At 44.3% G+C, this 72,089-nt stretch overlaps 1 long non-coding RNA gene across 3 annotated transcripts; it reads left to right on the forward strand.

The window, feature by feature from the left end:
* The first annotated feature begins 3,501 nt into the window (after positions 1 to 3,501).
* LOC148136063 (uncharacterized) lies at positions 3,502 to 49,832 on the forward strand. Of its 3 annotated transcripts, XR_015754697.1 has the most exons (8): positions 3,868 to 3,908; positions 4,163 to 4,269; positions 7,009 to 7,091; positions 9,479 to 9,570; positions 10,664 to 10,751; positions 14,477 to 14,581; positions 27,762 to 27,870; positions 49,063 to 49,832. It is a non-coding gene; the product is annotated as an uncharacterized LOC148136063 (long non-coding RNA). The 3 variants fall into 3 exon arrangements; XR_015754696.1 differs by lacking the exons at positions 3,868 to 3,908; positions 14,477 to 14,581 and adding an exon at positions 3,502 to 3,548 and having other exon boundaries at positions 49,063 to 49,831; XR_015754695.1 differs by lacking the exon at positions 14,477 to 14,581 and having other exon boundaries at positions 49,063 to 49,831.
* Positions 49,833 to 72,089: the final 22,257 nt, after the last annotated feature.

Consider the following 72,089-nt stretch of genomic DNA (forward strand, 5'->3'; position numbering starts at 1 on the left):
AGGGAGAGACTGGAATCTTATCGCGGGTTTCAGGGTGGTTTATATACAGCATATGAGATACCCAGGAGTGAGGGACAGTCTGGAATCTAATCGAGGGGTTCGGGGTGGTTTTCTGCATCCTATGAGATACCCCCGCCTTGTCTTCCCCCCCGCCTTGTCTTCCCCCCCCGCCTTGTCTTCCCCCCCGCCTTCTCTTCCCCACCGCCTTGTCTTCCCCCCACCCATTCTCTCTCTCACACACACACATTCTGTCTCTCACACACGTATTCTCTGTTTCGGTCCCACACTCTCTCTGTACCTCTCTTCGTATCCCTCTCTCTCTGTGTCCCTCACTCTCTCTATCTCTCTCTCTCTGTCCCTATCTCTCTCCCTTTCTTCTCTCTCCATGTACCCTCTCTCTCCATGTCCCCCTCTCTCTCCCTGTCCCTCTCTCTCCCTGTCCCTCTCTCTCCATGTCCCTCTCTCTCTCTGTACCTCTCTCTCCGTGTCCCTCTCTCTCCCTGTCCCTCTCTCTCTCTCCGTGTCCCTCTCTCTCCGTGTCCCTCTCTCTCCGTGTCCCTCTCTCTCCCTGTCCCTCTCTCTCCGTGGCCCTCTCTCTCTCCCTGTCCCTCTCTCTCTCTCTCTCCCTGTCCTTCTCTCTCCGTGACCCTCTCTCTCTCCCTGTCCCTCTCTCTCTCTCCATGTCCCTCGCTCTCCCTGTCCCTCTCTCTCTCTGTCCCTCTCTCTCTCTATCTCTCTCTGTCCCTATCACTCTCCCTTCCCTCTCTCTCCATGCACCCACTCTCTCCCTGTCCCTCTCTCTCTCTCTGTGTCCCTCTCTCTCCATGTACCCTCTCTCTCCATGTCCCCCTCTGTCTCCATGTCCCCCTCTCTCTCCCTGTCCCTCTCTCTCCGTGTCCCTCTCTCTCCGTGTCCCTCTCTCTCTCCCTGTCCCTCTGTCTCTCTCCCTGTCCCTCGCTCTCCCTGTCCCTCTCTCTCTCTGTACCTCTCTCTCTCCCTGTCCTTCTCACTCCCTGTCCCTCTCTCTCCGTGTCCTTCTCTCTCTCCCTGTCCCTCTCTCTCTCTGTCCCTCTGTCTCTCTCCATGTCCCTCTCTCTCCATGTCCCTCTCTCTCTCTGTACCTCTCTCTCTCCCTGTCCCTCTCACTCTCTCGCCCTGTCCCTCTCTCTCCCTGTCCCTCTCTCTCTCCATCATACACACACACACCCACTCACACATAGAAACTGAATATAATGTGGAGAAATGTCCATGAGCAGAACAGATTTCCAAACTAACTCAGTGACAGACGAAAACCCCTTTCTCTGCCCAGTCCCCACTTCCAGACCCAGGGAGGTTTTGTCCCTGACCCAGGGCAGGTTTCTGACGGGATATTATTATATTGCAACATGAAGGTACTGAGTGTAACAGTTTGCTACATCCCGTCATGTCATCTACTTTGCTGTCAGTGTTTTGTGAATTATATTGAAAACATTGGCAGGTGCAAGAGAATATTCTGGAAGGTGATTTGCAGTAAGAATAGAAAAAGCTGAATGTTTCTGTGTAAAATGATGAGAAATTCTGAAACAGTATTGTTCAGATGCTACAGCTGATCATGTACGTAAACATCAGTAAGTCAACATGATGGTAGTGCCAGCAGATAGGAGGACCCGTGATACATTGATCATTATTGAGATGAGATTGTGTTGCCAACATGAGCTTAACATGACATGAAGTGGAAACAAATCAATGGCTGGTTAATATACAAAATAACAGATAGCCCGGAGTGAGTTAAGTCATTGAATCTAAGTGAGGGGTTCAGAGTGGTTTATATACAGAATAACAGATAGCCCAGGGTGAGTTAAGGCATGGAATCTAATTGAGGGGTTCAGGGTAGTTTATATACAGAGAAACAGATAGCCCAGGGTGAGTTAAGGCATGGAATCTAATTGAGGGGTTCAGGGTGGTTTATATACAGAGTAACAGATAGCCCAGGGTGAGTTACAGCTTGGAATTTAATCGAGGGGTTCAGTGTGGTTATGTACAGAATAAAAAGATAGCCCAGAGTGATTTACAGCCTTGAATCTAGTCAATGGGTTCCCAATTTAAACCCACAGAAGGTCAGGGTTGGATTTGAGAAACCCTTCAATTTGGGATAAGGCCTAGCCAAGCCTAGCCTGATCAAACGCTGCAAATCTACAATTCAGTGGCTGAGCTCTTTCAGGTTTTGTATATTATGTTTCTCTCATATATTAGGAGCTTGGAAAGTAAGGCAAACTTTTTTGGAATGTCACATTGTCTCTCCAGATTCACTGTAAACAGTATCTGGGATTTACATTTTCATCCCCTTCAAAGAGCTGTCTCCATTTCCTATCTCTGCTAGCATCAATGAATGGAAATGGCTTTTGACACATTGCCCCCTCTCCCTTGCTGAAAGTATTCCTGACACACATCAGTCAGGCAGACATTTTAAATTTGTCCACAGCCACCATTTTATATCAGCAAAACGATGACATTGAGTTTATAAATACGGAAAAGCAAGAGAGACTGGCAACATCAATGCAGTTTGAAAATATATAAAACATTGAACACGCACACAGAATCACACACAAACAGACATACACAGACAGACAGAATCACACACACACAGATACAGACACCATCCTGAAGCTGTCTCCATTTCCTATCTTGCAAGGGAATTCATTTTATGATGATGCATTCAAGCAGGACAGTCAACAGCTTTTGAGATTTTCCCCATTGTGACAGAAATTCAGCCCCAATCTGAAACTTGGAGATATGTAACAGAACTGAAATGAAACAGCAGCTTTCTGTGTTCCTGCTCCCAATGTAACATTTGACCATTTAGTTTACCTTGTCTTCGGTCTAACATCCAACAAGGATCACTTCACTGATCCAATAACACATCCAGAGGAGTGAGTTCCAGACTGGAATCTAATTGAGGGGTTTATGGTTTACATACAGCATATGAGATACCCAGGAGTGAGGGACAGACACTGGAATCAAATCGAGGGTTTCGCGGTGGATTATATACAGCATATCAGACATCCAAGAGTGAGGGACAGACTGGAATCTAATCGAGGGGTTTATGGTGGATTATATACAGCATATGAGATACCCAGGAGTGAGGGAGAGACTGCAATCTAACCGAAGGGTGTTTATGTACTGATTCAGATGGCATTGATTCATCAATCACAGCTATACAGTCATGAATAGGAAGGCAATTCCCTCCATGAATAAAGGAAATCTACTGCAGATCTCATACAAAGGGAATCCTTCCTCTCAGTAAACTCTGCCATCACATCACCCAACATATCAGCTAAAGCAGGACACACTGGGCATGCTGGAGCCAACAAAGGGACTCCGGGTGATTGATGTCAGACCGGACCAATGAAAGGACGGTGGGCGGAGCTGGAGGACCTAGCGGGATGTTGGTCCTCCAACCAATCAAAGTGAATGAAAGGCGGAGCTAAACTAACCCATGTGATCACCCTCGCGCGCGGCGCAGAGTCGCTGTAATGAAGGCTCGGGAAGTTATGAAGAGAAAGGATACGGTTAGGAAAGAAATAAACAGGCAAACGGGAGAAAATCTGTGTTGCTATGAGCGGAGAGGTTTTACAAACAAATTGTGCACGTCCGAAAACACAAATTTGCAGTAAATGAGGAATGGCCTCAGCGCGGCTGCAGGCCTGAGTGAGCGCCGCCATCTATTCGGGACAACGATTCACTGGATACGTGCGGAGCCGCCATCTTTGTAGGGGGCAAGGTGCAGCCAGGCGCATGTGCAGCTTGTCTCAGTATAAAGTCATTGTGATGTCAGCAGCCCACACTGCTCTGATTCCCCTCTGGGCTTCCTCATGGCCACATTGTCAATATCCAGCTTCCTCACTCTACAACCATTGGGTGTATTTCTGGTCTGTTTATACTGTATTATTACTTTTGTAGACCCTTTGTAAATGAGGTTTTCGCTGCGGCCCAGCCCCTGACCATGTGCTGCTCTATTATCAGATTACTTTTTTCTTGAATATTATTGACAGTCAAGAATTCTTTTTTCAAATAAGCAAGAGTATTTTCCTTCCATTTCTGACTATCAAATTCTGCACCCCTTTTATTCCCTGTAATCCATTTTGCATTCCCTGAAACATTAACTGTGTTTCTCCTTCCACAGATACCAGTGATTCATGCCAAATCCCTGTTGCCTGGGGAGAGGGTGATGTTTGACTTTCTTGTACAGCTGCAGTCTGTGTGGTGAAGGTGCTCCCACAATGTGGTTGGGTAAGAGACATTACAGAGTATTCATTACAGCAACAGTGATGATTTGAAAATAATGTGCAAATCAACAACAGTTTGTATTGTTATTATCAAGCTTATAATTTCACAAAAATACTATTGAGACCTTTAGACATAAGGCCAGAGATGAAGATATTAGGTCAGGTGACCAAAAGCATTGCCAAAAAGCAGGTTTTGAGGAATGTCTTAAAGGTGGAAAGCAGTCCTGAGAGGTTTTGGCTGCGAATTCCAGACCATGCTGCTTCAGTAACTGTAGAAACAACCACACAGGTGAAGTAATGAATTAACAAATGGTTGGGAGTCTTGAAGAAAATGAGTTGTCGAGGTCACAAAGTGTGTGTGGTGCAGGGAGCTAGGGATGATCACAGCCAGGAATTAAATCAAGTGTGAGAAATTTAAATTGAGGGATGAGGTGCTGGCAGGTGAGACTAGATTCGGTTTGGATATCTGGTCAGCATGGACGGGTTGGATCGAAGGGTCTTTTTCCATGCTGTGCATCTCTATGGCTGTATGCTGTTGATTATGAATAGGACCCTTTTGTTGAATCAACAAGCAGAGATTTAGACTTTCTTGAGATTACAGGGAGGTTGAATGTGGGAAGCTGGCCCTGAGTGTGTTTGGAAAATGAAGTCTGCAGAGCACACAAGGTTGATGAAAGTATATGAGCTGAGACAAGGGTGGAATCAGCTAGAAACAGTGGTGTTGGAGTGGGACTGAGTTATCACACTGACCTCACCTTTGGGATTCAGCTGGTTGCCAGGTTGTGAATCAGGGCGGTAACACAATCGGGAGCTGAGTGGCCCTGGTGGAGCCTAAAGTGAGTGTCACTCAGCTGGCTGTTGCTGAGCAGCTGCTGCTTGGTAGCCCTGATAATGACATTTTCCATCACTTTACTGCTGATCGAGTGTGGACTGACAGAGGGAAATTGCCTGGGTTGGATTGCACTGTGTTTTTGTGTTGAACATCCCTGGGCAATGTTCCACATTGTCGGTAGATGCCAGTGCTGGAGAGGTACTTGGCTTGGTGGGTGGCAAGTCCTGGAGCACAAGCCATCAGTATTATTGCCAGAATATTGGCAGGGCCCATAGACTTTGCACGACTTAACCATTTTTTAATGTTATTCAAACTTAACCGAACTGGCTTAAAACTCACTTCTGTGATGTTGGAAACCACTGGAGAAGGCTAAGATGGATCATCCCACTTTGCACTTCTGGCTGCAGATTGCTGCAAATGCTGTCATCTTATCTGGTGCATGGATGTGTGAGGCCCCTCGATCAGTAAGGGTGGGGATATCTGTGATGCTTCCTCCAGTGAGTTGTTTAATTGTCCATCACCGTTCACAACTGGGTGTGGGAGAACTGCAGAGTTCCGATCTGTTCCATTGGATGTAGGATCACTTAGCTCTGTTGCTTGCTGCTGATGCTGTTTGATGCAGGTAGTTCCGTTTGGTAGCTTCACCAGGTTGGCACTTCATTTTTAGATCTGCCTGGTGCTGCTCATGGCATGCCCTCCTTTCCTGTCCATTGTGGTGGGTGAGAGCGGGATTTACAACCCCATGAGATTACAGATTGTGCTGGAGTACAGTTCTGCTGCTGTTTATGTCCCACAGTGCCTCAGAGATACCCAGTTTGAGATCCTACATCTCTTCAAAATCTGTCCCAATTAGAACGGTGATAGTGCCACTCAACACAATGGAGGTTTTTCTCAACTTTAAGGCAAGACTTTGTCTCCAAAAAGAATGTGTGATGGTCACTGTTCCTGATACTGTCATGGCCAGATGTATCTGCAGTTGGTCAATTCATAACAATGAGATCAAGTATGTTTTACACTCTTGTTGGTTCCCTCACCACCCACTGCAAACTCAGTTGAGCAGCTATATCCTTTAGGACCTGACCAGCTCAGTCAGTAATTCTGTTGCAGAGCTAGTCTCGATTGTGAACATTGAAATCCTGTACACAGAGTACGTTTGACACCATTTTACTTCCTCAGTGCTTCCTCCAAATGTTCAACATGAAGGAGAACTGATCCATCAGCCAAGGGAGGAGGAGATGTGGTAATCAGCAGGAGCCATGAGATTTCCTGATCTCCGGAGTCGATGCTGAGTACTTCCAGGGCAAATCCTCCCTGTCTGTACACCACTGTGCCACCACCTCTGCCTGGTCTGTCCTGCCGGTGGGACAGGACATATCCAGAGATTTCAGGAGAAAGTGAAGACTGCAGATGCTGGAGATCAGAGTCAAGAGTCTGGTGCTGGAAAAGCACAGCAGGTCAGGGTTATGAAGGGCTGAGTCTCGAAACGTCAATTATCCTTCTCCTCGGATGCTGCCTGACCTGTTGTGCTTTTCCAGCACCACACTATCGATATCTAGGGATGGTGATGGTGATATTGGTCATTGTTTGTAAGGGATGATTCCGTGAATATGACTGTCAGGCTGTTCCTTGACTAGTCTGTGAGACAGCTCTCCACATTTTTGCACCAAAATCCATATGTCAGTGTGGAGGATGTTGCACCATCGAGAGGGCTGATTCTGTGGTTGTAATTTCTGGTGCCTTGTTAGTTGCCAACTGGTCCATCCAGCTTCAATCCTGTGTTGAGACTTTGCAGTGATTAATACAGTGAGGAGCTGGCTGGGCCGCTGTCAGGTTGGCAGGATTTCTTTCGCCATTGACAATGGTTCCATGGAGATCATGAGATTCCTAATACGTTTTTTTTCTTGAATTCAGATTCCACCATCTGCCAAGACAGGATTCGAACCAGGACTTCAGTCGTTTGTTTTAATATTCTGGATAAAAGCTAAATACATCAGGTTTGTTCACTCATTTTAAATATCACTAACCCTGGCTTTGTTTCTTTGTAAAATACTGTCCATCATCCTGTCTCCTCCATCCTCCCCTCCAACAACATGAGTGAGGAGCACATGGAGTTTCTCTGTCATTGAGACTGAGATAATCCGACCTGCTTCTCTCCCTCCCACTAGCCCACTGAGCCAAACTGCCTCACGTGGTTTTCCTGGTTTTTGTCCTAAACCTACATCTTTCTCCAGTCTCTTGTCAAGCCTTATCAGAGCTCACCTTGACCCTTTACCCTAATCTCGCTAAACTCACTTTCCAACTCTCTTTCCTCCACTGCCGTCTCATCACTCCCCTTCGCCAATTCATAGGTATTATTCTTTGTTCTGTCTGTTGGTCTTTTTTTGGTTATGTCCTTCTCTCCCATTCTGTGAAAAACTAATATTTGTCCTCACCGTTGTTGGAAAATCCTGTTCCATCTCCACTCTCCCTTTCCTTTCTGTATTACTTGCATTTGGTGTCCCTCGTGGATCTATCCTTGGCCCCTCCTGTATCACACCTACATACTGCCAGGAGGTGACATTGTGCAAAAGCACCATGTTGGGTTTCACATGTACACTGACGATGCCTAGCTCTCCCTCACCATCATCCCTCTCCATTGTTCCACTGTTACTCAGTTACCAAACTGCTTATCACATTCCCACTACTCGATTAGCTGCAATTTTCTTGTCACGGTTAAACCCATTGCCTTACCTTTACCTTTCTGCTGAGCCCCTCCCTCCCACTGGGAACTCTCTGAGGCAGAATGACACTCTTCACAATATTGCTGTTACATCTGACCCCAAGGTGACCTGATCAGACAACCACACGATCCCAATCTCTTCAAAGTTGCATTTCTCCACCTCACCCCAGCTCAATTGCTACTGAAATCCCTTACCCGTGTCTGTGTTGCCTTATCTTGATGAATCCAAAACAGAACCCTTGATTCCGTGACTCAGAATCTGGTTTCAGACTCCCCTCTCAGTATTTACCCTCAGACACATCCTCTCAGTATTTATCCTGTCAAACCCCTTAAGAATCCCATCTGTCTCAATGAGATCACCTCTCTTTCTCCAAACTCCGGTGAGTAGAGTCCCAACCTTTTCAGCCTTTATTTAAAAGATAATCCCTCCAAACCAGGGATCATCTCATTGAATCTTCCCTGAAATGCCTCCAATAAAGTGACACATTTCCTTATCTAAAGGGACCAAAACTGCTCTCATTACTGCAGATATGGTGGTCTCACCAGCACTTCTACACGTTACTCTCAGGTATATACTCTAAGCTCTAATACTGAACACCTTTAAAACAAAACATTCCATTCCCCTTCCTGATTCCCTGTTGTAACTGTGTGGTAGCTTTCTGTGTTTCCTGAACAATTAACCCTGGTCCCTTTGTGGTGCAGCTTTCTACAGTTTCCACCATTTAAATAGTACTTTGTTCTTTTATTATCTCCTCCAAAATGAGCAACTTCCCATTTTCCCAAGTTACGCCCCATCTGGCAACTTGTTGCCCCCTTCTCCTGTGCATCTCTCTCTCTTCATAATTCTCTTAGACCTTTACAGTTAAGCCTTTTCTAGGAGATATCCCCCCTTTCCCATTCTTCCAGACATTTACTGGGAGCATTGGGCAGTGGGAAGCAGACAGAGTTGCTATCTTTTTAGGGATACGTTTTGGAGTGATTGGGAGGATCTTCCTACCCATTGGTCAGGATGGAGACAACTTGCCCATCGTTAGGCATTAGCCTTTCACACTCATGTCTTATTGATGAGGCAGAGCGGCGGCACGGAATGAAAGAAAAGAAAGTAATTCTTGTTTCCCATATCTCACTGACCCTTGGATCATTTTCTCCAATGTGTCAAAGAACTGCTGTGTTCAGTCACATGAGATCTCAAGTGGGCGGCACGGTGGCACAGTGGTCAGCACTGCTGCCTCACAGTGTCAGAGACCCGGGTTCAATTCCCACCTCAGACGACTGACTGTGGATTTTGCACGTTCTCCCTGTGTCTGCGTGGGTTTGCTCCAAGTACTCCGGTTTCCTCCCACAGTCCAAAAATGTGCAGGTCAGGTAAATTGGCCATGCTAAATTGCCCGTAGTGTTAGGTAAGGGGTAAATGAGGGGTATGGGTGGGTTGCGCTTCAACGGGTTGGTGTGGACTTTTTGGGCCGAAGGGCCTGTTTCCACACTGTAAGCAATCTAATCTAACCAAGTTGGAATCTCCTAGAAACCCACAGATTTCCCCCTGATGTTGACTGCAGTTGTCCTCGAGGGTAATATGTACAGTCATCCTGGGCCACAAGGAGGGGATGGTGTGAGTTTCTAACCTGAACTGAGAGTGACAGATTTTATAAACTTGTATTACAGGTGGACATTCAGATGGTAATCTCAGTAAATGTTCTCCCAAACTCTGATTGAATTACTCAGTATATCAGGACCTGGATATTCGCATTGTGTGTGTGAGTATTGTGTTCCAGATCAATCCCATTTGCTGCTTAAAAATTCTCCTTTGAATCATCGCATTCTCTCAAAAGGTCTCCCCAAACCTTCAATGTGTCATGTAATCCTTTTATGATGACCTGATGAGTGTAAGGTTTATTATTCAAATGTTTAATTTTTGTATAAGGATGTCTCAGAGAGGGAGCAGAATATTCTTAAAGGGGAGAATAACCATTTTGCGGGGAGGCTGTTGTTTATTGGTATCAATGACATCGGAATAGAAGAGTTCACATTATTGGATCATTGGAATCTCTTGTGGGGTAGAATTGACCTCCATCAGAAGGATGGATTGTACTAGGAGTGGAAGGGAACAGTTGCTAGTGCTATTCAGGAGGCATTAAACCAGTGAAGGAATGTGGGTAAACCCAGAGAGAGAGTGAGGGAAGAGCTAAGTCTGACGCTGGCACAGTTCAGACGTCAAACAGTCAAGGCAGACAAGGGCAAGGCACCGAATAAGCAGTTACACTGCATTTATTTCAATTCAGGAGGCCCGATAGGTCGGGCAGAGGAGCTCAGAGTATGGTTTTGAACATCGCACTGGGATATAATAGCAAACACAGAGGCATGAATTAATGATGGATAGGGCCAGCAGCTTAATGTTCGAGTATATCGATGCTATAGCAAAGATAGAAAGGGGGCAACAGAGCAGGGGGAGAGGTATTTTTATTATGGTTAACATTACAGCTGGGCTTCAAGAGGGTATTCCTGGGAGTACTGAAAATGTGTTGCTGGAAAAGCGCAGCAGGTCACGCAGCATCCAGGGAACAGGAGAATCGACATTTCGGGCATAAGCCCTTCTTCAGCAATACATTTTCAGCTCTGATCTCCAGCATCTGCAGACCTCACTTATTCCTGGGAGTACATCCTGGCAGGTTATACAGGTGGAACTGAGAAACAAGAAAGGGATGATCTCCTTATTGGGATGGTACTATTGACCCCCACCCCTTCCCCAGTCAGCAGGGAGTTGAGAAGCAAATTTACTAAGAGATCACTTCTCTGTAAGAATAGTATGGTTGTGTACAAGACTTGACCTTCTTTGTTATTCATTCACAGGATGAGGGTGTCACTGGCTGGGCCCAAAGGGCAGTAAAGAGTCAGTCACAATGGCTGTGCGTCTGGAGTCACATGTAGGCCAAACCAGGTAAGGAGGCAGATTCCTTCCCTGAAGGATATTAGCGAATCTGATGAGTTTTTTTTTCGCAATAATCAACAATGGATTCATGATCTTTAATAGATTCTTACTTCCAAATTTTTAATGAATTCATATTCCATTGTCTGCTGTGACGGGATCCAAACCCCGGGCCCCGGAATGTTTTCTGGGTGTCTGGATTATCCATCTAGTGATAATCTCCCGAGGCCATTTGGCAGGGTGAGTGACTGAGGTATCCGTGGGGCAGCACATCAGCACCAAAGATCCCATGGTCTCTGCGGAAGATAGAAAGAGCTGGGGAGGGAGATATATCCCTGGTGGTGGGGTCTGACTGTAGGTAGCGGACATAGCAGAGGTTAATGGTGATTAGTGGGTGACAGGTGAGGACCGAGGGATTATATTCTTATTGTGGTTGGAGGGGTGGGGGGAAGGCGGAGGTACAGGAAGTGGAGGATATGCGTTGGAGTGCATTGTTGATCAAGTGGGAGGGAAATCCGGTCCTTGAAAGAGGAAACCTTTCTGGGATGTCCTGGAGTGGAATTGCTTCTGCTCGGAGCAGATATGGCAGAGGCAGAGAAATTGGAAGTACAGGATCACGTTTTTACAGGAATATACTCGAGGGTAATCAGGAGAGCAAAAGGGGGACTTGAAATATCTCTAGGAAATAGTTTTAAGGGGAATTCAAAGAGATTCTACGAATACATTAAGGATAAAAAAATAACCAGACGGAGAATAGGAATTCTTAAAGATCAACAAGGCCATCTATGGAACAACAGGAGGTGGGAGAAATACTATGCTATTCTATTCTAGAGAGTTTGGAGAAATAAATAGTGATCACTGGAAAAGTGTCTAGATTACAGAGGAGGAAGTACTGGATGTCTTAAACAGTAGCAAGGTGGATAAATCCCTGGGACCTGATCAGGTGTATCCCAGAAATTTGTGGAAAGCTAGGAAGGTGATGGCAGTGCCCTTCCCTGAGGTATTTATATCATTGTTTGTGACAGGTGAGGTGCTGGAAGATGGGTGGCCATTATTTAAAAAAGGTGGTAAGGAAAGGCCAGGGAACAAGAGAACAGTCCACCTAACGTCAGTGGTAGGTAAGTTGTTGGAAGGGATTCTGAGGGACAGGATTTACATGTATTTGGAAAGACAAGGATTGATTAGGGATAGTTAACGTGGCTTTGTGTGTGGGAAATTCTCTCTCTCTAACTTGATTGAGTTTTTTTGAAGATGTGACAAAGATGATTGATGAAGGCAGACTGTGGACGTTGTCTATATGGACACTGAACGATGTTCCACAAAGCAGACTGGTTAGCAAGGTTAGATAACAACATGAAATGGCGGGAGAACGAGCCATTTGGATACAAAACTGGCTTGAAGGGAGGAGGCAGAGGGTGGTGATGGAGGGTTGCTTTGCGGACTGGAAGCCTGTGAGCAGCATTGTCCTGCAGGAATGGATATTGGGTCCTGAAATAAGTGACTTGGATGTGAATATGAGATATGGTCAGTGGGTTTACAGAAGACACCAAAATTGGAGGTGTAGTGGACAAAGAAGAATGTTAGTTCAGAATGCAACAGTATCTTGACCAGATGGGCCATTGGAGCGAGGATTGGCAGACTGGGTTCAATTTAGACAAAAGTAAGCTGTTGGATTTTGGAAAGGCAAATCAGAGCAGGACTTGTACACTTAATGGTAAAGCCCTTGGGAATGTTGCTGAACATAGAGACCATGGAGTGCAGGTTCATTGTTCCTTGAAAGGAGAGTCACAGGTAGGCAGACTAGTGAAGGTGGGGTTTGGTATGCTGATATTTATTGGTCAATGCATCGAGTACAGAAGCTGAGACATCAAATTGTGGTTGGACAGGACATTGATTAAGTCATTTCAGGAATTCTGTTTTAAGTTCGAAATTCCCTGTTCTGGAAAGGATGTTGTGAATCTTGAAAGCGTTCAGACAAGATTTACAAAGACTTTGCTAGGGTTGGAAGATTTGGACTACAGGGAGAGGCTGAATAAGCCAGAGTTAATTTCCCTGGAGAGTCAAAGACTGGGAGGTGACTTCATGGAAATTTATAAAATCATGAAGGGCATGGATAAGGTGAACAGCCAGGGCCCTTTCCCCCCCGTTAGGTGGGTTCAAAATAAGATCACATGGGCTTAGGTTGAGAGGGCAAAGATTAAAAACGGATCTAAGGGGCAAAGTTTTCAAGCTGTGTGTGGTGTATGTGTGGGATGAGCTGCCAGATGAAATAGTGGAAGCTGATACAATTACAACATTTGAAAGGCATCCGATTGGGTACATGAATAGGAAGAGTTTCCAATGATATGGACCTATAGCTGGCAAATGGGGCTCCATTTGTTGAGGATTCCTATTTGGCATGGACAAATTAGACCAAAGGTCTGTTTCTGTGCTGTACATCTCTATGACACTAATAAATGAAAATAAGATGTGTTCCTCTTTTGTGGAAAGCTAGCGGAAGCACAGATAATTGTCCTTGGAGCTGAGAAGGTTAAGCAGTGATTTTAACCAGGTGCAAATTTGTGTCTAGGATATCTAATCTGCAGAGAGAGTGGAAATGTTAACACTGTCACAATTTTAGTGACTATTTTCAGGTAATTGGCAAATAATGTGAACATTATTTTATTCAGTAAGTTCTGAGTATCTGGAACAGTCTGAATGGCAGCTGGACACAGACTCAGCAGTTATTCATAAAAAGATTTGGAATTTTACTTTTTAAAGGAAGATTTGGGGGGCTATTGGCAAATGGGAAGGGAATTTGGACAGATTTGCAGCATCTCCACAGGGAGAGGGTACATCCCAAATGGGCTGAATAGCCCCAGACCCTGTGCTCTCTGATACTGCCCCATTGAGTGTGAATGTTGTAGCTCATCCCAGGGCAGAGAGAGGGAGGATCCCACCACTCACCTCACAATGGGCCCCGATGATTGATGTCAGTACAGGCCAATAGGGGGCAGAGGGCAGTACTGGAGGACCAGGCCGTACCAGTTTGTCTTCCAACCAATCGGAGTGAATGAGAGCATCCTCAAGAACTAAAGAAAGGCACATATCGCAGAGATTTGAGAAACTGGAGGACATGAGATAGGGAGCGTTCTGTGGCTGGTGAGGAATTATATAAATAAGGAAGAGTTGTGAGGCTGGATGAGGTGACAGTGATCAGGAGAGTTGAGGATGGAGGAATTTAGAGTTAGTGAGGATGAGAGTCATAATGTTATACAGCAAGGAAACAGGCTCTGTGGTGCAACCAGTCCATGCCAACCATAATTCCAAACTGAACTAATTGTACCTGCCTCCGCTTAGTCCACATCCATCCAAATATTTCCTATTTATGTACTTATCTGAATGTCTTTTAAATATTGTAATTGTACTCACAGCTACCACTTCCTCTGGAAGTTCATTTCACACATATATATATTTTTTTAAAACCCTAATGTCTTTTCTCAAATCTTTCTCATTTCTTCTCAAAATGAATGCACCCGAGTTTTGAATCCCTCTCTCCCCCGACTATTCACCTTATCTACACTCTTTCTGATTTTATAAACCTTTAATAAGGTTACCCCTCAACCTCATGCACTGCAGTGGAAAAAATTCCCAGCATATCCAGCCTCTCCTTAGAACACAATCCCTCCATTCATGGCAACATGCAGGTAAATCTCTCCTGAACCTGCTCCAATTTAATAATATCCCTCCTATAACAGCACAACCACAACTGGACAGAGTATTCCAGAAGAGGCCTCTCCAACGTCCTGTACATCCTCAACATAACGTCCCAACTCCTGTACTCAATGGTCTGAACAATGACGGTAAGTGTGCTATGCACCACCTTAACCACCCTGTCTACATGTGACGCAAACTTCCAAGACGTGAAGCCCTCTGTCTCTTCGTTCCAATATCACAACTCAAGGTCCTACTTTTATTGAGTGTAAGTCCTACCCTGGTTTGTTTTATCAAGATGTAATATTTTGCATTTATTCCAATCCAAAAACATTTTCAAGTATAAAGGCAGTAGGAGTATAATTAAGAGGGAAATCAGGAGACAAAAAGGGGACGTGAGATAGCTTTGGCGAATAGGGTTAAGGATAATCCAAAGGGCTTTTATAAATACATTAAGAACAAAAGGCTAACTAGGAGAAAATAGAGATCAGCAAGGCAGTCTTTGTGTGGGGCTTCAGGCGATGGGCGAGATAGGGAAACAAGTACTTTGCATCAGTGTTTACTGTGAAGAAGTACATGGGAGATATAAAATGTATTTGAATAAATGGTGACATCTTGAAAAATGTCCATATTACAGAGGAGGAGGAGGTGCTGGATGAGTGGCTAAGGAGCTGGTGCAGGGGAAAATGATTCACATTTTTGGATCACTGTGATCTCCTCTGGAGTAGAGTTGACCTGCATAAGAAGGATGGATTGTACCTGATTTGGAAGTGTCTAATATCTGGGCAGGGAGATTTGTTAATGCTACTCAGGAGGCATTAAACCAGTGAGGGAGTGGGTGTGATTGCAAATAGATAGTGAGAAAAGAGGTATGTCTAAGGCTGGTGCAGTTCTGAGGTCAAATAGTCAAGGCAGGCAAGGGCAAAGCAGAGAATGAGGTCAGACTGAGCAGTTACACTGCATTTATTTCAATGCAAGAGGCCTGACAGGGAAGGCAGATGGGCTTAGGGTATGGTTTTGAACATGGCACTGGGATATCATGGGTATTACAGAAACGTGGCTCAGGGATGGATAGGACTGGCAGCTTAATGTTTCAGAGTATAGATGCTATAGGAAGAATAGAAACAGGGCCAACAGAGGAGGGGGAGTAGCCTTTTTATTGGGGATAGCATTATGTTTGTGCTTAGGGAGGATATTCATGGGAGTACACCCAGTGAAGTTATTTGGGTGGAACTGGGAAATAAGAAAGGGATGATCACCTGATTGGGGTTGTCTGAGTGGATTTCATCCGGGTTCTCTGGTTTCCTCCCACAGTCCAAAGATGTGCAGGGTAGATTGGATTATCCGGGCTGAATTGCCCGTAGTGCTCAGGGATGTGTAGGTTGGGTGGCCCTGGAAAATGCAACATTACAGGGGGAGGTTAGGAGGCTCTGAGCGTCAGTATCGATGTGATGAGCTGAATGGTCTCATTCCACACTGTTGGGATTCTCTGATAATTCTACTAGTTTTAAAATAGTTACAGAAAATAATAGACCAGATTGTCCAATTTAGAAACTTAACTTTTCAAGGGTCAATTTTGATGGCACAAGGCAAATCCTTTCATCTGACCCCTCAAACCTGCTCTGCCATTCAATAAGATCAGGACTGATCTTTTCATGGCCTCAGCTCCACATTCTTGCTCTCTCACCATAACCCTTAATTCCTTTCCTGTTCCTTAAAGGCAAATAAAGTTGATAGCTCAGCTGCTTCACTCAGCAGGGAATTCCACAGATTCACAACCCTTTAGCTGAAGAAGTTACTCCTGAACTCAGTCCTAAATCTGCTCCACCTTATTTTGACGCTATGTTCTCTAGTATCACCCACCCCTGGTGAAAATAAACTCCCTGCTTCTATCTTACTTACTCCCTTCATAATTTTGTTTTTTTCCCCATCCAACCTCCCATTCTTCTAAATTACAATGAGTATAGAATCAGTTTTCTCAATCTCTCCACATACACCACCCTCTCAACTCCAGGCCCAAACTAGTGACCCTCCTCTGCACCCCCTCCAGTGCCAGTACATCTTTGCTGAAGTAAGGAGATCAAACCTGTACCCAGTACTCCAGATGTGGACTGTACAGCTGCAGCATAACCATCCCTCTAGCAAGGAAGCACAATATTCCCTTCACTGCCTTAATTACCTGCTGCACCTGCAAACCAATTCCTGTGATTCATGCAGAAGGACACCCAGCTCCCTCTGCACAGCAGCCTGCTGCAGGTTTTCACCATTTCATCATCCAGTTTGCTGTTAGTTCAACCAAAGTGAATGATCCCCATTTCCCAACATTGTCCTCCATCTACCAGATCCTTACCCACTCACTCAACCGATCTGTATCCCTGTGCCGACTGACAGTGGCCTCTGCACACATTGCTCTTCCTCATCTTTGTATCAAATGTGAACTCTGACACCGTACACTTGGTCCTCAACTCCAAAACATTTGTGTAAGTTGTAAACAGTTGTAGTGCCATCACTAATCCAAACGCCCGTTTATCCCCGTTCTTTACTTTTTGTTGGTTAACCCATCCTGTATCCAAGCTAATACGTTACCCATAACGCCGTGCAGCCTTTATCTTATACAGCAGCCTTTCATGTGGCAACTTGTCGATTACTTTCTGGAAATCCAGATACACCACATCCACCGGGTCCCCCTTGTCCAATGCATTTGTGATGTCCTCAAATAGTTCAAGTAAATACGTTAAACATGAGCTGCCTTTCATGAATCCATGCTGTGTCTGCTCAATGGGATAGTTTCTGCCCAGATAACTCACTACTACTTCCTTGAGAGGTTCAAGCATTTTCCCCACTACAGAAGTTAAACTAATGGGTGTTTTTTTTTTAAATAGTGGCTGTTGCCACTATTGCAGCTTTCCAATCTGTCAGATACGCCCCAGAGTCCAGCAAATTTTCGCGAATTATCATGAAAATATTTGCTATTTTCCCGGCCATCTCTTTTAGCCCCTGGGATGCATTCCATCACGGCCAGACACCCCTTTTACCTTTGGGCTGTTACCTTTCCCAACACTTCCTCTTTACTGAGAATGATTGATTCTCTGTCCACATCTGCCATTGCCTCCATAGACCTGTAAAAATGAGACAATGAGAGTACACAGACAGTATGTTCCTGTTAAGGGCAAGGCTGGGAGGCGTAGAGAATGCTGCCTGTCGAGAGAAAATGAAGGAGGGATATGGCAGGTACAGACAGCTGGGTTTGAGTGGATCCCTGGAGGAGTATAGAGACAGTAGGAGAATACTTGAGGGAAACCAGGAGGGCAAAAAGGGGACAAGCGATGGCTTTGGGAAATAGGTTTAAGGAGAATCCAAAGAGATTCTAGAAATACACGAAGGACAAAGAGTGACCAGGCAGAAAATAAGGACCCTCAAAGATCAACAAGACTGACTATGGAACCGCAGGAGGTTGGAAAGGTTCTATATGAATATTACACATTGGTTTTTACTGAAAAACGGTATGGAAGCTAGAGAATTTGCACAAATAAATAGTGATAACTTGGCAAGTGTCCATGTTACAGAGAAGGATACCCTGAATGTTTTAAAATGGATAAAGGTGGATAAATCCCTGGGACCTGATCAGATGTATCCCTGAAATTTGTGGGAAGCTAGGGAAGTGATTGTTGGGCCCCTCCCTGAGATATTTGTGTCATCAATAACCACAGGTGAGGTGCTGGAAGATGTGTGGCATTATTTGAGAAAGGTGGTAAGGCAAAGCCAGGGAACTATAGACCGGTGAGCCTGAAGTCAGTGGCAGGCAAGTTGGTGGAAGGGATTCTAAGGGACCGGATTTTCAAGTAATTGGAAAGGCAAATAATTGGGGAGAATCAGCATGGCTTTGTGCATGGACATCGTTAACCCGGACATCAGGAAGACACAATGTTCCACATAACAACAGACTGGTTAGCAAGTTCAACATCATAGAATACGGGGAGAACTAGCTATTTGGATAAAATTCATCACAGAGATATACAGCACAGAAAAAGACCCTTCGGTCCAACCTATCCATGCCAACCAGATACTCCAGCCCAATCTAGTCCCACTTGCCAGCACCTGGCCCATATCCCCCCAAATCTTTCCTATTCATATACCTATGAATGTTGCAATTGTACTAGCCTCCACCACTTCGTCTGGCCACTCATTCCACACACGTACCACCCTCTGTGTGTAAACGTTGCCCCTCAGGTCTCTTTTATATCTTTCCCCTCCACCCTAAACCTATGCCCTCTAGTTCTGGAAGCCCCCACTCCAGGGGGGAGACTTTGTCTATTTATCTTATTTATCCTGTCCCTGCCGCTCATGATTTTATGTACCTCTGTGAGGTCACCCCTCAGCCTCCGATACTCCAGGGAAAACAGCCCCAGCCTATTCAACCTCCCAGGAGCAGGATTTCGACCAGGAGCAGATTTGTCTCCAGGATATTTAGTTGACAGAGAGGGAAAGTAGAAAGTTTGTCACAATTTTTAGTAACTACATTCATGTAACTGGCAAATAATACAAGGTAAAAATGAGAAGATTATTTTGCTGAGTCAGTTCTGAGCATCTGGAACAGTTTGAACAACAGCTGAATGCAGATTCAACAGTTCGTGTCAAAACAAATTTGGAATTTAACTTTTTCAGGAAAGATTTGGAGGGCTATGGACAGATGGGAGGGGAGTTGGGACAGATTTGCAGCATCTGCAGAGGGAGAGAGTACAACCCAAATAGGCTGACTAGCCCCCAGCCCCTATGCTCTGTGATAATGCCCCATTCACTGTGAATGATGAAGCTCATTCCTCCGCAGAGCCATCGAGCCATAGAGATGTACTGCTCAGAAACAGACCCTTCGGTCCAACTCGTCCATGCTGACCAGATTTCGTAACCTAATCAAGTCCTATTTCCCAGCACTTGGCATATATCTCTCTATTCCCTTCCTATTCATATACCCTTTCAGATGGGGTAATTGTACCAGGCTCCACCACTTGTCCTGACCGGAAATTCCATGCATGTAGCAACCTCTGATTGACAGAAGCCCCTTAGGTCCCTTTTAAATATTTTCCCTGTCAACTTAAACCTATGCCCTCTCGTTCTGGACCTGTCTATTTATCCCATTCATGCCCCTCATGGTTTTATAAAACTCAATGAGGTCACCCTTCAGCCTCCAACACTTATGGGAGGATCCCACCAACATGACACAAGGGGCCCAGGTGATTGACAGCAGCTGCAGACCAATAGGAGTTGGCGTGATCCTCCAGCCAATAGAAGTGAATGAGGGGTGTGGCCAGCAGGCCAACACGTGACCATGAGCTGTGCAGGTGCAGTGTCACTGTGAGGGGGGGGGGACACAGTGAGTGTGATGGGAGTGGCATAGACTGGGAGAAAAATGGATGTTGTGGGTACTCGGGCGGTTTATAAACACACGGTGTAGGCTGCTTGACATGAATTACAAGCTCCCACTAAATAAAAACCAGAAAACACTGTGGATGATGGAAATGATGAACAACAACCAGAAAGTGCCGGAAAAGCTCAGCAGGTTTGGCAGCATCTGTGAAGACAAGTCAGAGTTAACATTTCTGAACCTATGAACCTTCCTCAGAACTGATGTGACAGAGAAAAAAATGTTGGTTTATATGCAGAAGGTATAGGTTAGAGAGTAAATGATTGGGAATAGAGCCCAAAGAGAGAGAGAGGAGAAATTGGACAAAGGAGTGTATATCGATCTGGCTGGGGGAGGGTGAATACCTGTTTATGGGGACTGTTAGTGGCCAATCACAGATAGTGTGTAATAGCAGACTATGTAATAACAAGGCCTGGTGTGTGGGGTAGGGGGCTAGGACGCGAGGACGTGGGAGAGTTCAGCATCTATTTTTATTGAATTTGATATTGAGGCCAAAAGGCTGAAGGGTCCCCGAGTGGGTGATGATGTTTTGTTCTTCCAGCTTCGTTAACATGTGGCACTGGAAACGCACAGCAGGTCAGGCAGCATCCAAGTAGCTGGACAATCGACGTTTTAGGTATATGCCCTTCATCAGGAATGTGCGGTGTGGGAAAGAGTGCTGAGAGATAAATAGGAGGGGGTGTGTAGGGCTGGGGGGGAAGGGAGCTAGGAAGGCAATAGGTAGACACAGATGGGAGGTAATGGTGAGAGGGTGGAGTGTATAATGGGGAAGGAAGATGGACAGGTGGGTCAGTTCAAGAGGCCAGTGCCGAGATGGAGGGTTGGAGCTAGGATAAGGTGGGGTGAGGGGAGATGAGCAAACATTGATGCTGTGTGGTTGAAGGGTCCCAAGGCGGACGATGAGGTGTTATTCCTCCAGGCTTCGGATGGCTCGATTTGGCGACGGAGGCAGCCCAGAATCTGCAGGTCCTTGGCGGAGTGGGAGGGGTCGTTGAAGTTGTTGGCCACAGGGCAGTGTGGTTGGTTGGTACATGTGTCCCAGAAATGTTCCCTGAAATATTCTGCAAGTTGGCGTCTTGTCTCCCTACTGTAGAGGAGACCACATCGAGAGCAAAGGACTCAATAGGTGAGGTGTTTGAATGTAAGAACTATCTCTGCTGAATGTGGAAGGATCCTTTGGTGTCTTGGATGGAGGTGAGGGGAAGGTGTGGGCACAGGTTTTCCACCTCTTGCAATGGCGAGCGAAGGTGCTGGGAGTAGAGGATGGGTTGGTGGGGAGCGTGGATCTAACAAGGAAGTCACAGAGAGAATGGTCTCTGAGTAATGCTGAAAGGACTGTGGAGGGAAATATATCTCTGATGGGGTCTGATTGTAGGTGGTGGAAATGGTGGAGGATGATGTGTTGTACCTGGGTGGAATGTGAGGACTTGGGGGATTCTATCCTTGTTGCAGTTGAAGGAGTTGGGTTCAAGGGTGGAGGTGTGGGAAGTAGAGGAGATATGATGGAGGGTATTGTTGACCACATGGGAGGGGAAATTGCTCTAATTGAAATACGGAGCCATTTGGTATGTTCTGGAGTGTTCTGCCAGTTTGTATCAAGCTTCACTGGAACATTGCAGTAAGTATGAGACAGGGATGTTGGACAGGGAACAGGCTCGTGTGCTGAAGTGGCAGGCAACTGGAAGCTCAGGGTCTTTTTTGCGGCAGAACGTACATCAGCCACCATTTCCATCACATCCACTGAGATGCTGCCAGACACCGGTTCCTGTTCCCTCCATTAACAGCTATACACTCTCCCAGCCAGATCGCTATCCAGTCCTTTTTCTTTCCAAATGTTCCTTTGGGCTCTGTCCCCACCTATTATTCACTCTTTAACCCCTATCTCCTTTGCCATTGCACTGGGAGCTAAATTGTCCCTAGTTTTCAGAGACGTGTCGGTTAGGTGCAAGATAAATATTTGTCTTTAATATTCATCCTGCACTGACTGTGAGTTTTGTTGTGTGAATTCATTTTATGGGATATTAATTGAGACTGGGATCTCAGAAACAGTTTTTACAGTCAGCAGAGACATCAGGACCTGAATATAATTGGCATTTAACTGTGTAAACAGAAAGGTTTGTCTGTTCTGTCTGTGAGAAAATATCTTCAATACTTTTGTCAAACAAAAATCAGAGAGATGGACAAATTTGTGGCTGGATCACGCTTTGGGTGTGTGCTCTGTTCTGGGCCCTGCAGCTGAGGAAGGAGATATTGCCCTGAAAGGGAGCACAGATTTATCCAAATTGCACCTCATCTCTTTGCAGGAACTGTCAGATTTAGTCCCCAATCACCCACTTCGTAATGTTAACCTGTAAACTCCTTATTTTCAATTCTCTGCAAACTACCCATTAAAATTCCTTGTGGACTAAAATTCCAGCATCTTTTCAGGTGGAATGTTCCAGATTCTGACAACTGAAAATGACAGGGCTGCACTGAGAGTGCTGCTTGGCTCAGTGAGTGTGTTTTGGAGTTGGGTGAAAACAATGAGGTGAGACAGGGAGAAGGTGAAGCTGAAACTCAGGTTTAGTTCAGGCCATTCAGAAATTCACATGGACCCAATGGGAGTAGCCAATTTTTATGAGATATCTGCTGAATATTTTGTAACAGGTTTTAAAGTATAACATGTCAGCTTGTGTAAAGGTCGGGGATTTAGATTATAACGGACATGCTTGAAGTGAAGAAAGGCTGCTAGCTCATTTAAGTTCTCGCAATAGGAGAGCTAGCTGAATCTAGAGAGACATTGTTACAGGAGACCTCAGATCCGCGGTGTTCTCCTCTTGTACAATGTGGGAAATAAGGGATGCTTCCAGTGTCCCTGGCCACAATGTATGCAGGAAGTGTGCCCATCTGCAGTTACTGGGAAACTGCTTTTCAGATCTGAAGCTATGAGTGGACTCACTGTAGCTCATCTGCAATACTGAGGATGTTATGGACAGCACGTTCAGTGAGTTAGGAAAGGGAATGGATGACTATCAGATGAAGTAAAAGGCTCAGGAAGGAAATGCAGGAGTTCCCAGTGATCATCCCGTTATCAAACAAATACTGTATCCCACTTCGGATTCTGCAAAGAACAGGAGGAAAGAGAGTAACGGGGATTCAATAGTCAGGGGTACAGACAGGCACTTCTGTGACCACAGACATGAATCCAGGATAGTATGTTACCTCCCTGGTGCCAGGATCTGCAATAGCATGGATAGGTTATTGGACATCGTGGAGCTGGAGGGTAAACAGCCAGTGGTGGTGGAATCCTCTCACTGTGCAGACTGTGTATCATTTACATTCTCCACTGCTTCTCACTCATGTCTGCTTTGAAAAGAGGGAATCACGGAGAAACATGGAATAAAATGGGGTCAGAGTCTCTGGTATTAAACTGGTGAACACAATGCCCCCATCTTATCCATATTGGTCATCAAGCACACATGCCCGCTGCGATCATCTAATACCTTTTTGATATTAGAATAGATGATTGGTTAATGTCTTGGGGAGGCAAATGAGCAGAGAGGTTTAGTAGGAAATTCTGGAGCTCAGGGTGCAGGAATCTGAGTTAAAAATGGGCTATCCTCAAGGCTGGAATTACAGAAAGGCACTTAGCAGAGAGATTTGTGGGGATCGAGATTACAGAGATAGGGAGGATTGTGTGATTGGAGGATGTTACAGAGATGCTTATGATAGCAGAGATAAGGAAGAGTTGTGAAGCTTCATGAGGTGACAGTAATAGGGAGAGTTGTGAGCACGAAGACACCGAGAGTTAGAGTTTCAAAGTTATGTATCATGGAAATGGACCCTGTGGTCTAACCAATCCATGTCGACTATAATTCCACCGAAACTAATCACACCTGCCTCTGCTTGGCCTATATCCCTCCAAATATTTCCTATTTATTTACTTATCCAAATATCTTTTAAGTATTGTAATTGTATTCACAGCTACCACTTCCTCTGGGAGTTCAACCCATAAGCGCAAAGATAGAAAAACTCATCTTTTAAAAATCTTTGTCATCTCTTCTCAAACTGTATGCACCGGTGTCTTGAATCCCCCTCCCATGCAGCCATTCATCTTGTCTACACACTCCATAATTTTACAAACCTCTAATAAGGTCACCCCTCAACCTCCTGCTCTCCAGTGACAGACATCCCAGCCTATCCATCTTCTCCTTCTAAAACAATCCCTCCATTCATGGCAACATCCTGGGAAACATCTTCTGAACCTTCTCCAATTTAATAACATCCGACCTCTAACAGGGGGACCAGAACTGAACACAGTGAAGAGGCCTCACCAACATCATGTATAACCTCATGACAGGGTCCCAACTCCTATACCTAAAGGTCTGAGCAATGAAGGGAAGCGTGCTAAACACCCACTTAACCACCACCCACTTAACCACCCTGTCTACATGTGACACAAACTGCAAAGACCTGAACCCCTCGGTCTCTTTGTTCCACATCACTACGCAAGGCCTTACTTTTACTTAGTGTAATTAATTAATGAGGCTAAAGGAGATGTTTGTTTTATTAAAATATAACATATTACATTTATTCAAATTAAATTCCATCTGCCACATTTCAGCCCATTCACCCAATTGATCAGGATCCCTCTGTATTCGTGGATAACCTTTTGTTACTGTCGACCTTAACAGTTTTTGATGTCACCCACAAACAAACCATGCTTTGTACATTCTAATTCAAACCATGGACACACATGACAAACAAAAATGGACCCAGCACCGATTCCTGGAGAACACTGCTGGTCACGGGCCTCCAGTGTGAAAAACAACCCTCCACTATTACTGTCTCCTATTGTTAAGCTAATTTTATATCCAGTTGGCAAGCTCTTGCTGAATCCCATGGGATCGAACTTTACAACTTCGTCTACCCCTGCACAACCTTTTTAAAGGCTTTACTAAAGTCCAAATAAACAATGTCTGCCACTCTGCCCTCATCGATCTTCTTGGTGACTACCTTAAAAATCTCAATCAAGTCTGTGAGACACCCTGTTAAGTAACCATGTTGAGTGTCCCCAATCATTCCTTAACTCTCCAAATACATGCAAATCCTATCCTTCTGAATCGCCTCCAGTGGCTTACCCACCACTGAGGTCTACAGTTCCTGGGCTGCTCCTTATATCCCTTCTTTAACAAAGGTACAACATTAGCCACTCTCCCGTCATCAGGCAGCTCACCTGTAGTTATCGATTATACAACTATTTCTCCATGGTGCCCACAATTACCTCTCACCCAAACTGTTCCCGTCCTATCGCTTCCGTCACTTGCCCTGTCTGATCAGACAAGAAAAGGTCAGGTGTTGCTTGCTTCCTGATAGGAACATTTAAATATTGATAAAGAACATTTCTTGAACTCATTTAACCCATTCTTTACCAACCAAACCTTTCACACTATCGTAATCACCTACTACTATAACCTTCTTGTTGTGACTGTATATCGGAGATCTCTCTGTATATTTGTTCCTTATATTCTCCCTGATTATTGCAGCGTCTATAGTGCCATCCGACCAAGGTGATTTTTTTTTTAAAAGTTTGAAAACACAATTTAGTTTTTAAAAAAAGCTTTCCTCTGCGATTGAAATCTAAATCTCTTTTTGTTTATTCACTCGGATGTGGATGTTGACCCTGAGGGCAGTTGAGAGTTAACCACATTGCTGTGGGTCTGGAGTCACATGTTGGCCAGACCGGGTGAGGATGACAGGTTCCTTCCCTAAAGGGCATTAGTGAACCAGATGGGTTTTTTTCCTAACAGTCGATAATAGTTTCATGGTCATCATTAGCCTTTTCATTCGAGATTTTATTGATATCAGATGCCACCATCAGCCATGATGCTACCACCTAACCCTAATCCTCGGAACATTGCTCATATTATTCGTCTAGCAAGAATATCATCTGGCCATTGCCTCCCTTTTTATCAATGTATTTTTTAAAAAAACCTCCATCATTCTACGTGTACAATATGAGGTACAATTACACACATGCAATTTCTGAAGCTGGAGGGGGATTACAGAGACAGAGAGGGATGTGGGTCTAGTGGGGGATTGTTGTCCAAACATCACTGTGGTGTACATGGACTGCAGCATTTCAGGGAGGCCGTTCACCACCATTTCTCCAAGACACATAAAGGTGGTCAATAAGTACTGGTCTGGGCAGCAAAGGCAACCTCCAGTGAATAAAACTGAGCAGTGACCTCTCCCAGCTGACTTCTTGTGAAGTTATAAACCTCTCTGGAAATGCAGCTTGGAGAAAAGAGAAACAAACAGTGACATTTCGCAGCTGTCCTCAGAGAGACCTCGCTCTCTGAGCTGCTCACAGCCGGGATCAGCTCAGTGGGTTTCAGTCTCTTGAAACATCAATTTTAGACGGTTTTATTATATTAATAGTGAGAAAGGTGAGGGTTTCTTTTTTATGTCTTTCGGTCTGTTGTTTAAATGTTTAAAATATAAAGCATAAGCATTAAGTTATTCTCGGGCAGTATTTTTCGAGCAGTAAGACTGTGCCTTGGTCTGTAGATTGTTAAGGCGGAGAGATGGCCTGTTGTAGAGTGGTGTGCTGTTCCTGTCGGATGTTGGAGATTAGGGAGAGATTCAATGATCCTGATGATTGTGTCTGCAGTAAGTGTCTTTGCAAATCCAATCAGATCACATGGATGGGTGAAGGAGTGATTAAAGGCAGTGAGGAATTGACAGGGGTCAGGGGGTGTGATAGGTGGCAGTCTCAGGATTGCAGGTTACTGCAGATACAGTCAGGTCGGTGGGTTACCGCTAGGAGGGGTAGGCAAGTACTGCAGGAATATCCAGTGCTTATCCCCAGCTCAAACAAATGTACTGTTTTGGAAAATGTAGGGGGTAATAGACTTTCAAGAGAATATAGCACTGACTGCCAAGTTACTGCAGCTGAGACTGGCTCTAACATAAGTTATATCCAGTTCCACGCAAACGATGGTGATAGGGGACACTCTAGTCAGGGGCACAGTCTGCCATTTCTGCAGCTGACAGTGAGACATCAGAATGGGGTGGTGCCTCCCTGATGCTAGGGTCAAGGATGCCTTGGAGAGGGTGCAGAATATTCTCAAAGGGGAGAAGAGCCAGTGGGAGGACATTGTACATTGGTACCAATGGCATAGGAAGGGGAAAGTATGGGGTCCTGATGAGCAGGGAGATTTGCTAGTTCCACTCGGGAGGCATTAAACCAGTGAGGGAGTTGGGGTAAACCTAAAGAGATAGTGAGAAAAGAGGGATGTCCGAGGCTGGTACTGTTCAGATTAGACTGTCAAGGCAGGCAAGAGCAAGCCACAGAATAAAGTGGGACGGACCAGTTACACTGCATTTATTTCAGTGCAAGAGGCCTGACAGGTCAGGCAGATGGGCTCAGGGTATGGTTTTGAACATGGCATTGGGATATTACAGCAATTACAGAGGCATCACTCAGGGATGGATAGGACTAGCAGCTTAATATTCCAGGGTGGAGATGCGATAGCAAGGGGGCAGCAGTACAGGGGGAGTGGCGTCTTTGATTAGGGATAACATTACAGCTGGCTTTGGGAGGATATTCTTGGGAGTACATCCAGGAAAGTTACTTGGGTGGTGCTGGGAAATAAGGAAGGGATGACCGTCTTACTGGCATTGTATTATAGACTCTCTCCCAATAGTCAATATTACCAGGAGACCTCCGTTATCTGTAAGAATAATGTGGATACAATGATAAGGGGTTTTAACTTTACCAACATGGCCTCGGAATGCTGCAGTGTTGAGGGTTTGGATGGAAAGGTATTTGTTCAGTGTGTACGAGAACGTTTCAGATTCAGTTTGTAGGATGTACCTACTAGAGAAGGAACAAAACCTGACCTGTTTTCTTTATTCATTCACAGGATGAGGCTGTCACTGGCTCGGCCAGCATTTATTGCTTTGTTTAACCAGAGGGAAGTTAAGAATCAACCACGTTGCTATAGGTCTGGAGTCACATGCAGACCAGACCAGGTAAGGATTGCATTTTCCTTCCCTAAAGGTCGTGAGTGAACCAGATGGGATTTCCCAACAATTGACAATGGATTCATTGTCGTCACAAAATTAATTTTTCCAGATATTTATTGAATTCACGTTCCAAAATCTACAGTGATGGGGTTCAAACCCAGGTCCCCAGAACGTTATCTGGGTCTCTGGATTAATTGTCTAGCGATAATTTCACTCCGTCATTGCTGCCTCTTAGGACATGAGGCAGGGTGAGTGATTGAGGTATCAGTGGGGCAGCACATTAGCACCAAAGATCCCACAGTATTGTGGCTTAGTGGTTAGCGCTGCTTCCTCAGCACCAGGGACCTGGGTTTGATTCCAGTCTCTGGCAACTCTGTGTTGGAGTTGGCAGGTTATCCCCAGTGTCTGTGAGGGTTTCCTTCGGGTGTTCCAGTTTACTCCCACAGTCCAAAGATGTGTAGGTTAGTTGGATGAACCATGTTAAATTTCCCATAGTGTCCAGGTGCAGTAGATGAGGTTTTGGGATGTGCGGAGAAATCTCTGCCTGATGTGAAAAGATCCTTTTCAGGTCTTGGACAGAGGTCAGAGGGAGGTGTGGCCGCATGTTTTACATCTCCCGTGGCGGCAAGGGAGGGTCAAGGGTGTGGAGCATGGGTTGGTGGGAGGGGGTGGGCCTAACAAGGGTGTTGCCGAGGGAATGGTCTCTGTGGAACGCAGATAGGGGTGGAGAGGGAAATATATCTGTGGTGGTGGGATCCGACTTTAGGTAGCAGAAATAACAGAGGTTAAGGCACTGTATCTGGAGATTAGTGGAGTGGAAGGTGAAGACTGCAAGGTTATAATCTTATGGTGGTTGAAGTGGTGGGATAAAGGTGGAGGTGCAGGAAGTGGAGGGTATGCATTGGAGGGCATTGTTGATCAAGTGAGAGGGAAATTGTAGGAGGCCTTTCTGGGATGTCCTGGGGTGGAATTGCTCCTCCTGGGAGCAGATATGTCAGAGACAGAGGAATTGGGAGTACAGGATCATGCTTTTATACTTTAGGGAAATCAGGAGAGCAAAAAGAAGACATGAAATAGCTCCAGGCACTGGTTTAAGTAAATCCAACGAGATTAAATACATTTATCTAAGACAAAAGATTAACTGGACCAGATAATAGGACCCCTTAAAGATTAACAAGGCCGTCTATGGAACCACAGGGAGTGGGAAAGATATGTGAATATTTCATGTCATTTTTTACTGGAGAAGGATATGGAAACTCAAGAGTTTGGAGAAATAAACAGAGAGAACTTGAAAAGTATCCATGTTACAGAGGAGGTGGTACTGGATGTCTGAAATGGCATCAAGGTTGATAAAGTCCTGGGACCTAATCAGGTGTATCCCAGAACTTTCTGGAAATCTAGAAGTGATTGTTGGGCCTCTCCTGAGATATTTGTATCGTTGATAGCGACAGGTGAGGTGCCATTATTTTAAAAAGTGGTAAGGAGAGGCCATGGAACAAGAGAACAGAGAACCTGAAGTCAGTGGCAGGCAAGTTGTTGGAAGGGATTCTGAGGGACAGGATATCCATCTATTAGGAAAGGTAAGGAATGATTAGGGAGAGTCGATGTGCATGTACAAAGCCACAATCGTGTCTCACTAACTTAACGGAATGTTTTGAAGTGACAAAGAAAATTGGTGAAGCCAGGCGGTGAATGTTGTTTATGTGGACATTCAACAAGGTTCCACAAAGCAGACTGGTTAGCAGGGTTAGATAACATGGAATGCAGGGAGAGCAAGCCATTTGGATACAAAACTGGCTTGAAGGTAGGAGACAGAGGGTGGTGATGGAGGGTTGCTTTGTGGACTGGAGGCCTGTGGGCAGCAGTGTGCTACAAGGGTCGATATTGGGCCCTTAAATAAATGACTTGGATGTGAATATGAGCTATGGTCAGTAGGTTTACAGAAGGCACCAAAATTGGAGGTGTAGTGGACAGTGAAGAAGGTTAATTCAGAATACAACAGGATCTTGATCTTTTGGGCCAATGGAGCAAGGAATGGAAGATGGAGTTCAACTTAGACAAATGTGAGCTGTTGGATTTCGGAAAGGCAAGTCAGGGCAGGACCTGTACACTTAATGGTAAAGTCCTGGGGAGTGTTGCTGAATAAAGAGACCTTGGAGTCCAGGTTCATAGTTCCTTGAAAGTCGAGTCACAGGTAGGCGGGGTAGTGAATGTAGTGTTTGGTACACTCCCCGTTATTGGTCAATGCATTGAATACAGCTGTTGTGACGTCATATTGTGGTTGTACAGGACATTGATTAATGCCCTTCTGGGATTCTGTTTTCAGTTCCAATCTCCCTGTTCTCGGAATGATGTTGTGAAACTTCAAAGGTTTCAGAAAAGGTTTGCAAGGACTTTGCCAGGGTTGGACGGGTTGAGCTATTGGGAAATGCTGAATAGGTTGGGACTATTTTCCTGGAGAGTTAGAGACTGAGAGGTGACCTTATAAATGTTTATAAAATCATGATGGACCTGGATAAGGTGAGCAGTCAGAGCCTTTTTCCCAGGTTGTGTGGGTTCAGAACTAGAGGACACAGGCTTAAGATGAGAGGGAAAAGATTTAAAAGGGACCTTAGGGCATCTTTTTCTCAATGAACAGAGTTATCAGAATCTGGAGCATTCCACCTGAAAAGGTGCTAGGATTTGAGTCCATAAGGAGTTTACAGGTTAACATTATGAAGTGGGTGATTGGAACTAAATCTGACAGTTCCTACAAAAGAATGAAGTGGAATTTGGATCAATCTGTGCTCCCTCTCAGGCCAAAAAAGACCCTGAACTCCCGGTTGCCTGCCACTTTAACACATGAGCGTGTTCCCTGGCCAACATCTGTCTCATGCTTCGGTGCAGTGTTCCAGTGAAGCTTGATGCAAGCTGGCAGAACACTCCAGAACATACCAAATGGACCATATTTCAAGGACTGCAATTTCCCCTTTCATGTGGTCAACAATGCCCTCCAGTGTATCTCCTCTACTTCCCACACCACTGCCCTTGAACCCCACCCCTCCAACCCTTAACTCACACACATTGTTATCACATTGCCTGCCATTACACACTACCCACGATTAACCACTAATTGACAGCTATTCCCAACTTACATCACTCCACAATTGGAGCTGCCAAGAACACAAACCTCTGGAATATCCTCCCTAACCCCCTCTGTCCTCCTTTAAGATTTTTGGCCTCTCCTGAGATATTTGTAACATTGATAGCGACAGGTGAGGTGCCATTATGTTTAAAAAGGTGGTAAAGAAAGGCCATGGAACAAGAGAACAGTGAGCCTGAAGTCAGTGGCAGGCAAGTTGTTGGAAGGGATTCTGAGGGACAGAATATACGTGTATTTGGAAATGCTGAAGAAGAGTTAAAGTGGCTTTGTTTGTACAAAATCGTGTCTCACTAACTTGAGTATTTTTTTTCTTGAAGATGTGACAAAGATGATTGATGGCAGCCTGTGAACGTTGTCTCCATGGGCATTGAACAAGGTGCCACATAGCAGACTGGTTAGCAAGGTTAGATAACATGGAATGCTGGGAGAACGAGCCATTTAGATACAAAACTGGCTTGAAGGTAGGAGACAGAGAGTGGTGATGGAGGGTTGCTTTGTGGACTGGAGGCCTGTGAGCAGCAGTGTGCTGCAGCAATGGATATTGGGGCCTTCAATAAGTGACTTGGATGTGAATATATGAGATATGGTCAGAAGGCACCAAACTTGGAGGGGTAGTGGGCAGTGTAGAAAGTTAGTTCAGAATACAACAGGATCTTGATCAGATGGGCCATTGGAATGAAAAATGGCAGACTGAGTTTAATTTAGATATATGTGAGCTGTTGTATTTTGGAAAGACAAATCAGGACAGGATGTATGCACTTAATGGTAAAGTCCTGGGGAGTGTTGCTGAACAAAGAGACCTTGGAGTTCAGGTTCATTCTTCCTTGAAAGTAGAGTCGCAGGTCAGCAGACTAGTGAAGGTGGTGTATGGTATGCTTATATTTATTTGTCAATGCATTGAATATGGAAGCTGGGATGTCATATTGTGGCTTCACAGGACATTGATTAAGCCATTTCAGGAATTCTGCTTTCAGTTCGAATATCCCTGTTCTGGGAAGGATGTTATGAAATTTGAAAGAAGTCAGACAAGATTTGCAAAAATGTTGCCAGGGTTGAAGGATTTGTGCTACAGGGAGAGACTGGGGCTATTTTCCCTGAAGAGTCAAAGACAGAGGTGACTTTATGGAGATTTATAAATCATGAGGGACATGGATACGGTGAACAGCCAGGGTCTTTTCCCCCCAGGTGAGGTGGGTCAAAACAAGAGCTCATGGGCTTAAGTTGAGAGGGCAAAGAATTAAAAGGGATCTAAGGGGCAATGATTTCAAGCGGAGTGTGGTGTGTGTATGGGAGGAGCTGCCAGATGAAGTAGAGGAGACTGATACAATAACAACATTTGAAAGGCATCCGTGAATGGGATGGGTTTTGAGGGATAGGGCCCAATAGCTGGCAAATGGGACTCCAGTAGTTTAGGATTCCGAGTCGGCATGAACGAATTGGACCGAAGGTCTGTTTCTGTGCTGTCCATCTCTATGGCACTAATAAATTAAGATGTGTTCCTCTTTTGTGGAGAGCTGTAGAAGCACAGATAATTGTCCTTGGAGCTGAGACGGTTAAGCAGTGATTTGGACCAGGTGCAGATTTGTTTCCAAACAATTAATTTGCAGAGAGAGAGGAATTGTTAGTATGATCACAATTTTTCGTAACTACTTTCAGGTAACTGGCAAATAATGCAAAGTGAAAATGGGAACATGATTTCACTCAGTAAGTTCTGCGCACATGGAATAGGCTGAACGGCAGCTGGACACAGATTCAGCAGGTGTTCTCAAACAGATTTATAATTTTACTTTTTAAGGAAAGACTTAGTGGGCTTTGGGCAAGTGAGAGGGGAGTTGGGACAGATTTGCAGCATCTCCAGAGGGAGAGAGTACAGACCCAATGGGCTGAATAGCCCCCAGCCCTTGTGCTCTGTGATACTGCCCCATTCACTATGAATGATGAAGCTCATCACTGGGCAGAGAGAGGGAGGATCCCACCACTTACCTCAGAATGGGGCCCGGCTCATTGATCTCAAACAAGTACACTGTTTCGAATAGCGTCGGAGGTCACCCTCTCAGGGGCATATCGCACTGACAAGCAAGGTACGGGTACAGAGACTGGCTCCAATGTAATGTGAGATAAATGAGGTTCCTGGTGATCAATGGTGATCGGAGATTCTCTGGTATAGGGCACAGACTGCCAGTTCTGCAGCTGACAGTGAGACATCAGAATGGGTGGTGCCTCCCTGGTGCCAGGGACAAGGATGTCTCGGGCAGGGAGCAGAGTATTCTCAAAAGGGAGTATGATCAGTGGGAGCTCATTGTACATTAATACCAATGACATCGGAAGAGGAAAGGATGAGGTCCTGACGAGAGAATATAGCACATTATCCTGGAGGATAAAAAGTAGGTCTTCGTGGGTAGTAATATCTGGATTACTCTTTGTGGCACATGCTAGTGAGATTAGGGACAGCAGGATAGAGCAGATGAATGTGTGGCTAAGGCTCTGGTGCAGGGAGAAGGATTGCTATGTTTTGATCATTGGAATCTCTGCTGGGGTAGAATTGACGTGCATAAGAAGGATGGATTGTACCTGAATTGGAAGGTGTCTAATATCCAGGCAGGGAGATTTGCTAGTGCTACTCAGGAGGCATTCAACCAGTGAGAGAGTAGGGGGTAAACCTAAAGAGATAGTGAGAGAAGAGGTATGTCTGAGGCTGATACAGTTGAGAAGATAGACAGTCAAGGCAGGAAAGGGCAAGGCACAGAACGAGGTGGGACAGAGCAGTTTCACTGCAAGAGGCCCGACAGGGAAGGCAGATGAGCTGAGGATTTGGTTTTGAACATGGGACTGGGATCTCATGGATATTACTGAAACGTGGCTCAGTGATGGATAGGTATAGATGCAATGGGAAGGATAGAAAGAGGGATGAGACGAGGCAGAATGGCGTTTTGGATTAGGGATACCTTTATGGTTGTGCTCAGGGAGGATATTATTGGGAGTATTTCCAGTGAAGTTATTTGGATGGAACTGGGAAATAAGAAAGAGATGATCACCTTGTTGTGGTTGTCTGCTTGGGTTTTGTCTGGTTGCTCTGGTTTCCTCCCATAGTCCAAAGATGTGTAGGATGGGTGGGTTCTCCAGGCTGAATTGCCCATAGTGTTCAGGGATGTGCTGGCCAAGTGGATTGCTCATTGGAATTGCATTTATAGGGGTAGGGTAGAAGGCTCTGATGTTCAGTGTGGATGTGATGGGCTGAATGGCCCGCTTCCACGCTGTCTGGATTCTCTGATAATTCTACTAGCTTTAAAATAGTTACAGAAAATAATAGACCAGATCTAATAGGTAGCCTTCTAAATTGGACAATTTTGATGGCACAAGGTAAGAACTTGCAAAATTTGTTTCCGGAAGGTTAGTTCCAGGGAAAGGGATGGCTGGAAAGGGGGAACATAAGAACATAAGGAAGAGGAGCAGGAGTAAGCAATCTGGCCCCTCAAGCCTGCTCTGCCATTCAATAAGACCAGGACTGATCTTTTCATGGCCTCAGCTCCACTTTCCTGCTCTTACTTGTAACCCTCAATTGCTTTCCTGTTCAGAAATCTACCTTTTGCCTTAAAGACATTCAAGACGAAAGCCTCAGCTGCTTTACTCAGCAGCAAATTCCACAGATTCGCAACCCTTTAGCTGCAGAAGTTCCTCCTGAACTCAGTCCTAAATCTCTCCACATACACCAACCCTCTCAACTCCAGGCCCAAACTAGTGACACTCATCTGCACTCCCTCCAGTGCCAGAACATCATTGCAGAAGTGAGGAGACCAAACCTGTACACAATACTCCAGGTGTGGCCTCACCAGCACCCAATGCATTTTTTTAGAATAAGTGGCATCACGTTTGCAGCTTGCCAATCTGTCGGAACTGTCCCAGAGTCAAACAAATTTTAGTGAATAATCACAAGAGCATTTGCTATTTCCCCCCGCCATCTCTGGGATGCATTCTATCAGGGCCAGGAGACTCATCTACCTTTGGGCTCTTAGCTTTTTCAACAGTACCTCTTAACTGAGAATGATTGATTGTTTTGATGTCCACATCTGCCAATGCCTCCATAGGCCTGTGATAATGTGAGTACAGACACAGTATTTTCCTGTTAAGGCCAAGGCTGGTAGGTGTAAAGAATGCTGCATGATTAGAGAAATTGAGACTCTGGTCAAGAAAATGAAGGAGGGATATGGCAGGTATGGAGAGCTGTGTTTGTGTGACTCCCTAGAGGAGTATACTCTCGGGAAACCAGGAGAGCAAAAAGAGGACATGAGATAACTTGGGAAATTGATTTCAGGAGAATCTAAAGAGATTCGACAAATATACTATGGACAAAAGAGTAACCAGGCAGAGAATAGCAACCCTCAAAAATCAGTAAGGCGGTGGGAGAGATCCTGTAAGTATTTCACATCAGTTTTTACTGGAAGATGATATGGAAGCGAGAGAGTTTGGAGAAATAAATAGTGATAACTTTGCAATTCTTCATATTATAGTGGAGGAGGTACTGGATGTCTTAAAAAGCAGAAAGGTGATAAATCCCAGGAATCTGAGCAGGTGTACCGCAGAACTTTGTGGGAAGCCTGGGCAGTGATTGCTGGGCCCCTCGCTGAGATATTTGTATCATCGATTGCCACAGACAAGGTGCTGGAAGATGGGTGCCATTATTTGAGAAAGTTAAAAATCACACACCAGGTTATAGTCAAACAGGTTTAATTGGAAGTGTGCTTCCAATTAAACCGGTTGGACTATAACCTGGTGTTGTGTGATTTCTAACTTTGTACACCCCAGTCCAACACTGGCATCTCCAAATCATTATTTGAGAAAGGTAGTAAGGAAAAGCCAGGGAACTATAGACCGGTGAGCCTGAAGTCAGTGGCAGGCAAGTTGTTGGGAGGAATTTACAGGGACAGGATTTACATGTCATTGGAAAGGCAAGAAAAGATTAGGGATAGTCAGCATGCTTTGTGCATGGAAGTCATTAACTTGGACTTGAGAAAGACACAAGGTTCCACATAACAGACTGGTTACCAAGTTCAACACCATAGAATACAGGCGGAACTAGCTATTTGGATACAAAATTGGTTGGAAGATCAAAGAGTCATAGATGTACAACACAGAAGCAGAGACCCTTCGGTCCAACCAGTATATGCTGACCAGATATCCCAACGCAATGTAGTCCCACCTGCCTGCACTCGACCCATATCCTTGCTATTTATATACCCATCAAGATGCCTTATAAATGTTGCATTCGTCCAGCCTCCATCATTTTCTCTGGCAGCTCATTCCATACACGTACCACCTTCTGTGAAAACGTTTCCCCACAACTCTCTTTAAAGTCTTTCCCCTCTCATCCTAAACCTATGCCCTCTCGTGCTGGGATCCACCACCCCAGGGAAGAGACTTTGTCTATTTATCCTATCCATACCCCTCATGATTTTATATATCTCTATAAGCTCACCTCTCAGCTTCTGACGCTCCAGGGAAAATAGCCCCAATCTATTCAAAATCTATACAACCCCCAGCTGAGCTCAAATCCTCCAATCCTGGTAACTTTCTCGTAAATCTTTTCTGAACCCTTTCAAGTTTCACAACATCCTTCCAATATGAAGGAGACCAGATTTGTACGCAATGTTCCAATAGTGACCTCATCAATGCCCTGTACAGCCACAACATGACCTCCCAAATCCTGTACTTAATGTTCTAACCATATGCCGCCTTCACTATCCTATCTACCTGTGGCTTTAAAGGAGCTATGAACCCGCACTCCAAGGTCTCTTTGTTCAGGAACACTCCTCAGGACCTTTCCATTAAGTGTATAAGTCCTGCTAAGATTTGATTTCCCCAAATGCCACTCCTCAGCCCATTCACCCATCTGATCAAGATCCCGTTGTACTCTGAGGTAATTGTTTTCACTGTCCACTACACCTCCAACTTTGGTGTCATCTCACTAACTATACCTGCTATGTTCACATCCAAGTCATTCATATAAATGACGAAAAATAATGGATCCAGCACCGACCCTTGTGGCACTCCACTGCTTACAGGCCTCCAGTCTGAAAATCAACCCTCCACCACCACCCCCTGTCTTCTGCCTTTGAGCCAGTTCTGGATCCCAATTGGCTAGTTCTCCCTGTATTCCATGAGCTCTAACCTTGCTGAGCAGTCAGTGTCTTGGTGGTGGGTGCTTTTAGGACTGGAAGCCTGTGGTGAGCAAAATGCTGTCAGGCTGGGTGCTGGGTCCACTGCTTTTTGTCATTGATATCAATGATTTCCATGTGAATATAGGAGCTATGGTTAGTAGGTTTACAATAGACACCAAAATTTGAGGTGCAGTGGACAGTAAAGTTACCTCAGAGTACAATGAGACTCCGATCAAATGGGCTGAGGAGTGGCAGATGAAGTTTAATTTTGATAAATGTGAGGTTCTGCATTTTGGAAAAGCAAATCAGGGCCGGACTTCTACACTTCATGGGAAGGTCCTGGGCAGTGTTGCTGAACTAAGAGATCTTGGACTGCAAGTTCACAGTTTCTTGAAAGTGGAATCATAGATAGGCAGGGTAGTGAAGAAGGTGTTTAGTATTCTTGCCTTTATCGGTCTGTGCATTGAGTACAGAGGTTGTGACGTCATTTTGTTGCTGTACAGGACATTGATTCAGTCACTTCTGGAATTCTGTTTTCAGTCCTGGTCTCCCCACTATCGGAATGATATTGTGAAACTTGAAAGGATTCAGAAAAGATGTGCAAAGATGTTGCCAGGGTTGAGAGATTGAGCTATAGGGAGAGGCTGAATAGGCTGAGGCTGTTTTCACTGGAGAATCGGATGCTGGGGTATGACCATAGAGGTTGATAAAATCGTGAGGGGCATGGATAAGGTAAACAGCCAGGGTCTTATTCCTGTTTAGGTGAGTCCAAAACTAGAAAGCACAGGCATGAGGGAAAAGGTTGTAAAGGGATATTAGGGGCAAAGTTTCAAGCAGAACGTGGTATGTGTATGGAATAAGCTGCCAGAGAAAGTGTGGAGGCTGGTACAGTTACATCATTTAAAAGGCATCTCATTGGATATGTGATTGGGATAGTGTTAGAAGGTTATGGGCCAAGTGCTGGCATATGGGACGAGATTAATTTAGGATATCTGGTCGGCATGGACAAGTTGGACTGAAGGGTCTGTTTCTGTGCTGTACATCTCTATGGCACTAAAAAATAAAATTAAGGTAGGTTTCTCTTTTATGAAGAGTTAGCAGAAGGTCAGACAATTCTCCTTGGAGCTGAGAAGATTAAGCAGTAATTTCGAACAGGAGTTGATTTGTTTCCAGGATATTTCATTTACAGAGAGACAGAGTGAAAAATTTTTAACGTCACAATTTTTAGTAACTATTTTCAGGTAACTGGCAAATAATGCAGGTTAAAAATGTGAAGATTATTTTGCTCACTAAGTTCTGAGCATCTGGAACAGTTTGAAAGACAGCTGGATGCAGATTCAGTAGTTATTGTCAAAACAAATTTGAAATTTAACATTTTTAAGGAAAGATTTGGAGGGCTATGTCCAAATGTGAGGTGAGTTGGGATTGACTGGCACCATCTTCAGAGGGAGAGAATACAGCCCCAATGGGCAGAATAGCCCCCAGCCCCTGTGCTCTGTGATAATGATCCATTGACTGTGATTGATGAAGCTCATCACAGGGCAGAGCCGTAGAGATGTACAGCATGAAAATAAACCCTTTGGTTAAACTGATCCATGCTGACCAGATATCCCAATCCAATCTGGACCCATTTGCCACACTTGGCACATATCACTCTGCACTCTTCCTATTCATATACCCATCCTGATGCCAAATGGTATAATTGTACCAACATCCTTCACTTCCTTATAGAAGATTCCATACCCGCACCAACCTCAGTGGAGAAAAATAGTTGCCCCTCAAATCCATGTTAAATTCTTCCCCTCTCAAGTTAAACCTTTGGCCTCTTATTCTGGACTCCCCCACCCCAGGGAAGCGACCTTGTCTATTTATCCTACCCAGGCCCCTCTGATTTTATAAACCTCTGAGGTCACCCCTCAGCCTCTGATGCACCTGGGAGGATCCCACCACTCGGGTCACAATGGGGCCTTGGCTAATTGATACAGCTTCAGACCAATAGGAGAGTTGGCGTGATCCTCGAGCCAATGGGAGTGAATGAGGGGTGGGTCCAGCAGGCCAACATATGGCCATCAGCTTTGCAGGCGCAGTGTCACTCTGAGGGGGTCTCAGTGAATGTGAAGGGAGTGGGAGAGAGATGGAGTTAGTGTGTACTTGGGAGGGTTGATAAACACTGTTTCAGTCTGCTAGACCTGAATTGGATACTCCGGGTAAATTGAAAGAACTGTGGATGCTGTAAATCACGCACACAACAACTGAAAGTACTGGAAACGCTCAGCAGATCTGGCAGCATCTGTGAAGTGAAATCGGTTCGCATTTTGGATTCGGTGACACATCCTCAGGAACTGATGCTACTGAGAAAAAATGTTGGTTTTTATGCAGAAGGTAGGGGTTAAGGAGTAAATGATAGGGGGGAATAGAGTCTGAAGAGAGAGATAAGAGCAGTTGGACAAAAAGAGTGGATAACGATCTGAGGGGGAGGGTGAATAGCTGTTTATGGAGACTGTTAGTGGCTAACCATAGGTAGTGTGTAATGCCAGGCTATGTAATAACAAGGACTGGTGTGTGGGGTAAGGGGCAAAGACACTAGGACGTGGGAGAGTTCAGGACCTAAAATTATTGAATTTGCTGTTGAAGCCAGAGGATTGTAGGGACCCCGACTGGGAGATGAGGTGTTATTCTTCCAACTTGTGGCGCTGGAAAAGCACAGCAGGTCAGGCAGCATCCAAGGAGCAGGAGAATTGACATATTGGGCATGTAAGCACTTCATCAGAAATGTGGGAGTTGGGGGAAGAGGGCTGAGAGATAAATAGGGAGGGGTGTTTGGGGCCGGGGGGAAGGGAGCTAGTAAGAGACTAGGTAGAGGTAGATGGGGTAGTGGTGAGAGGGTGGAATGGATAATTGGGAAGGAAAATGGACAGGTGGGACAGTTCAGGAGGCCAGTGCCGAGTTGGAGGGTTGAATCTGTGATAAGGTGGGGGAGAGGAGATGAGGAAACCTTGATGCCGTGTGGTTGAAAGGTTCCAAGATAGAAGATGAGGTGTTCTTCCTCCAGGCGTCGGGTGGCTCGGATTTGGGGGTGGAGGACACCCAAGACATGCATGTCCTTGGCAGCGTGGGGGCGGAGGGGATGTCTCTGAAGTGGTCAGTCACAAGGTGGTGGGGTTGGTTGGTGCATGTGTCTCAGAAATATTCCCTGAAATATTCCACATGTTGGCGTCCTGACTCCCCAGTGTAGAGGAGACCACGTTGAGAGCAAAAGACACAATAGTTGAGGTGTTTGGGTAGGCAGGGAATTCTCTGCTGGATGTGGGAGGATCCTTTGGTGCCTTGGATAGAGGTGAGGGGGAGGCGTGGGCACAGGTTTTACACATCTTGCAGTGGCAAGCGAAGGTGCTGGGAGTGGAGGATGGGTTGGTGGGGAGCTTGGACCTAACGAGGAAGTCACAGAGGGAATGGTCTCTGTGGAATGCTGAAAGGGGAGGGGAGGGAAACATATCTCTGGTGGGGTCTGATTGTAGGTGGTGGAAATGGCAGAGGATGATGTGTTGTATCTGGATGGAAGGTGAGGAGTGGGGGGATCCCATCCTTGTTGGGGTTGGAATGGTGGGGTTCAAGGGCAGTGGTGTGGGAAGGGGAGGAGATACGGTGGAGGGCATTGTTGACCACATGGGAGGGGAAATTGCAGTCCTTGAAATAGGAGACCATTTGGTATGTTCTGGAGTGTTCTGCCAGCTTGTATCAAGCTTCACTGGAACACCGCAGTAAGCATGAGACCGAGATGTTGGACAGGGAACAGTCTTGTGTGTTAAAGTGACGGGCAACTTGAAGCTCCGGGACCTTTTTGCAGCCACAATGTAACTCATCAGTCACCATTTCCACCACAGCCACTCAGATGCTACCAGGTTCCTGTCTCCTCCACGAACAGCTTTCCACCCTCCCACCAGATCGTTATTCACTCCTTTGTCTTTACAAATGTCCCTGTCTCTCTTTGCGCTCAGTCCCCACCTATTATTTACTCTTTAACCCCCATCTCCTGTAGTCCAAAGATGTGCAGGTTCAGTGAATTGGCCCAGCTAAATTTCCCGTAGTGTTCAGGGATGTGCGTTAGTCCGGGGAAATGGCGAGTAATAGGGAGGGGAATGGGTCTGGGTGGGATGAACTTCAGAGGGTGGGTGTGGAATTGTTGGGCTCGAAGAGCCCGTTTCCACGCTATAGGGATTCTACTTTTCCCAGCTGTGTTCGGTTCTGATGAAGGGTCACAGAACCCGTGATGACCCTTGGTGTTTGCAGGAGGTGGAAAAGGGAGAGTGGCAGCAGAAACCGGATGAGATGTACCGGTGTAGACTGGGAGGATTTAGTTACACTCTGTGCAGGTTGTTAATCTGAATTAGAAAATCTTGGTCCCACATTTGCAGCAAAGGGGAAAACAGCTGTGGGCCTCAGGCAGTGAGAGGTCCTGGGTTATGGCCGCCATCTTTATTTGGGGTAAGGTACAGCAAGGCGCATGCATGTGTCCTCTTTTTTGGGGGGGGTGGGGTGATTTCAAGAGGAATGTTTACACATCAAACACATACCAAGAGAAGTGTTCGCCTTCACTATTCACCTTGCACTGATTGTGAGCTTTGTTTTGCGAATTCAATTTATAGGATATTAATTGAGAATAATTGAGACTGGGATCTCAAAAGCCAGTTTCTACAGTCCACAGAGTCATCACGATCTGAATATGATTGGCATTTAACTGTGGAAGAGAAAGGTTTGTTCAGTCTGGGAAAATATCGCCAATAGTTTTGTCAAGCAAAAAGCAGAAAGATGTTCAAGTTCATGGTCAGATCATCCTTTGGGTATGTGTTCAATTCTTGGCCCTGCAGCTGTGGAAGGAGGTATTGGCCTGAGAGAGAGCACAGATTTATCCAAATGCCAGATATAGTCCCAGTCACCAACTTCATGATGTTAACTGTAAACTCCCTACTTCCAATTCCCTGCAAGCTTCTCATTGAATTTCCTTGTGGACTCAAATTCCAGCACCATTTCAGGTGGAACATTCCAGATTCTGACAACTGTCTGTTCATCCAGAAACTGCTGAAGTCCATGTTGACTCTGGGGTTACAAAGGGCTGAACTGAAAGATGAGATACTGTTCCTGAGCTCCCATTGAGATGCATTGGAACAGTACAGGAGGCTGAGGGCAGTGTAGGTGTGAGCAGACATTGAAAATGAGAGGGCTGCACTGTGAGGGCTGCTTGGCTCAATGAGAGTGTTTTGGAGTTGGGTGTATATAGTGAGGTGAGACCGGGAGAAGATGAAGCTGAAACTCAGGTTCAGTTCAGGCCATTCAGTAATTCACATGGTCCCAATGGGAACAGCCAATTTCTCAGTGATACCTGCGGAGTATTTAAGGTTTTAAAGTATGATATATCTGCTGAAGTAAAGATTTTTATTATTATAATGTACATGTTTGAAGTGAAGGAAGGTTGCTCACTCATTTAAATTTTCTTAACGGGAGTAACGAGATGAATGTAGAGAGATGTTGTCGTAGGAGACCTCAGACCTGTGGTGTGGTCCACTTGTACAGTGTGGGAAATAAGGGACGCTTCCAGTGTGCCTGACGGCTATGTGTGCTGCAAGTGTGTCCATCTGCAGTTACTGGGAAACTGCTTTTCAGACCTGGAGCTGTGAGTGGACTCACTGTGCAGCATCTGAGAAGGTTATGGACAGCACGTTTAGTGAGTTAGTCACACTGCAGGTGAGGGCTGCACAGGCAGAAAGGGAATGGGAGACCATCAGATCAAGTAAAAGTCTCAGGAAGGGGGTGCAGGGGTCCCCAGTGGTCATCCCCTTCTCATACAGATACTGTATCCCGCTTGGGATTCTGTAAGGGTGGGAATGGGTGGAGTAGCTTCTCGGGAAATCAGCACCAGCCAGGGTCATGCCACCACAAAGAGCTCCGCTGCACAGAGTGGGAGGAAAGAGAGGAAACATGGCTATAGTGACAGGGGATTTAATGCTCAGCGTTAGAGCGGGCACTGCTGTGACCATAGACGTGAATCCAGGATGGTACGTTACCTCCATAAAGCTAGGATCCGCGATATCATGGAGCGGCTGCAGGACATTCTGGAGCTGGAAGTTAAACAGCCCGTGGTGGTGGAACACACAGATACCAACAACATCGCTAAACAGAGGGATGAGGGCCTGAAAGCTAGATATAGGGAGAGCCGAGATGCATTAAACGAGCTGGAAGTTTTTGTTGCAAATGTTTCGTCCCTGTCTAGGTGACATCCTCAGAGCTTGGGAGCCTCCTGTGAAACGCTTCTGTGATCTTTCCTGTGGTTGTCAGTTCCAGCTGTCCGCTGTAGTGGCCGGTATATTGGGTCCAGGTCGATGTATTTGTTGATGGAGTTTGTGGATGAGTGCAATGCTTCTAGGAATTCCCTGGCTGTTCTGAATTCCTAGAAGCATGGCACTCATCCACGAACTCCCATCAACAAACACATCGACCTGGACCCAATATACCGGCCACTACAGCGGACAGGTGGAACTGACAACAGGAAGCGGCAGGGACAGGCCACTATAAATACCGGAGGAAACACCACAGAACCACTTCACAGGAGGCTCCCAAGCACTGAGGATGTCACCTAGACAGGGGACGAAACGTTTGCAACAAAAACTTCCAGCTCGGCGAACAGAACCACAACAATGAGCACCCGAGCTACAAATCTTCACACAAACTTTGAAGAGATGCATTAAAATGTAGCTCCTGAAATGTAATAAGGTCAGACTTACTCCCAGTGCCATTTGCTAGTGAGAGGAGGAATAAGAGGGTAGATCAGCTGGATGTGTGGCTGGGGAAATGGTGTACCAGAGAAAGGTTTAAGTTCTTCAGGCACTGGGACTGTTTCTGGGTGGGACCTATACCAGCCTGACCGGTTACCCCTGGGCAGAGCTGAGACAAATCTGATGGGGGCTTTTGCAGTTCCATTGGTGAGGTTTTACCTAGTCTGGCAGGGGGTTGGGAACTAAAGTGTCGGCTTAGATGGGTCAAATTCAGGTCAGGGAATGGGAGGGAGAATATTAGTGATGTAGTCAGCAGCTCAGAAAGCCAAAGAAAGGGTTAAACGAGGATTGAGTCCCTCTTCAGCCATCAGTTCTCTCAGAAATATGAGTCAACAAAATATGGAGCTGTATACATGTCTATGACTCTATGTGCTTCAGCAAAATGGTGGAAATCTGCAATAAGAAGATAAATTGCTGGACATCCTCAGCAAGTCTGTCAGCATCTGAAATGGTGACAGATGCCGGAAACATTGCAGCCTTGCAGAAGTGTTTAGATGATCACACCAAGGTGTTACATTGAGTGCCAGAACGTGGGACTAGAATAAATAGGCACTTGATGACCAGCGTGGATACGATGGGGCTGGAAAGTTGATGTTTCGGGTCAGGACTATACATCCGGTCTGATAAAGTGTCCTGACCCAGAACATCAACTTTCCTGCCCCTCTGATGCTGCCTGAGCTGCTGCACTTCCCCAGATCAACATTGTATAAACTCTGACTTCCAGCATCTGCAGCCCTTAACTATCTCCACATCCCAGGAGTCAGGCTGGTGTCCCTCCTTTACTCTCTCAATAACCAGGATAGCTCTCCTTGGGAAAGGGGAACAAAGGTACATGCAGTACTCCAGGTGTGGTCTCGCCAAGGCCCTTCCAGAAAGGGATCCCTGCTCCGGTACTCGAATCCTCTCACTAGGAAGGTCACACATCATTTACATTCTCCACTGCTTCCCACTCCTGCCTGCTTCTGAAAAGAGGGAATCTCAGAGAAACACAGAATAAAATGGGGTCAGAGTCTCTGGTCTAAAACTGTTGAACACAATGCCCCCATTTTCTCCATATTGGCCATCAAGCGCACGTGCCTGGTGTGATCATCTAAACACTTCTTCAAGGCGGCAATGTTTCCTGCATCTGTCACCATTTCAGATGCTGACAGACCTGCTGTGGATCTCCAGCACTCTTTGTTTTCTCTGTTGTAGAGTACTGAAAGGGGGGATTTGTATTTGAGAAATTCACATTGAAATTACTTGATCCGTGCCGATTCGGATATCATTGGCCTTTTCATCTGGATGGAAAGGTACGCATTCTGCCTGTGGACAAATATCTAAAATGTCAGCGTGACTGGAAAAAGTACTGAGACTGCGAAGTCCGTGTTAGCGTGGGGACTGTGGAGAGAAATTTCATTTGGTTTTTGAAAGTCTAAAAAATCGTGGCACATTTCCCAGAAACAGTTAACCCCCAGATTGGTTTTGTATGAGGACAATTTACCATGAAACCAGAAAGACAAAAGAATTGCTGCATCATGGAAAAAGCTATGAAAATGGGATTGTTGTAACGGAGTGAATTATCGATCATGGATTGTAATCCATTGGTGTTGTCACGTTAGTTCCAGCGCCGTGGGGAAACACGGGAAATGTGATGGATGCAGTGTAGGTTTCAGTTATTAAACTGGAAAGGTGCAGAAGACATTTACAAGGATGATGCCAGGTCTCGGGGGTCTGAGTTACAGGGAGAGGTTAGACAAGCGAGGACTCTTTTGTTTATAGCAGAGGAAACCGAGGGGGAATATATTAAAGAATTGTATAAGATCATGAGAGGCTTGGGTAAGGTGAGTGCACTCAGTCTTTTTCCCAGGGAATGAGGACTGGAGGGCATCAGTTTAAGGTTAGAGGAGAAAGACTAAAAGGGAACCCTGAGGGGCAACCGTTCTACACAGAGGGTGGTATGTATATGGAATCAGCTGCCAGTGGAAGTGGTTGAGGTGGGTACATTAACAACATGTGAAAGGCATTTGGACAAATACATGGATAGGAAAGTTTCAGAAGCAGATGGACCAAGTGCATGGAAATGGGGTTAGCATGGATGGACATTCTGTTCGGCATGGGCCACTTTGGGCCAAAGGGCCTGTTACTGCTGTAGGATTCTATGACTAAGTGCATTTGCTATTTATCCCCCTAACTCTGTTGGTATCTTGGGATGTATTCTATCAGGGCAAAGAGACTTGTCTACGTTTAGCTCCATCAGCTTGCCCAGCTCTAACTCTTTCATGATAATGGTTATTATCTAGGTCCTCACCTTCCTCAGTCTCCTTATCAATTCCTGGCATGTTCTTCATATCCTCCACTGTGAAGACTGACTGCTGTGTCTCCATATTCCTGAACCCTGCTAGGTAGGAATAAATAGGCACATAACTCTGAGAGGTCTTCTTTGAGTCTTTATTGATGAGACATGGTAGTTACCTGGACATTTTACGTGCAGAATGCCTTCAGGCAGCATCAGGTAACTCCCCGCCTGTCCGGTGTACAGCTCCCATTCTTCTACCTTTGTTGTTTGTGACTTTGAATAGAGACTATCTCTTTATGGCAACAGCAGTTAAAAAGTCTAGTTCTGTTCAGCCCTTTGTGGTTAAACCACGCACCCCTCCACACACGCCCCTTTGGCTCCCTCAAGTGCCTGACAGGCGCTTCAGTTTCAGTGGGGCTGTCTGTCAGGATTCTGCTTTGGAGGAACCGGGGTTGATGTGGGATCAACAAAGTTAAAAACCACACAACACTAGGTTATAGTCCAACAGGTTTATTTGGAAATACAAGTTTTTGGAGTGTGCTATGAGTTTTAACTTGATCGGGATTATCTTTTTGGTAACAGTTAAGTGCTTCAATAATTACAGAGGCCATATGTTCCCCACACAATAGGTTCCCCTCCAGCAGTGTAAATTGCTATTCTGTCCCTGCAGATAGCTACTCATTACATTTTATCCCGAATCCCATCAAGCTTTCTGATGATCTTTGAAGTTTTTCTAATCTCCTGGTTTCTCCTTGGTTTTTACCAATTTGTATGCCTTCTATTTCAATTTGACAGACTCCATTATTTCCTTACCCACCCAGATTACTCCTTTTCTTACAGTCCTTCCTTTTCACTGATATATGTTTTTGCTGAGCAGTTTGAAATATTCTTTGATATTCCTCCACTGTCTGTCAACTGTCCCACCCTAAAGTCTTTGCTTCCACTTTATATTAGCCAACTCCTGGCTCATCTTATTGTTGTCTCCTTTGTTTAAGCACAGGATCTTGGGATTGGATTTAATCTTCCCGTTTTCCATCTGTGTTCTAAATTCAACCAGACTTCTCAAGTCTTTTATCAGATTACGTGGGGTGGCGATGTTTTGGGTTTCATTGTCAGAGACCTTGGCTTTGTAGTAAAGTACAGGATAGATATTCACAACAGAGTATTCTGGACGGTGTGAATGTCCTACACAGTCGGAAACCATAAATCACTGTGTCCCTACAGTGTAAAATTGCAAAATCATTATCTCCTACTCGCTTCCTCACTATCTAAGTTTAGAATGCTAATCCATCTGAGTATCCTGCATTTTCTGAAGGTGGTGATTTTTGGATTCAGCTTTCCAATTATTACCGTAAGAAGATAAGCACTGCACACAGGAGAGTCAATGCAGCCCTTCGAACCATCTCCACCATTTAATACGGTGATGATTGAGCACACCTTCCTCTCAGCTGGATTTCCCGCCTGCGCTCTCTCACCCTTCAACTCATTGCAAATTTAACATCTGTATCTTTTCATTCAGGTTGCTCATTGCCCAGGCATCCACTGCATTTTGAATAGGGAATTCCACAAATTCAGAACACATTGAGATAGGTGCATTCTTTTTCATGAGAATAGAATAGAATTCCTATAGTGCAGAAACAGGGTATTCATCGATCGAGTCCACGCCAACCCTATAGTGAGCATCCCATTCAGACCCATCCATTCCCTGTAACCCTGCATTTCCTGTTGTTAATGGTCTAACTGGCACATGCGTGGACCCTGTAGGCAATTTAGCATGGCCAATCCATCAAACTTGCACATCTTTGGACTGTGGAAAGAAACCGGAACACCCAGAGGGAACACATGCAGACACGGTGAGAATGTGTAAACTCCACACAGTTGCCTAAGGCTGGAATCAAACTCGGGTCTCTGACGCTGTGAGGCAGCAGTGCTAGCCACTGAGCCACCTCTCTTAAAATTTGCTGCCCCTTATTAACCTCCCCACCCCGCAATTGGCTGAATGTATATTCCTTACATCAGAAATCGAGTTTTCTAAGCGGATGTCTCAGTAAAACCCAGTGACAGCTCACATGTCCTGTGTGTCTGAATGGGGATCGGATACACAACACCCTCCACCCCACACTTTTCATTCACTTTCCAGAAACAGTTCTCCAGAGGCTTCATGGGGACTATAACTCCCACAATCCCTGAGGCAGGGATCACGTGTGCAGGGAAACCTGGTACTGTACATGTACAGAATGTGGATGGGTTTTGGAGCATGTGTTTTGGGTAACCAGCAGAAAGCATTCACACTGTGATTGGCTGGAGAAGGGGCACATCTGCTTATAGTATTGATCAGTTGGGGGGGGGGGGTCAAAGTGCCATCACACTCACGTGGAACCAAGTTCCATTCCCAACTTGTTGTAATGCTGGGAATCGACCTCTGAGAAATAAAGAAGGATCTGACCCATTCTCCCAGGATCTGCCATCTGTCCAGGATCTGCCATCTCCCTGCCATCTCCCTGTTTTATTCTGCTGTTACATTATTCACTTGCAGCAACTGAAGGGAAAGGAAGTGAACCCAGAAAGGATGCAGGGTCTAACCTGGGACGGAAACTGGTGGCATGGATCTGTTTATCAGTTATTCCATGAGAATGGGGAGGGTGTACATTAGGGGACAGCAGAGTCAGAATGGTGGGAGTGAGTAAGTGGGCTGGACGGTTACAGCTTTGGGGAAACAAAGGGAAAAAATATACCAGAGAAATTAGAATTATCTGTTCTGAATTTCTAATCTGTACATATTCCTTTATACAGGGTGCGAGATGGTGAAGATTTGCAGACTGGTGATTAAGTTTAACAATATTTGAAGAACCAAAGATCACTGGGCCAAAATCCTTTAACGCTCTCCCTCCCAGCATTGTCGGTCTCTCTGCACCAAATGGACTGCGAGTGGTTCAAGATAGCAGCTCACTACCGTGTTCTCAAGGGTAACTAGAGATGGGGAATAAATGCTGGCTGAGTCAGTGATGCCCATATCCTGGAAATGGTATCTATCTCGAGTTGCTGAACCCCGGTTGATGTTACTGCAGGATGATGAGGCATGCTGAGTACATCCTCCAGGAGGCAGCACCATCACATTACCCCTGCCTACACCCACACAGTAACACAGCAACATCACTGGAACAAAAGGCAGTGAAGCCAAAGGAGGACTTCGATATAGTTCTTCGAGGTAAAGTCATGAAAGGGGATTGGAGCACAACAGGAACAGAAGACTGAGCTGAATGATCAGCTGTTTCCCATTGAATGGTGGAGCAGGATTGAAAGGCTGAATGGCCTCCTGCTGCTATCTCCCAGGTATGTATGTAGTCATGGAACCCGGGTAGGAAGAAGTGGGCAGGGATTCTCCAGGAGATTGCACCTCCACAACAGTTTTCAGTGAGGGATGGTTTGATGGATTTTATTTAACATTTATCTTTAACACAAGGATTGTACATTTTGACTTTAAAATGTTGTGAAAGTTTTTTGCACAGCAAATAAAATTAAAGAAAATAAATGGAACTGTCTGAATATAACAGTTTTAAAACTTTCAACCTCCTGTAAAACAAAATCCTGTCTATTCCCGGACACCATCACTTTCCAGTTAATCAAACTCCAGGGAAATATTGCTTCCATGTCTGAGGTTTGATTTAACTGCTTTTCAGTTCTCGTTCTGTGAGCTGTGAAGCGTTCTTTTTCCCCATTTCTCCGACCCAGAAATGTTATCACAGCAACCTTTCCACCATCAAAATCATCATTACGCCATTTTGCTTTTGGCTAAAATGTAATCACCAGCAGTGCAAAAGTGAGGACCGCAGATGCTGGAAACCAGAGCCTAGATCAGAGTGGTGCTGGAAAAGGGCTCTTGCCAAAACATTGATTTTCTGGCTCCTCGGATCCTGCCTGACCTGCTGTGCTTTTCCAGCACCACTCTAATCTAGACACATAATCACCAGCAGTAAACCATTTGTGTTACCAATTGAATATTTATAAACAAAGCCCATTACTGGCCAAGCAAACCATTACAAGTGACAGAATGAGAAGGGACAAAATCAAGGTAGAGTTGTGGGGAGGGGTGCAATGGTGGAGATGAAGCACTGTATCCCCTGAGATGCCCACCTCTATCTGAAGGCATCGAGAGCACTGATGCACACCACATGTTCCTTCTCCAAGGACACCCTGCTGTGTGGCCTTTATCCTCAATCATAGAATAGAATCCCGACAGTGTGGAAGGACAGCATTGGCCCATCAAACCCCACCGACCATCTGAAGAACGTCACGCCCAGAGCACTCCATCCCTGTAACACTGCATTTCCCATGGCTGATCCACCTAGTCTGCGCAATCCTGGATCCTGTGGTCAATTTAGCACGACTGATCCACCTAACCTGCGCATCTTTGGACTGTGGGAGGAAACCAGGGCAGCTGGAGGGGACCCACGCTATCATGGGGAGAATGTGGGAACTCCACACAGGCTGTTGGCCAAGGCTGGACTCCAAGGCTGTGAAGCAGCCGGGCTACAATCACAATTTAAATCAAAACAGATGATCCCTGTTCCTTGTCACATTGCTGTTTGTGGACACTTACTGTCCAGAGAGGTACCCTGAGGTTCAGAAAGTGGCAATGTAAGTTCAGTCAACTCCAGCCCAGTTAATGTGGTTAACAACAACAACATCAATACTCCAACAGTGTCATCATGTACAAGGTCCACTCCTGACTCTGATGGACAGTTACATCAGAATGAGAATCCTGCAGTCAACACGGTGTAGGTGTATGACCACTTCCCTGTGAGCACTCACTGGTCTCTCAATCATGTTGAAGATGCAGCAAATCCCTTGTCACACAGAGGGGTGAACACCTCCTACCCAGTATAAATCCGCTGGGATCTCGGGGGCAGGAATAATCACTGAATCCCTTCTCCCACACTGAGCATTTGAATGGCCTCTCCTTGGTGTGGGCTCCTTGGAGTCTCAGCAGGAGCGATGAATCACTGAATCCCTTCTCCCACACTGAGCATCTGAATGAGCTTTTCAGCAGTTTGGGCTCACTGGGTTCTCAGTGGGGCAGGATGAATTACTGAATCTCCTCTCACACACTGACCATCTGAATGGCCTCTCCCCCTGTGTGGGATCGCTAGGGTCTCGGGGGGGGGGGGGGGGGGGGGAGGATGAATCACTGAATCCCTCCTCACACACTGACCATCTGAATGGCCTCTCCCCTGTGTGGGCTCACTAGAGACTCCACAGGTGCAGCATTTGAGTGAATCTCCACCCACACAGGGAACAAGTGAATGACCTTTCCCCAGTGTGAGCTCACAGCTGTTAAAGCAGGTCAGAGGACTGAGTGAATGCTTTCCCACACACTGAGCAGGTGAATGGCCTCTCTCCAGTGTGAATGCACTAAAGTCTCCGCTGGTGAGAGATTTGAATGAATCCTTTCTCACACATGGAGCAGGTGAAGGGTCTAAATCCTCTGTGCCATCTCTGGTGCCTCAGCAGATTGTAAGATGGAGTAAATCCCTTCCCATACGTGGGGCAGGTGAACGGCCTCACCGCAGTGTGAGTTTGTCGGTGTGTGTCCCACTGGGAGGGGTAAGTGAATTCCTAATTCTGATTGAGTACATCCTCCTATTTGTCAGTTGTTATTGACAATCTCATTCCCCTCGCACCAGAACCTGTTCCAGTGTGACAGAAACAGCAGAATGGATAGCTGCAGCTGGTCACCGGACTGGACACGAACGGTTCACTCTCCACCGATGCTGCCAGAACTACTGAAGTTTTCCAGCAACTTCTGATTTTGTTTCTGATGTCCCAGCATTTGCAGATGTTTAGTTTTACAATACTCATCTTGTGTGTTGCAGAGAAGTTTATTGATGAAATGAGAGGGTTTTGAAAGTTGTACGTTAGGTCACACATCAGCTATGATCATCATGAATGGCAGCGCAGGGTTGAGGGGCTGATGGCCTCCTCCTGTTCCAATGCAAGTTATCCATCGGCAGCTTGTGGTAACATTTCCCCTCACTGTTCACTTAACCTCATTGTCGAACACACTGTTACTGACTGAACAAACCTCCTGTGTTTGAACTAAACCTGCCCATGTTCAGTGGCTCCCTGTCTTGCCACCCGGGTTTAACTCATCATGGAATGCTGTCTTGTATTACTGCAGGAATTCCCGCAAGGACTAATCCTGGAGTCTGTATCTCCTGGGATCCACAATCACCGTTTATTTTCTTCTTTCTATTTCATTTTGGGTATTGAACTCTCGGTTTCAATCCATTTTCCTGTCATGCTCTTCATCATGCCCATGTGAGTGGGCTAGAGGCAGCTGGGATTTAATGAAGGGAAGTGGGGATTAGGCGGAAGCACGAGGAGTGGTGACAGCAAAAACAGTTTTCATTGTAATGGCAGAGTTTCCACATGACCCAGTGAGTGGTGAGGCACCTGAGTTTGTGGGGGAAGGCAGATTCAATCAGGGATTTGGTAAGACACTCAGACATTGACCTGTCCATCGGATTGTTAACTCAGACAGATAGAAAAAAAGATGTACATTTAGATAGCACATTTGATGATCTGGGGCAATGAAACATGCTTCCAGCCCAATGATTTCAACCACATATTTGGCAGAGTTCACAGTCTGAAATTGTTGCTTTCAATGGTGAGTACAAAAGCTGTAAAGCCTAGGGAGTTCTATGACAGTCAACACATATGGGATGGTCCAAGTGGCCTCGATCTGTGCTTTAACTTTCTGATATTTTTTTCTGACATTTGTCGATCAAGTCTGATGACGCTAATAACTTTTCAAATTGTACTGGAGTTTAATATTCTGGAGAAATGTTAAATAAATCACACTGATCACATTCTGCCAATCCTAGTCCATAACCCTGCATGTCCCAGCATTTCAGTTACATCTATGTCCTGCCGGTGGGACAGGACATACAGGGATGGTGACGGTGGTGTCTAGGACATTGTAAGCTAAAATTCTGTGCGTATGACTATGTCAGGTTGTTCCTTGACTAGTCTGCATTCCAGCTCACCCAATAAGATGTTGGTAGGGTGAGACAATACAGTTGGAGCTCCTCTGCTCGCCAGTTCCTTTCCTTTCTGCTTTTTAAAAATTTCTTTCTCTCTCATTCTCCCCTTTGCACACTCTGACACAAGTATCTCAATATTGAATCATGACAATTAAAAAAAAGTCTCTACAAGAAAACAAATGGAGGAAAATATATTATTCTTGCATCAACTGCATTTTTAAACAAAAACAATCCTTTTCAATAAACACTGTCTCATTTGTTCGCTCAATTCTATCAAGCGAGCTGTTTTGTCCCTCAGTTCTTCATAAGACACGCCTTCCAGTCCAGGCAACATCTTGATAAACCTCATCTGCACCTTCTCTAAAGCTTCCACATCCTATGTATAATGAGGTGATCAGAACCGAACACAATATTGTAAGTCTAGTCTCACCACTGATCCATAGAGCTGCAGCATAACCACGTGGCTCTTAGGCTCAATATCCCTGCTAATGAAAACCAATACACCATACACCGTCTTAATAACCCTATCACCTCGGATGTCAGCTATGAGGGATATATGGACGTGCACCCCACGATCCATCTTTTCCACCACATTGTCAAGAATCCTGCATTTAATCTGAAAATATGCACTCAAATTTGAAATTCCAAAATGAATAACTTCATATTTTCCCTGGTAGAATTACATCTGCCACTTCTCAGCCCAGCTCTGCATCTTATCAATGTCCTCTTGCAGCCTACAAAGGCTCTCCACACTATCCACAACTCCACCAACTCTCGTGTCATTGGAAACTTCCTAACCCACCCTTCCACTTCCTCATCCAAGTCATTTATAAAACATCACAAAGAGCAGAGGCCCCAGAACTAATCCCTTCAGAACACCATTGGTCATCGTGCTCCAAGCTGAAAACTATCCATTTAATCTCACCCTGTCTTCTATGAGCCAGACAATGTATTATTGAACCAGGCAGGTTTCCCTGTATCCCAGACCTCATTACTTTCTAAATGAGCCTACCATGTGGAACCCAATCAAACACCTTGCTACAGTCCAGACATACCACATCCACTACTCTGTCCTCATCAATGTGTTTGTCACATCCTCAAATAATTCAATAAGGTTTGTGAGGCATAACCTGCCGCTCACAAAGCCATGCTGACCATCTCTAATCAATCTATCCTTTTCCAAATAATCATAAATCCTGTCTCTCAGAATCCGCTCCAATAATTTGCCCACAATTGATGTAAGACTGACTTATTGATGATTCCCAGTAATATCACAGTTGCCTTTCTTGAATAAGGGAATGGCGTTTGCCACCCTCCAGTCATCTGGTAATACTCCAGTGGACAGTGAGGATGCAAAGATTATCGCCAAAATACAGTAATCCCTTGACTCCCTTCCCATAACAACCTAAGTTATATCCTTTCTGGCTCAGGGGACTTATCTATCCCCATGATTTTCAATATTTGCAGGACATTCTCCATCTTAATATCGACCTGTTCGACCATATCAGCCTGTTTCACATTGTCCTCACAAAGAACAAGGTCCCACTCACTCGTGAATACTTAAGCAAAGTACTCGTTCAGGACCTCCCCTGCCCCCTCTGACTCCTGGCACAAGTTTGCTTCACTATAAGGGGTAGAAATGTGGAATTACTCCTCAGCACTGAATTAAAGATATTGCAGTGTACAATCACTCGATTACTTTGAATATTGAACTGTATTTTAACTGAGAAAACACAGCTAAATTGATTTGATTATATTTCACTTCATGCTCAGATTTATTGTATTTCGAACCACAATAAGTATCCTTTTTACGTATATAAAACTTACTTAAAATTAATCGCATGTTTAGGTAAAGAAAATCGAATTACCATCTGCTCGTTCCTTCCTTTTTCAATGCCTGTTCATTTTGAATTTGTGAAAGTAGTACATTGTTGAAAGGAAGGGAAATTGTCTTCAGCTGAATATTCACATTGAGTGACTGATGCATATTAGAAATCAAAGTACAATGATCACACAGTTTTGTCAATTTGTCTTTCAAAGAATTGTCATGAGATTCCTGTTTATTTAAGTTTATCATTCCCTTATTCCATTGTTATTGTAAAATATTGTTTAATTTCCAGTCCATTACACACACAGAAACTACCTAATCAATTCCCATCCAAATTACTGCAATAAACAGCCGATGAGTTTTGATTTGAGTTACCACATTAAACATAATATTGCAGTCCTGCCGTCCTGAGTGGGAACATTATGAAAGGAGCTTGTGGAGCTGTGGCAGGGTCTCCATTACTAGACCCAAGGGAAGGTTTAACATCACACCTTCAACAGAAATATATCAAGAGCTGCTCTGAATGGTGATTAGAGAGTACACAAGCACAGATTGAATTGCTTTTCAATCCAACATTAGATCTGCTTTTATCTATTATAAGAATAATCACAAAATCTGATACTTATTTGTGTCAGGTTATCAAGAACTATGCGTACACGTATCCCCCACTTTTTGAAAGGTTGCTTTAGCCACTTTGCTTTTACAAAAGACTTACATCTGCCCCTGCTTTCTCTAACTGAAAGAAATCTGAAGAGGATTTTCACTTTTATGAAGAAAAAGTAAAAAGATTAAAGCTTCTTCAATTTACGCCTTTTCAGCTTATGTAATGTTTCATAATAACGCTCTACTTTCAGATATTGGGGATACCTGTATCTAATTCTGTTGCTTATAAGTTCCTGGAGAATATTTGAAAATGTTGCAGAATTAAAGATTACGATGAGATTGATCCATTATGTTGTTGCAAAGGGGCAAGTTCAAACAATTGATACACATCAAACATTATTCTGTCGTGCTATAAATTGGAAATAAAGTTGATATCTTCTTCAGGAAACTAAAAATGCTCCCACCTATTACTTGTCAGTCAGCTGGTTACCTACTATGTAAGTAAATGTTGTGATTCATCTAAATATTACTTGGTCCTTTGATCAAAATGAATATGTAATTGTGTTCAGTTTATGATTTTTTTTCCATTCATCTGTTCATTTTGGCGGTAAGATTGAAATGCTTTGAAAATATTGGAGTTTGTTCATTTAAAAATAAGGTTTGCACATCTCTCACATATCTCATTTCTTGTATTATGATTCAAGAATGTTTTCTGGTGGGATTCTAGTAAATACCAAACATTTGTTGGCTTCAAATAAGGTCTTTAACACCCACTCATCAATCTATTGTTAATGTTTCAGCTGTTACATTGACATTGATTAGGTACTCATTCAGACAGATCAATTGACAATTATAAACTACTTGCAGGATTATTGAATTGAGAAAACGATACAGACGTGGAAACATTTTTTTAGAAGGAATTGCTTTTTCATTCAAATGTGTAGGCTGTTCAAGAATTCTATATCGCCTTCCATTGGTTTTTAAGTCGAGAATGTAAATTTATAATTCATGTGAATTTTATTGTGTTCTGTATTTTGAAATTTGTATCAGATTTAAGAAGAAAAAGAGGAGCAATTAACATGAAAACTTCTGTGAATAGAAAGCGCAGTAAATTAAATTGACAGTGGTAACTTCTGGTATTGTCTCTGAATGTTCAGTCAAATATTTCTAATAGCAAGAGCGTTGTGCCGGTAAAGCACAGCAGGTCAGGCAGCATTCAAGGAGAAGCAGAATCAACATTTTGGGCATTAGCCCTTCATCAGGAATCTTTTCGATACTCCTGCTCTTTGAATGTGCCTGCACTTTTCCAACTCCACAGCTTTCCTCACTTTCTCCAAATATGCTTAATGAACATGAACTGAAATCAGCAGTTGAACAAGACCAAATAAACACATTTTTTTGCAATATTTATAGTGAAAACTTGTTTGAGAACATACAACAAATCAGATCGAACAACATCTCTTGCCGTTGGAACCCTTGGCCCTTCATAATAAAGAATAACCATACTTTGACCAACTGGTATGGTGTATAACTACTGAACTGAAATACCAGAGGGACAACGATTGCATGTTTTGAAGGGAATGATACCCAGATCTTACTGTGATAGTGGTGATTGATTTCAGGAACAATAAGATATTTACTGTGATTATTCCACTGAACAGTGATTAGATGGTCATGAAGATCTTTGTGTGGCTTTATGTGCAGTGTTTTGTTTGAACATTGATTTCTGTAGCATTGAGATATTTTACAAGATTGACAATTGACTGTTAAAGATAAGGTTTAAATGCAACATTTAAAAAAAATGTCGGTTTTGTTTAGCGAAACACAATTCTAAGTTTATGGAATCCCTACTGTGTGGAAACAGGCCATTTGGCCCAACAAGCCTACAGTGACCTTCCAAAAAATAATCCACTCAGCAGCATTCTGCTCTCAGATTACTGGACATTTACCCCTGACTAATGCACATAACCTACACATCCCTATACAGACCGTGCAGCTTAGCATGGCCAATGTACCGAACCTGCATATCTTTGGATTGTGGGAGAAAACCAGAACATGCAAACTCTACACAAACATATGGCCAAGGATGGAATCAAACCCAAGTGCATAACACTGTTAGACACAAGTCCTAATCACTGATCCTCTGTTCTCAATGCCCAGCCACCATGTTCAAGAGGTCTATGTAGCTATTCATTGGTTCTCTTGTCCAGATACTAATTTATAATTCATATCGCTTTTATTGTGCCCGGAATTTTGAGATTTGTCTCAAAGTTAAGAAGAAAACGAGGGCAATTAATATGAGAAGTTGAGAGAATAGAAAACACAGTAAATTTAAATTAAAGACTGTGAGAAACAAAGCTCACTTACTTCAATAATTTCAGCCCAAGACAAGATCTGAAGCAATCGGTTTGCTCATTAGACGCTTGCAAGCGTGGTGCCTGGAATAAGGCACACAGAGTTTAGCAAATAAATATCTTATATAGGATTCACAACTCCAAACCCGGTATCCATTACTATTGTTTCTCTCTTGCCTTATCCGGCCTTGTGCATAACAAAGTACAAGTTTTACTTGGCCATTTCACCACATCCTGCTGTGGCCCATTGTTAGGTATATCCTCCATCACTACTATCTAAATCCCCGACTTGTGACATTTGCTCCCTTTCCCTAACCATATTGATCATTATGACCTTTTAATTGGGGTTTGTTTTTGTGTTTTTGCAAAAGTGGGAAACAGATGCTTATATCTACTGCTTGTACAAGCATATCTGGCTTAACCTGCATTCTCACAGCATCTTATCTATTTGTCTGTAACATCTACCATTGTCTGCAGGCACGTTTCATTATTGTATGCACATTTTATCTAATACAAAAACAATTATATATTTCCTTCACATAGTTTTCATTCTTGATGAGTAGTGATGGAAGAGCACAGCAGTTCAGGCAGCATCCAAGTAGCTTCGAAATCGACGTTTCTGGTATTTGCCCTAAACGTCGATTTCGAAGCTACTTGGATGCTGCCTGAAATGCTATGCGCTTCCAGAACAACTAATCCAGAATCTGGTTTCCAGCATCTGCTGTCATTGTTTTTACCTAGTTTTCATTCTTGTTGACTCAGATCTTGGTTGAAATCATTATACACTATTGTGAGTGCATAAACCTTGCATAAATAATTATGTTGCAGAAGTGACACTACTTTACCTATATCCCAAATTTCACACTTTTTCTTTAATTACCATTTCTTACCTTCTGCATTTTTCTTTTATGCATTGCCCCCAAAATTCACAAGCATCATTCTGGAGATTTCATCCATCTTGGTCTCACTCATCCCCTCGTTATTTAATCGACAAAGTTCCTCTGCCTGATCCCATTTTAGGGGTATCTGTTTTATTAAGGCTGTCTGAATCAGTCTTCGTATACAGGGCATGATACAACAGCCAATGGCTACCAATACCCAGGCTACTACTATCAGGGAAGTAAGGATGGAAACCACCCCACCATTCCATTTTCCAAACCAGGATTCACGCCATCCCGTGAGAGATGTGTCTACTCCCGAATTCGCAGCCAGTTCCTCTGCTAAAGTAGTCAATCCCCGTAAGGCCCGAGTAATTGAACCATCAGGCGCAGTGTTATTAGGAATAAAGGTGCAACAGCTTCCTCCTAACATCACACATACACACCCCTTTTCTGCTAAAATCATACCAAGGGCCATTCTGTTTTCCCATGCCATCCTATTTGTCACATCAAGCTGTTCTGATGTTCCTTTAACCGCATCTCTTGTATGACTTATAAATCGCTGTTGATTATAGAAAATGTAATTTATCCAATCTACATTTTTATTAATTGTTACCCAGAAAAAGAGAGCTGACTCAAAGCCTTCTGCAATCTGATTATGAGCCTTGAACTCATCAGGTAGCCTCCTAGGGACTCCTACAGAATCAAGATAAATCCTGTCATCGAAAGAAGTGTCTAACAGTGATCTCTTACTCTTTTCCTTTTTCCCCACTATCATTTCCTTCTCAAATTACAGGGTAAATGGAATTGCCCAATTGTACAATTGCACATATCCCTCTCCAATCCGGTGGTAGGGTGGGTCACAATACTTTGCTTCCACAGTACCACCACAGATCCGCTCGGGGAGACTTTGGTGCTGATTAGTTCCCTCCCTTGTCCGTTTCGGTGACATTCTTAATCTCTGTACACACTTTCAGCTCCCCCAAATCTCTAGACCGACTTGTACTTCATCTACCCACACACAACGTGTGATTTCCAACTGCAGCTGAAAACATAGGGGGTTTTTTGAATCTTTCTTCTCCAAGGGAGCGAACATCAGTGATAGGGAGGTACAATTCCTATCATTCCATGCAGTCTTATCCTGTTACCGGGCTATCATACATTTCATGCCCTTCCTGTCTCGCTTACACCTGAGCGGAAAGGGAACCATCTGGGCTACTGGCCTACGGGAGGCACATGCATAGTAATTGCTCTTGTTCAGACTTTTTGCAGTATACTTTACCCATTCAACCCAGGCATTTGCATCCCCGTATCCAGTTTATATTTCAATGGTCTGTTTCAAGTCCTTCATCTCTATAATTTTTACTACTTTAGGATCATCGGGAGGGGTGAAAGGTTGTACCTTATTATCCAATAGTTCTGCCCGTTTTCCCTGTCCTACGCTAATTTGAAAACAACAGCCGGAGAAATCCTTCCCGTTTGCTTACAATTCTATCCCAAATGTTTCATCTAATTGTATTTCATAGGTGCCCCCCTCCCAGAATTGCTTTGAGCCATGTGTTTTTCTTTATCATTAGGTATATTGGGTTACACTTTTTATCAGGATAATCGCGAGCTGGTCGGAAGGGGGCCCGGTGTACTGTGATGGGACCATTGTACCAAGTACCATCCCCAAAGGACTTAAGATGTATCTCTGAGCTGCGGTATTGTCTCTGATTATCTACATCCCCAAAATTTACTAAGCTACATGCATCAGGTTTATTACTTGTTGATTATCAGACTTAGGGACCGCTAATTACACATATGAAAACTATATTTGACAAAATCCCAATGCTAAGAGAGCTAGCATCATAACTCTAAGCATCCCCAGCATTCTAAAAATTGTGCTGGAGCACAAAAAAACTTAATACACAATCTTACAGAAATAATCCCGCGCTCGCGTCGCCACTGTATAATCAGTTACTCTCAGTCTCTTCAGCCTGAGTTGCAGCGGGTCTTGCGTTGATTCGGCTGTCCAGACTTCTTCCTTAAATGGAGATTTCACTGGCCCTTTGACCCGAGTGTAGTCAGTCCAGCCTTTCTCCGCTGTTCTTATTGTTGTTTCGGTAATCAAAGGATCCTGATAGAGCCCTTCCCAGTCCGCGTGCAATTTAGTCTCTGTCCATGATTTTATTAAGCCCCAATCTCCCAGCCGGATGGGATGGACGGTGAATTCAAGGGGGGCGGAGTCTATGCCAATAAACTCTGTTTTCTGAGGAGAGACAAAGAACAAGCCCAGTATATATTTCTTTAGAACAAGTCTTTAGTTTCGGGAATTGTCAATTCTCCGTTCGTTCCCAGATAAGGTAATCCAAATATGATTTCATCGGGGTTAGTCCCAAATCTTTCCTTGGGGCTGTTCGTACTCGCAAGAGAGTTATAGGTAAACATTTGGTCCAAGGGAGTCTGGTTTCTATTATCAATTTAGAGAGCTGTCGTTTGAGTGTTTGATTCATTCTCTCAAACCTTCCTGATGGTGGTGGGTGCCATGGAGCATGGAACTCGCAGGAAATTCCCAACCCTTTCATTACCCCCTGTAACACTTTAGAGTAAAAAGAGTTCCTTGGTAGGAATCTATACGGTTCAGTAGCCCATATCTGGGGATTATGTGCACTAATATTGTTTTAGACACCACACTCGCAGTGGCAGTAGCTAGGGGGTATGCCTCAACCCAACCAAATAGATGATCTGCTATGACCAGCATATATTTTAGTCTTCCTACTCTGGGTAGTTCAGTATAATCTACTTGTATACTCTGGAAGGGTCTCAATCCCGCGTCTCTTCCTTCCGGGGTTGGTTTTCTCAAGACTGTCTTATTTACCTTTCTGCATATTATACATCCCTTACATATTTGTTTAGCAATTTTATATATTCCTTTACATCCATATTACCTAAGAACGAAATCATACATTGCTTGTACTCCCCAATGGTTGCCTTGATGTAGGACAGCCATAATCTCTCGCATCATCATTTGGTTTAACATTTCCCTTCTATCAGGTAACACCCATTGCCCATCTGCTGTTTTTTGCAGCCCACAAATTTTTCAATTCTTTTTCTTCTCCTTCAGTAAGTATAGGAGCTTCCGGGGATCAGGGACAGTAGGTATTAGTGAATGAATTGCCACTCCTTGTGGCTCCAGGCCTGCTTCCTTAGCCACTTCATCGGCTAATCTATTCTCCCTAACTTCTGGTTCATTTCCTTTCTGATGACCATTTACATGCACTACCACTATTTCTTCGGGGAGTAATAGGGACGCCAAGACCCGTTTAATCAACTCCTCATGTGCTAATTCCTTCCCCCGGCTATTGAAGAGTCCTCTTTCCTGCCATATCTTTCCAACAGTGTGCACAACACCAAATGCATATTTAGAGTCAGTATATGCTACTCACTCTTTATTTTCTAACGCCCTAAGGGCTCTTTCCAATGCATAAAGTTCGCAGGTCTGAGCTGACGACCCATTTGGCAACCTTCCTGCCTCCACCACACTACCTTTTGTCCCCTCTACGACTGCATACCCATTATGTCTTTTCCTTTCACTCACCCGGGAGGATCCGTCTATAAAAAGTCAGGTTCCTGCATGAAGTGGAACGTCTCTCAGATCCATGCAGACCTTAGTTTGTTATTCTATAATGTCAAGGCAGTTGTGCCCTGGATTCTGAGGAGAGTCTCCTTCCCCTTTCCAAAGAAAGGCAGCTGGATTTAAACAATTGTCCGTGACCAACACTAGATCATCATTTTCTATTAATATTGCCTCTTATTTCAGAACCCGCGAGTCTGTCAACCATCGCCCAGCTTTTTGGTTTAGGATCGTTATCACTTGGTGTGGGGTGCTTACTATTAGGGCTGCCCCAAATGTGAGCTTCCTGCTTTCCTCCACCAACAGTGCAGTGGCAGCCACGACCTGCACACATTCAGGCCACCCCCGGGATACTGGATCCAATAGCTTTGAAAGATATGCTACTGGCTATTACATTCCTCCCAATCTCTGAGTTAATACTCCCAAAGCCGCTCCCTTGTCTACAGTATCAAAGAGCTGGAAAGGTTAATCTAGAGAAGGTAAGGCAAACATGGGGGGATGGATTAGATGAGTTCTGAATTACTTGTATAGTTATTTTTCCTCTTCTTCCAAACTCAGACACTTTGGTTCCTCCTCTATTAGTTTGAGACATAATTTATTCGTCTTTTGAGCATAAGAATTAATCCATAATCTGCAATATCCCATTAAACCCCCAAAATTACGTAATTCCCGTTTAGTCCTAGGCAGCGGAATCCCGACTATTCCCTCTAAGTATTCCGGGCTGACCTTTCGCTTTCCCTCACTAACTAAATGTCCCAAGTATTGCACTTCTCAATCCACATATTGTATTTTGTTTTTAGATACTCGCAGTCCTTGCTGACCCAGGAAATTCAATATTCTTTTAGTGGCTTCCACTACTCTTTCTCTTCTCTTTCCTGTTACTAATAGGTCGTCTACATATTGCAACAGGGTAGTTCCCTTGGGGCTGCTAAATTTCTCCAAAATTTGTTCTAACATCTGTCTAAATAAATTCGGGGACTGCGTAAACCCCTTGGGGGAGCACGATCCACCAGTATTCCTATTTACGTCCTGTCTCGGGATCTCCCCATTCCCTATGTTCCTCCCCCAAGGGACAACCCCAAAAGGCATCTTTTAAATCTATCACACTAAACCATTTGTGGTCATGAGAGATCTTACTTAATAACGTATATGGGGTTTGGCACCACTGGGTGCCTGACCTGTTCTACTCGATTCAATATTCTCAAATCCTACACCAGTCGATAAGTTCCATCGAATTTTCGCACTGGTAGAATTAGGATCTTATAAGGAGACATACATGGCTCCAACAGTCCATCTCTAGCCCCTGAATTACTGGCTGCAGTCTTCGTTTGCCTTCTATGGAAATGGTATAATGTTACTCATAAACAACGTCCCCTTTCCTTTTTAAACTTATTTATAGGGGACGGATCTGTATTTTTCACGATTGCCTTCTCTTGCCCATATAATAGAGTCTATCTATCTCTCCACAACTTCTGTCAACATTGCCATATGTGCAACCAGTTCTTTTTCTGGAATTCAAATCTCCAGTCCTAAGAGGATAATTAAATCTCTTCCTAGTAAGTTACTTCCTGTATCAGGGATATACAACAGTTCCCCTGTGACTGTATCCTTCGGACCTTCCATCATCATAGGTTCAAATACTGGAACAGTAAATCCTTCCCCTTTTACATCGGAAACAGTAATTGACCATGTTGACATTCCTACTTTCTTTGATTGAAAATTCAGCGATGACCGTGCTGCCCCCGTATCTACTAGGAAGACTACCTCTTCCCCACAGGGTGCCAACTTCAAGTTGATAAAGTATTCCTGGTGGCTCCCCGGGGGCAGGAACCCCTGACACCCCTATTCTACGTCAAAATTCATAAGAGGAATTGCCCTTTCTTCCCTGTGTAGATCAGGCCACTCCCGCTTAAAATGCCCGAGTTTCTGCAATAACAGCATTCTGCCTGCGGAGACTTCCATCTCTGCCCCTGTCGCCCAAACCATCTGTCAAATGCTCCCGCTTTTCCTCTCCCTCTCCCTCTTCCTCTCTGTCCTACATGATGCCACCCGCCGGTCCAGTTGCTCACTATCGGTTCCATTCTTTCCTTAACTACCTCATCAACTGTAGCTACCACCATTTTCACCTTTTTTTGTCTCTCATCCTCTCTCTTTACAAACACTTTCTGTGCCTCTCTTAACAAATCATCTAATGGTGTTTCACTCCTCCCTTCTATCTTCAGTATCTTCCTCTGTGTTTGGCCATTCCTTTGTCACAAAATATACTTTTAAAAGACCCTGTACCACTGGGTCCTCAGGGTTCATTCCAAAGTATTCCGCATTGAGTCTCTTAATCTTTGCAAGAAAGCTGAGGGTGTCTCATGTTTCTCCTTTTTAACTTCAAAGGCTTTAGTCAAATTCTGCGACTTCGGAACTGCCTCTCTTATTCATTTTAGAATCAGGTCTTTCAATTCCATCATTTCTTCTCAATGCTCCGGGTTTGCATTTTCCCACTGGATGTCTCAGAGCGGAAACTCCGTCTCTCCCTGTCCAGTATTCCAGCCCCAATGGGAAGTTCCCTGTCCCATATTTTAATGGTTGCTCCTGGTATAAGTCCGCTTTCTTCCCCAGTAAATAGTACATTCAAAATAGACATTAACTCAGTCGACGTATAAACATTGGGCCCCAAGAATTGATCAATTTGTTCCGACAGCCCTACCGGATCTTCAACCAGGACCTTCATCTCCTTTTTAAATGTTCTGACCTCCCCACTGGTGAAGGGGGCACTTACAATCCTAATCTCTTTGTCCCCTATTGGTGCCTCCCTAAGGGGATAAGTCTTTATATTCTTCCCCTTTTTTGTTTTTGTTTTACGCCCTTAGACGTTCGTTTAGATACTCCAGAGGCCTCCTCTACATCTACTTTATCTTCCCTTCCTTTTGTTGCAGATTGATGGTTGGGAACAACAACATCCCCCTCCACCGCCTCTTCGTTCTGCTCTTGTGGGTCATCCGTTCCCTGTCCCTGTCTATCTGTCTCTCCTCCTCCCCCATTTTTGCCTAATCTGAATTTATGGTACGGGGGGCAGGAGTGCAAACTGGCAAAAGGATCTCAGGGACTGTGTGGGGCAGAGGGAGAATCCTTTCGATTTACTACCATCATTCCCAAACTGCCCTTCCAACAGGATGCGTAGTCCGCCTGCTCTTGCCGAAAAGTTCGTTTTTTTTTATTCGCATACAAATCTAAATACTGACATACCCAATCGTCATCCGAATCATACTTTGGCCAGATGACAGCTGGATGAAGGATTGGTTCTTTGGTCCATACTAAACAACAATATTTAATCATTTCTTTTTCCCTTTTTCCCTTGTACAAGTGTTACTTGTCCAGTCCCTCAACATCCTCCACAACGGACTTTCAGGAGGATTGTTACCAGGGATTTTTTCTTCCTTTACTCCGTCACAGTTCGACTTACTCTGCCGACCCCCCATTTCTTGGGGCCCTCACCAGTCCCTCAGCGATTAAATACCACTTTTCCCGGCCACCAAGTTAATACTTAAAAGTCAGTTTTCTGACATTGGTCTGTGAACAGAGTTGCCTGGCTCCTTCTTTTCCATATTTTTCATCGACCTTCTTTCACTGTCTGATTCAGATGTCTCTCCTGTGGGATTCGTACCAGTCTCCCAAAGGAGCAGACAAAACCTGGACAAGAAAACGCTCCTCAATTGTGAATGGGAGCATCTTCCCAGTGTCCAGGGCTAGCCACTCCCCCCGGCGATGGAAGAATATCGCAGACGATCCCCCAATTATGAGAAACTAAGCCCACTCACTTCAATAATTTCATGCGAGACAAGATCTGAAGCAATCAGCATGTTTATTATACGCTTGCAAGCGTGGTGCCTGAAATAGACTCGCAGAGTTTAGCATATACATAGGATTCTCGACTCCAAACCCGGTGCCCATTACTATTTTTTCTCTCTTGCCTTATCCGGCCTTGTGCATGACAAAGTTCAGGTTTTACTTGGCCTTTTCACCACATCCTGTCTGTGGTCAACTGTTAGGTATATCCTCCTTCACTGCGATCTATTTACCCAACTTGTGACATTTCCTCCCTCACCCCAACCATATAGAACCTTACGACCTTTTAATGGCGGTTTGTTTTTTGTTTTTGCAGAAATGGGAAACAAAAGCTTATAACTACTGCATGTGCATGCATATCTTGCTTAACCTACATCCTCACTGCACCTTATCTATTTGTCGGTACCATATACCATTGTTTGCAGACACCTTTCATTCTTGTATGCACATTTTAGCTCATGAATACAATTAAATATTTCCTTCATATAGGTTTCATTCTTGTGACTCAGCTCTTGGTTGAAACAATTGTAAGCTTATTTACCTTGCATAAGTAGTTATGATTGCAGAAGTAACACTACTTCACCTGTAATCCACAGTCGGTAGTGTAGTGAACAAAGAAGAACAAAGAATACAGAAAATGTGCAGCCCAGGAACAGGCCCTTTGGACAGCTGAGACTGAGCCGGTCCAAACTAACTATCTAAACATGCGCCCAATTTCTAAGCATCCGTATCCCTCTGCTTCTCAATTACTCATGCATCTGTCCAGACGCACCTGAAATGAATCTATCATGCCTACGTTTACCATATCTGCTGGCAACGCATTCCAGCACCTACCACCCTCTGTGTAAAATACTTTCCATGTCTATCTCCCTTAAACGTTTCACATCTCTCATTGAACGCGTGACCTCTCATTATTGAATCCCTCATCTTGGGAAAAAGCTTGTCTCTATCCACCCTGTCTGTACCCTTCATGATATTGTAGATCTCGTTTTTTTCTACTGAAAGCAGAAGTAACCTACTCAACGTCTCTTTAGAGCTTGAATCTTCCAAACCAGGCAACACCTGTGTAAAACATCTCTGCATTCTCTCCTAAACGTCCACATAATTTTGGTAATTTGGCGACCATAACTGTACAGAGTATGGTAAACGCAGCCGAAACAATCTCTTGTACAATTTTAGCAGGATTTGCCTGCTCTTATACTCAATGCCCTATCCGGTGAAGGCAAGCATGCCATATACCTTCTTGACCACTCTATCAACCTGTGCAGTCACCTTCAGGTTATAAAGGACCTGAACTCCCAGATCTCTCTTCTCATCAAGTTTAGCCATTCTGTTCCGTTTACTATATACTTGGCTCTGGAATTAGACTTCCCCAAAATCATCACCTCACATTTGCTTGAAGGGAACACCATTTGCCACTTCTCCGCTCAACTCTTCTGTCTATCTATATTCCCCTTCATTATTTGACAGCCCCCTATGTTTTCTGGCTACTGTACCAATCTTTGTGTCATCTGCAAATGTAGTGGCGAGATCCTGGGCTAGCAACTCTTGGAGATTGGAACATGGCAGTTGCTCATCACATGCAGCAAGGAACCATGTTTGGATGCTTGTTCCCAGTGAAGTACCACTGTTTCCTGATGTAGATCAATAATTCAAACTTTTTTATTAGGAGTCATGATTTAGAAGTTTAGTAACGATACATAGTCGTGTAGTTGACTATGATGAATAATGTCAGGCACTGCAGGGATGTATCCATCATGTGGAAAGGAAAAATGGCGAATGGACTTGAATCCAGACCAATGAGTGGTAGTAAATTTGGGGAGTTGTAACAAAAACAGTGAGGATTCTGAGTGGTGCACAGGAACAAAGAGATCTTGGAGTGGGCATTCACAGATCCCTGAATATTGTTAGACAGGAAATTCAGTTGTTCGAGATGTTTTTTTAATATTTTCTATTGTTGACCGCAGACTGTGGATGATATTCGATCTTTAGCAACGGCCAGTTTAGGAAACAACCAAAGGAATGAGCACAAGTCTGGTTTATGCAATAACCTACATTTTTAAAAATTGAAAGATGAAGGATAGAGGGCTGAAGTATAAATCTTTGCCCATCAACCTACTTCACCACTCAATGAATTTACCACTGATTCCTCTCCAGGTCATGCTGGTATGTGCCTTGGAGGGTAATTTGCAAATGGTGAAGGTTCAGTGCATCTTCAACCTTATCCTTATAGTCGGTACAATTTTTGAGCTTTGAAGTTCTGTCAACAAAGCCTGGATGACTTACTCCAGTGAATCTTCGATGTGGTGCCCTCTGATGCAATTGTGCCTTAGCAGTTAAGAGAATAAATATTCAGGTGTTGAACAATATACAGTTAAGTGGCTGCATTGTCGTGGAGGGAGCCCAGTTCCTTCAGTGGCATTGAAGCTGCACCCACCGAGACCAATGGAGAGAGTTCTGTTAAACATCTAATCTGTGCGTTGCGGACGATATAGGCTTCACGGAGACAAGAGTTGAGTTAATAATCAAACAAAGTCGACCCACGGACAGGTTTTTGTCGTCAACTTCTTGATATGGTCGGTCAGGTTCCATTTTTCCTAAATACTAGTTCCCAGGATGATTACACGGAGGAATTCAGTTACAATGAAGCCATTGAATGTCAATCGAATATGATTAGATTCTCATTTGTCAGAGTTATCTTCGCTGTATTTGGTCCTTCTGTGGATCAATCCGATTCTAATCGCTTTCTGATTTCAAGTGCCAATTCCCGTCTGCATCTCAAATTTCTACCCGTTTCCTCGCCGAAATTTCACCACCTGCCTTAATAATATGTTAGGACGCTGTAAGGGACAGCACAAACTTACTAATATGTTGCTAACTCTGCATACAGTAGAACTTCGTGGAATGATTGGTTAGGCTGGGATTATTCTCCTTGAAACAAAGGAGGAGGAGGGGAGCTCTATAATCACATAATAACAATTATAAATGTTCAATATTCGTGGGATCTTGACAGGGTAGATCCGGGCAGATGGCTTGCCCTATGCTCTGAGGCGTGCAACCAGAGGACATAATCTCAGAATTAGATATTGCCGATTTTATTCAGAAATGAGGAGTAATTTCTTTTCTCAGGGGTCAAAGAATCTGTGGCATTTTCCAGTAACCGCTGTTGAGACTGTGTGGTTGGGTATTTTCAAACTGTGCTAGATAGTTAATCAGAAAGATGATGAAACTTTGTCGAGCTAAGTGAGCAGAAAGGAATTTAAGATTATCAGATCAACTATGTTAAAAATCACACAACACTAGGTTATAGTCCAATTGGTTTAATTTGAAGCACACGAGCTTTCGGAGCATCACTCCTTCATCAGGAAATCGTCAGGTGACTATCAGGTGTTGTGTAATTTTTAACTTTGAACAGCCCAGTCCAACACCGGCTTCTCCAAAACAGATCAACCTTGAGTTCGTTGAATGGTTGAGCAGACTCCTTGGGCTGAATAGCATGCTTCCACTTGGTTTAACATTTCGTCTAACGCCTTATTTTATTCATGAGTTCAGAATTATGAGGGGATGTGATGAAGTGACAGAAAAGGTTTATTAAACAGATCAGACAGATCAGGGGCAACAAATGACACTGGGCACAGCACAGGTGGCTGTGTACAGAAGCTGCGATTGCTGAAGGAAGTTGCTAAATCTTATACAGTTGGAAAGTCAGTGATCACGCTGGATGATGGATTGTTGTATAATTCACACACAGCAGAAATTTGTGAAAGAAAGAATTTATTTCCATTGGAGAAATTTTCTGCGGTTCCAATTCCGAGTGACTGTTTGAAATAATGATAGATCTTTGTGAGAAGTGTTAGGTTAAAATACTCATGAACAACCCCACTGGATAAACTTGTGCTCCCAATCTCTTGTTATTTTTTTCTCTTTCTTTCAATGTAAATTCATAGAAAGACAAGATGGAATGCAGGGCGGACAAAAACTGCGTTCCTTCCCATTACACCAATTTAATCTACAATTGAATAGAATGACTGCTCTCACTCTTCATTTCGACTTTAATGTGGTGTCGATTATTTGTGAATCTCCTGTGCAGTGAAGGACAAGAACAAGATTCTCGATCCAGTGTATACCAGAGGTGTGAGGTGCAAAGAAAAACTGCCAGAGCGGTGTGTAAAGTTAACAACTAGAGTGTGAGTCGAACCCGTGAATGTGGAGCACAGCGGTATAATAACCCACCATCATCATCTCTCATTTTATAGAGGGGTGACATGTGACCTCATCAGGTTACATGTGGTGAACGTCATGGATGAGAACGTTCCAGAGCGGAATCGAATCCACACCATTGTGTTTCTGCCTTCACTTGAATTATAATAAGAGGAAATTCCAATAAATAGCCATGCTGGTCAGAATGAATAGCTGTCAGTGATACATTCTGAGTCATAACTGAGTCAGAATGAAACAGGACAAAATTTACCGTCATATTTACACCTACATTTGACACATAATTCCTTCAGTCACTTTTTCTCTCACGTGAAGAAGCCATGGTGAGGGAAATAAAGGCGATGTTGTCGCTGAATGGCCGAACCTGAATTGGATTAAATCGCAAGAAATGCTGATTTGTTCGTTTCATTTTAATTTTTCTGAAACCTCACAATGTTCATTGTAAAAATCAGAAGTGAATTAGATATATCTCATTGGAACGATTAATGTTGTATTCAAATTTGCTCTGACTTTATTTCAGCTTAAGGAAAATACTGCTTAGAAAGCAGAGGGTTAAAGTGCAAAATAAAACCCACCAGTTTCTTTGCTCGTTGTTTTGGCAGATTTCACTGAGTATTAAATGGACCAAACATCATGGTGTTTGTTCTCACATTCTTAACGCATGTGATGAAAGCAGGAAGTCGATCTCCAAGCAACTGGTCACTTCCTATTCATTATGTAATATATTCTTCTTCACAATAAATAAAAACTCACTCAGTTCCATTTACAATGCTTTTGGTGGAATAGTATGCCAAATCTTTCAAAATGCAGAGTTTTTCAAACCGAATCTTATTCAGCTGCACACGTTCACGAAATGTCTTTACATTTAAAGTCAACCAACTTAGACATTGTTTCCCCGCAACTTCCGACCGACTAAACACCACCTCTGCACCTTTACCTAGGCACACGCTGTCTCTCTCCTTGTGAAATTTATTCCTTGTATGTCACCAAATGTCCAAATATTTTGAAAAACAGATTCTCGGAGTGACCGCGATTCTGTTCTCATCATTGCTTTGTCATTCAAAGGGTTTATCAAAGGTATTGAATGCCTGACTTCGAGATGTTGACTTACTTGAAAGTGGGAATTTTCCACCTATTTACTCTGTCCAAACATTTCATAACCTGAAAGCCCCCACTAAGTCTTCCTTGGTTCAGGGATAACTGTTCTCAATTTTCAAAGAAGACAAGTGAATACCCCCATCAGCATCTTCTCTAATGGCTTTACACCTCAGTAAACACCGTCATTAACAATTCATAGAATCACTAAATTCTGCAGTGCAGAAAGAGCATTTCAGTCAATTTAGCCGGTGTTGATTCTCTGAAGAGCATCTCACCAATACCAATCTCCCCTCCCTATTTCCTTATATTTCACCTGAAGAAGGGGAATCCCTCCCCCTTATGATT

Source organism: Chiloscyllium plagiosum, unplaced genomic scaffold (assembly GCF_037043375.1).
Source record: "Chiloscyllium plagiosum isolate Xiang-an unplaced genomic scaffold, Cpla_swu_hap1 HiC_scaffold_47, whole genome shotgun sequence".
NCBI classification, from domain to species: Eukaryota; Metazoa; Chordata; class Chondrichthyes; order Orectolobiformes; family Hemiscylliidae; genus Chiloscyllium; species Chiloscyllium plagiosum.